This window comes from Pipistrellus hanaki (assembly GCF_964339955.1).
Source record: "Pipistrellus hanaki genome assembly, chromosome: 2".
Classification (NCBI taxonomy): domain Eukaryota; kingdom Metazoa; phylum Chordata; class Mammalia; order Chiroptera; family Vespertilionidae; genus Pipistrellus; species Pipistrellus hanaki.
In genome coordinates this window covers 184782809-184852000 of record NC_140504.1, presented here as the reverse complement: position 1 = coordinate 184852000, position 69192 = coordinate 184782809, and the positions used below count along the sequence as shown (strand labels likewise).

The window sequence follows — 69192 nt, the reverse complement described above, 5'->3', positions numbered from 1 at the left end:
ATTGCCATCTGTCCCTCTTGTGCTACAAGCTACGACTGAAAAACTAAGCCTGGGGTGCCACCTATTGGTTGCCAATATAAATTGCACCCAACCAGTTGCAAGAAGAGCAAAGAAAGCAATCACCACCAGTCCAACTTTACACCACCTTAATTTTTGCCATGCCCCTCATGCCATATTATATACTTAATAGTTTTCTTTAAACAATGCATTTTGTATAAATAATTTCATTTTAAAGTAAACCTTTAATCCCTACTATAAATGAAAACTAGCTAGCACGTGCCAAAAATAGAATACAACCTGCCAAATGAATACAGTGAAAATAAAACATGAAGATCTAGATAAGAAGTATCCCCTGTAAACCTCAAGCTTCAGGATCAGTTAAAACTGGAGTGCACCATTGGAGAATAAGTGTTAAAGCTCCGTATTATCCTGTTCTTTGGGGAAATACTGCCCTGGATGAAGAAATAGAACTCTTCTGAGGGAAAGTGACATTCACTCATTCTACCCCAGCTCCCTGGATGGTTGAAGAAAGGTAAAGTCACAGCATGTAGGAGAAAATAAACTTTTGTATTCACATTCCACAATAGTCTGAGTGGAGTCAGTGCTGGATTCCTGGAGGCAGTGCCCAGAGCTCATGCGCACCGAGGGTGTGGTGGGTGCTCTGCTTGCACCTCGTCTGACTTTGGTCAGAAGTCCTTTGCAGGGCTGGGTGTCTCTTCGTCAGCCTTCCCTCTGGCTGGGAGGACTGTTCTTGGATCTGCAGCCTGCTGAGCTGTCCACTGTTCACTGGGGTTACAGCTTTCCCCAGCACTGGGTTACATGACTTGTTCTCCAGAGCGCAGCCTGTTGTTACAGGTCCATGGCTTCTTGCTCCACTGACTGGTCTGAGGGTGCCAGGTACTTCTCCTGGATTCCCAGGGTGCTGAGAGAGGGCACGTCAAGGATGATAGCATGGGCAAAGATGGGAAACTGGTCTGAGTGGGATCTGACCGCTACTAATGTCTTCCAACCATGTCTGGCAGAGAAATTCCATCCTTTCCCCTGCCTCATAATTATAGCTTCAGGCAACAGGGACAATAGTGTCTGAGAAACCTATCAAAGCAATGAGATTCAAATGCTCCTCTTCCTCAAATTGCTGAGGATCAAAAGACCAGAATGCTGCCGAAACCAGGTTGGCTCAGTGGATAGAGCTTCAGCTTGCGGACTGAAGGGTCCCGAGTTCGATTCCGGTCAAGGGCATGTACCTTGGTTGCGGGCACATCCCCAGTGGGGGGTGTGCAGGAGGCAGCTGATAGATGTTTCTCTCTTATCGATGTTTCTGATTCTTTGTCCCTCTCTCTTCCTCTCTGTGAAAAATCAATAAAATACATTAAAAAAAAAAAAAAAAAAAAAAAAAGACCAGAATGATAACCCTTCAACTCTGTTATGACAAATGCTTAGTGCCAAACCATGGGGATTTAAATCCTGACTTACCATTTACAACATCTGTAAAACAAGAGTTGTTATAAGGATCAAATGAGGTAATGATTAGAGTGCCTAGCATGGCACCTGGCACACAGTAGGTACTTAAGAAATGTTTGTGACTTCTCTTCTGCCAAAGGAGAGAACACAAGTGAGCTCAAAGAAAACAAAAAATTTCTGCTTGGGCCATAGGGTGCCTTCTACCACTCTGGGACAGCAGTAAGGACATAAACCAGATTCACAAGGACAAAGACCATGACACTGCTGATTGAACCCTGTAAGATTGGCTGGCCTGAGTCAGGGTCTGGGGTCTGAGTGGGAGATAGGGGTTGACCATGTTGGCCACCATGGCTGCTCTACTATTATAGATGACTCCAGTGTCAGCAACTGAGACTCTACAACCAGGGAGACGGAGATTTGAATGGTTCTTCTAACACATGCTGAGTGAGGGACATTGGGGTCATCACTCTTAGAGCTCCAACTGCTTCATCTATAAAAGGGGATTGAATAAAGATTAAGTAATATCCTGCAAATGGAGTATGTAGCCCCCCAAACGATGTTCAGGTTAGACCCGTGGTCGACAAACTTTGGCTCGCGAGCCATATGCAGCTCTTTGGCCCCTTGAGTGTGGCTCTTACACAAAATACCATGGCCTGGGTGAGTCTATTTTGAAGAAGTGGCGTTAGAAGAAGTTTAAGTTTAAAAAATTTGGCTCTCAAAAGAAATTTCAATCATTGTACTGTTGATATTTGGCTCTGTTGACTAATGAGTTTGCTGACCCCTGGGTTAGACCTTTCTTTACCACCTCATGGATCCATCTCAACTCGACACAAACTGACTCAACCTGTGCACTCTTCCCTTCACTTTTCCTCAGGAGGTAATGCCTTGTTCCTGTGCAAGTCAGTCCTGAGGATCATCTGCTTGACTTGGAATAACATCAAACCTGTCTTATCTCTGGCCTGAAGCGTACATTCCTGAGCAGGGCACATGAACCCTGCGTTCACCTGCCTATCTCCTGGCACTATCACTGCTCCCCAGCCAGAAGTCCTGTCCTGCCCACAAGTCACCATTCTACTTGCAAACCCCCTCCAGACATGTCTCAGTCTTAAATTCCTAAGCCTTTGTATACATTGTTCTCTTTGCCTTGAATTTCCTTTTCCTCTTAATCAGCCAGGCTAACCCTCACTTTGAGATGATGCAAATCAAATGTCACTACCACTCTGAAGCTTTCTTTACTGACTCACTCCTCAGCAAAGCTGACTTTCCCATGTTTATACCAATCCCTAATTGCCTAATACACAGAATAAAGTTGAACCTTAAGAAGATTGGGGGGGGGGGGAAATAGAATCTAAAATCAGCATAAATGTATATGGTGAGAAATACCCTTAAAATTCCTTGGTAAAGTATATGATTAATCACTAGGCTGTATACCTCAAACCAATACAAAATAATATTGAAAGTAAACTGTAACTGAAAAATTAAAAACCAAAGCAATTCAGGGAATCAGAACAATAACAAAAAAACCTTAAAATTCCTTAAATCACTTATTAAATACAGTATACACCAAGCATGTCAAACTTGTGGCCCTTGGGCCGCATGAGGTTCACAATGAATATTTTTGTGGCCCAGCCAACATAACAATATGTAAGAAACGTTTTAATACAAATTTCTAATTTAATTTTTATAATATCCTGTTATACATAATTATTAACAAACTACAACATTCACTAATGACTGATTACTATAATTGTGTTGCATTCATTTCCCTTATGTGCCTTAAGTGCAGACGCACCATTTCTCTCCACTAATACTAGCAGCGAATATTTTAGCAGCCGACTGCCACGTCATTAGTCCTGTACTGACTTGTTTGGTGTACCAACAGGAAATATTTCGCTTTCGGAAAACAAGAAAAATAGTTTTATTTGCATTACATTTATTAATTTGTGCAGTTATTCAGTGTCTGGTAAGTTAATGTTCAAGAAAAATATTAATTTTTATTAAAATGTTCTATTATTTTGTGTTAACAATTTCTTCTTTCAGCCATTTGTATTCAGCATGTCTCTATTGAAATAAACCTATGTTTCTATGAAGATTGAAGCTTTTTTTTTGTTTTTTTGTGGCCATATAAACTTAAACCATGTTTATGTGGCTCGTGTTAGCCTTTGAGTTTGACATGCTTGGTATACATGGTTTTATGAGTAGAATATGACTGCATAAAGTAATGTACAGTGTGTAAAATATCACAGCCCTATTAAAGTGCCCTTCCCCTTTTTTTGCTGAGTACGTACAGTTTAATTTGCCATTAACAGCATGTTGTGTGAGGCAGGTCCTCATCCCTTCTTCAGGTACTTATGGCACACTCTAGTGCCATCATCTGTAACTAGTCTACTTCCCTGTGAACTTTGTTTCCCACATGTGAAAGGGCCTGACACAGATCAGTAAGTGTTGGCTGGAACTATTTTCCTCCCTACTCAAGGACTCTGGAGTGCACCTCCCCAACCCTGCCTTGTCTCCAGCATCCCATGTAGATGCCAAATCTCTGAAACCAGCCTAGAAAGCCTGTCCTACCTCACATGTACTTGTGGCCTCTGTGACATGAAAGACACCTACACAGGACCTTAGCTCTACCACCACCGGCCCAGTTTTAAGGTCTAGCTGCCTCCCAGACAGCTCCAATTGTCCCAGATCCCCCTCACACATAGCACATCTGCTAGCTCCCATCCCTTCATCTCCATCACAAACTGACAAACTTTCCTTTCTTTTCTTACCTCAGCGACTAGCACAACCACCCATACCATCTAAGACTGAAACCAGGAGTCCAAATTCTGCTCTACCTCTACCTATCTATCACCTTAATATTTTCCCAATTCACACAGTTCTTTCTTTCTTTCTTTTAATATATTTTATTGACTTTTTACAGAGAGGAAGAGGGATAGAGAGTTAGAAACATCAATGAGAATCATCGATCAGCTGCCTCTTGCACACTCCCTACTGGGTATGTGCCCGCAACCAAGGTACATGCTCTTGACCGGAATCGAACCCGGGACCCTTCAGTCCGCAGGCTGACGCTCTATCCACTGAGCCAAACCAGTTTCGGCCACACAGTTCTTTCTATTCTCACTACTAACATTTCATCTCTTCTCTTCTAGAAACTGTAACACTCTCCTGCCTCCAATCACATCCCTCAAATGCATCTCCACACTTGGAGGGGCTTTTCAAAAATGTGCATTTGTTCATGGCCTGAGCAACACCACTTCGCTGGTCCTACTGCTCACCCGTGAGCCGAAGTCCACATGCCTTAGAAGGGCACTCAAGCACCCCCATCGCCAGCCTGCACCTCCTCCTTTCCCCTTCACCCTCAAGACACCGGGCAAACTGAACCCCTTACTGTTCTTTCAAGTGACCAATGCCCTTTCATTCCTAGGTCTCTGTATTTTTGCTCCTTCTGATCACTATCTTCCTTTGTCCTAAGGTACAACCAACCCTGAAGCAGCCTTTTAACATGAAAGACAGTCACCGGAGGGGGGGGGGGGGGCAGGGAAATTGGTCAAAATCAATCAGTCATCCATATACTTAGGTGAATGCAGGAACAATTAACATGATAAAGAAGGAATTTGAGGCATCTGTCCTGGCGCCTACTACATTTGGTTGTGCCCCAGGGGCTCCAGAAAAAGAGAAGTTACAAGTTACCTAGACATCTCATAGATATGTTATCTTAGAGGTAAAAAGGCAAATGGGCTCAGTAAAGATCTAAGTTGATCTTTGTCAGGTGAGATATTGGCCTAGAACGTGACTACGCACTATAACCTGCTTGTAGTTATTTAATTTTCAAAACACGGTTCCTCACCTGCAGTGTATGAGCTGGAGGCAAGGTCTGCAAAGCTGTCTGTACATGGTGGGGGGTCAGAGGAGATCAGTTGCTGAGAACTGGGACTGTTTATGATGCCGAGGCATAATAATAAAGGACACATTAGGAACAGCAAAAAAAAAAAATAAAAAAATCAATCAGTCATCTACAAAAGTATAAGTAGCTATGTAGCTATTTGTGAGCCCCATACACCACCCCCACTGGCTTGGCTAAGAGGCTAGAGAGCAAGGATACGAGGAGAAGTGGAAGTCAGCTCCCATTGCAGCAGACATCATGGCCTCCAGGCTTCGCTGCTCTTGGACCCCGAAGCAGTAGCCGTTGGCTTTATCCACAGCCTGCAGAACCCGCTGGACACTCTCCTTGTCCTGGGCAGGGAAGAGAGAAACAGCTCTGAGTGAAGCAAACTGCTTGCAGGCCGCAACCCCCACCTCAATCTTGCCTCATTAAGTCTCTGTATATGCAGCTTCGTTGGCCTGAAGTAGTTCTGCATGTTCCCAGAGGCCGGGCTACATTCCATTTTTCTGACCACCACCCCACCTCATTTAGAACAGGTAAGCTCCTCTATGCACAGCCATAGTTCCCTGGATTTATTCCTATTGCAGCTCTGATCCTACCTAGTAAGTTACTAACTCATCTGCCTCCCCTACTCCACTGATCTCCAAGGTCAAGGTATTTCCAGTGCCTGGCTCAGTACTTAGCTAGCAGTAAGCACCAAATAAATATGCATGCAGCCTATTTATTTATCCACATAAAAGTAATAAGAACAATTCATACATCACATGATAGGAAGGAAAGATCAAAATAATGCATAAAAGCCCTGGCCAGTGTTTCTCAGTTGTTAAGAGTCAGCCCTTGCTCTGGAGTCACAGGTTCGATTTTGGGTCAAGAGCACATACCAGGTTTGATCCCTGGCCCCGGTTGAAAGCTGTGTGAGAGGCAAATAATTGATATGTCTCTCTTATACTAATGTTTCTCTCTGTCTCCCCCTCCCTCCCATACACTCTCTCTAAAAATCAATGGAAAAAATGTCCTTGGGTGAGGATTAATAACAACAAGGTATTATGTCCTTACCACAATGCCTAATTTAAAAAACGTGGCCCTAGCCGGTGTGGCTAAGTGGATAGAGTGCCGGCCTGCAGACTGAAGGTCCTGGATTCGATTCCAGTCAAGAGCACATGCCCAGGTTGCCGCTTGATCCCAGGGGGGACATGCAGGAGGCAGCTGATAGTTATTCTCTCTCATCATTGATGTTTCTCTCTCTGTCTCTCTCTTTTCCTCTCTCTGAAATCAATAACAAATAAATAAAAGAAAATAAATAAAAGTATTTTAAAAAACCAAACTGCCCTAGCCCGTTTGGCTCAGTGGATAGAGCATCAGCCTGTGGATTGAAGGGTCCTGGGTTCGATTCTGGTCAAGGGCATAAGCCTGGGTTGCTGGTTCAATCCCCAGTGTGAGGTGTGCAAGAGGCAGCCGGTCAATGATTCTCTCTCATCATTGATGTTTCTCTCCTTTCCTCTCTGAAATCAATAAAAATATATTAAAAAAGAAAGAAAGAAAGAAAGAAAGAAAGAAAGAAAGAAAGAAAACCTGCAGTAAGTGGTAGTTAAGATTAATATCATAGGTTTAATCTCATTTTTAGAGAAGAGTGTGGCATTAAAAAGGAAAGGAAAGAGACAAGTTTGCTCAAACATGCAAAGGGTGTCTCCCATCTTTTTTTTTAAACATATTTTATTGATTTTTTTTACAGAGAGGAAGGGAGAGGGATAGAGAGCTAAAAACATCCATGAGAGAGAATCATCGACCAGCTGCCTCCCGCACACCCCCCACCGGGGATGGGCCCACAACCAATGTACATGCCCTTGACTGGAATCGAACCTGAGACCTTTCAGTCCCCAGGCTGACGCTCTATCCACTGAGCCAAACCAGTTTCGGCTCCCAGGTTATCTTTGCAGGGTGAAGGTGAGAGACACTTTGAGAAGTCAATAAGCAGTTGCTCATCTTGAAGGAGCCGGATAGCCATATCCCTGACCTTGATCAAGTCCCTTGCTGGTGACTTTTAGGGAACATTTGTGGACACAAAATAGACAGGGCCAAAGTTTGGAATCCTCTTTAGTGGAATCCTGCCCACCAGAGCCCCTGCTACCAAAACTGAGGGGACCGAATGATAGCATGACCCAGGACAAAGACCACTGTTCGAGCCTCAAAGCCTCCTGTACTCTTGGCTTGGCGAGGTCCAAGGCACTGTCAGAGCCTATACCAAGGGAATAGGCCTCTTAGTCCATGGTACCTGGATGTTGAGAGGAATGAAGGAGACCAGGCTGTAGTCTTCAATGAGCTGCACCAACTTCTCATTGAGCTGACGATAGTGGCGGAAGAAAGGGTCTGAAGCCAGGTGGTCAAGCAAGTAGGAGAGGTCCAGGACCTCTGTGTAGTAGTCCAGGTTGAAGGCTACGAAGAGAAACCAGTCAGGAGCAGGTGGCATCAGGCTAAAACCCCAAGGACAGAGACCATATTTTTTCTTCCTTCCTCCGCCTTCATTCTCTCACTGGCTGGTTCTCTATGGACAGATACCCACCTCATGGGGCTGCTGAGGATTAAATGCTATGAACCTCATGCCTGGTACAAAGAAGTGCTTGATTAGTGGTAGCAAATGATGATACCGCACATGTACCAAGTACAGTACTTGGTGCTGCCCTCATGAAGCTCGGTCAGGTAGTACCCCCAGGACCCAGCACACACTGTAAGGACTTTAGCAGGGTGGCATCTGGGTAAATCTCTTTCCCTTTCTGGGCCAGTTCCTTCTTAATGTAAAATGAGCAAACCAGACTAGATGACTCTGGGGTTTCTGACTCAGTTCTATGTCTACAAACTCCCTACCAAAAGAAGTAAAGTGGGCTTGCACTGTCCATTTCAGCCTGGAAAACTCAAGTGATTGGGCTATTCGGCAGATGAGCCTAGGAAACGGGCCCTCAGAGATTGATCAACTCACTGGTGTGCTCTGACTTCCACGCTCTAATCAGCTCTAATTAGAAACTGACACCACTACAAGGAAGAATGTCCTAAGCATTCCAGCAAACTTCCTGGGTTGCTTGACAGGTAGGTTTCTCAATGAGAATTAAGAAACTAGAGCCAGGTACACTTGGGTTTAGATTTCACCTCAACGAACATACTACCATGTTTCCCCGAAAATAAGACCTACTTGCACGTTTCCTTCTGAGTGAAATATAAGGTATCCCCCCGAAAATAAGGCCACCTAGGCTAAACATGAGAGATTTGGTCCACTGATTCTGAAAGAAATGGAGTCACAAGAAATTCACCAGGAAATTCAGGAATTGGATTGTTATGATAATGTTCCAGAAGATGATGACATGATTGTCATTGAATAAATTAGTAAATTCTTGATACTGTAAGATTCACAGTTTGTCTGGTTTGTGTTGATAACTACCGTACTACAGTACCGTATACACGTAATAAATTTCCTTTATTTTCATTTAACAATAAATGTGTACCGTATTCTTCTTCATGGAAAAATAAGACATCTCCTGAAAATAAGACCTAGCGCATCTTTGGGAGCAAAAATTAATATATGACACTGTCTTATTTTCGGGGAAACAGGGTAGCTGTGTGATTCATGTAAAGTCTTGGGCCTCAATGGCCTCATCTGATTTGCTTATCAGCCTTTTGTGAGGGCGCCTATCAAGAGTCAGGACTAGGAAGGTTAAAGACCACCATGCAGCCACCTGGTGGAGGCTGTGAAGGGAGTGAGAAGCTTTGGGTGTCTACAAATCTGCACGTAGGTAAAATGGGGCTTGTGGGCTTGCCAAAGAGATGGGCCAGGACTCTGACTGACCAGGAAGTGCTGACATTCTTTATTTCTCTGTCTCCAGGTCCAATCCACAAATAAGTCCTATTTCTTGAGCAAGTTTTGAATCTCATTTTCTCCATTCCCACCACCACTGCTTGGGCTGTTGCAAAAATACGGAAGGGTGTTTTCATTCTTGCCCCCTTTCAATTCATTCCCAAAGCAGCCAGAATGACCTTTTCAGTTCATGCTATTCCCTTGTTTAATATTCATCAACGACTTTCCTCTGTGTTTAAATAGTACAAGTTTTGGCCCCTGCCAACCTCTCTGACCTCATTTCCTACCACCCGCCCCCTAAACGCTATCTCAGCTACCCTACCCCACCTTCCTTGAAAACAAGACAAAACAAAACAAAAAACTCTTTGCTACCTGAGGGCCTTTACTCACTACTGGTCCCTCTGCTTAGAACAGTTCTCCCTTAGCTAGCTCCTCACCATTCAGGTCTCAGCTCAGATGGCACTGCTCACTCCCCACCACTCACTGTCCATCATTTCATCTTAATTCCTTCATAATACATATTACCATCTATAGTTTTCTTGTCCCCAAACTCCAGAACATAAGTGGAACAAAATAACTGGGGAGGGGTCAGCACCTGACTGTGGCCATGATCACCAGGTCCCTGAAGGAAGCTTCCTTCAGCTGAGATCTCTGCATCACTCCAGCCCAGCCTCTGCCCTACACCTTGCCTGGCCCAAACGGGAGCACTTACCTAGCTTCCCATAGTGCTCAATGAGGTCCATCTTGGAGAGGAGGTTGACGTGGGGCAGCTCTACATGCAGCATGGTGGCCAGGGAGGTGCACAGGACTGAAATGAACTTGGCGGGGTCTGTGCAGTAGTGAGAATCTACCAGGTGGACAGCAGTCAGCTGGGAGGGGAGGGAGAGACAGGATGAGAGTGGCCTGGGGAGGCAGGGAACATCAGGGCCTATATGTCTCCCCCATCAGATTGGGGATGCCTGTCTTCCCCATTAGTCTTCTCCTTCGGTTTCGTTCTAATGGCCACAACTCATTTCCTTCTCCCAGGAGATATGGGCATTTTTCTTAGAAGATGCCTTGGGCTGGGCCTCCCAGTGGGCAACTGGTTCAATTCCCACTACATCTGACTCCAATCTTTCACTTACGTTTGCCCCCAACTCACAACAACAGTCGCCATGCTATTTTCCACGTAACTCCTTCCTTCCTTCTAATAATCCCAAATTGGGTGCTAACACATCCATTTACAGATGAGAAAACTGAGATTCAGAAAGATCAACTGACTTGCCCAGGATCACACAGTGTCAGTGGCAGAGCCAGATTTCGAAAGTTATACTCCAAAGCAACTCTACCCTTGCCTCGCTGTGTGACATGGGGGTGTGGCATGCCCGGTCCCTGTCTTAGTTCCTTCATCTGCAAAATGGGCCTGCCCGACCCAAGACGCACCCTGAGGTCCCACTGAGCCATCTGGGAGAAGATGCTGCGCAAGGAGCCATGGTGCGTGCAGAGCTCCACTTGGCCTGGGCAGTCGAAGAGGAAGTAATGGCCGCGGAGGGGGTCAAGCTTGGCACGCAGCCAGTCCAGATTGGCCTCCAGGTACTCCATGCAGTACAGCAGCCCGCCGTTGGGCCCCAGCCGCAGCGCGTCCATCACGTCGCCCAAACCCACCAGCTCGCTCACGTCCACGGCGCACTCGTACGGCAGCCCCTCGTTGGCCGGGTCCAAGTTCACCACCGCCACGCGCCGGCCCATTGCGCGCAGGAACTCGCTCATGCCCAGGCAGTAGGTGGTCTTCCCCGAACCCGGCGGGCCGATCACAGCCTGTCCAAAAGCCGGGGTCCGAGCGGCCCCCGCCATGGGTGGCACTCGGCCCCGTGCGCACGGGAAAGCTCGGCGGGGAAGCAAGGCGGGCGACCGCGCCAGAGACGGGAGCCGAGGGCGAAGGGGTTCCCGACGTGCACTTTGGGGGTGGCGCGGTGGCGGTGCCCCGGAGTTGCCTACGGTGGGAGCCCGGCAACGCAGAGTAAACCGCCCGGTACTGAGCAAACCAGCAACTTCCGGAAGACATCGGAAGTGATAGGGTCCCGGAAAGGAAGTCCCGCCCTCACGGTGACGACACAGCTTAGCGCCGAAGGTCTTGGCGGCGCGCACATTTCACCAGCAGCGAGGAGATGGGTTCGGGTGGGGCAAGGAAACTTTAGGTCCAAATTAGAAGAGAAAGAAATCCGGTCATAAACTTTTTTTAAAAAAATAAATAATTTTTTTAATTGATTTTTTTTTTTTTTTACAGAGAGGAAGGGAGAGGAATAGAGTTAGAAGCATCCATGAGAGAGAAACTCCTATCAGCTGCCTCCTGCACACCTGCCACTGGGAATGTGCCTACAATCAGGGTATATGCCCTTGACCAGAATCGAACCTGGGACCTTTCAGTCTGCAGGCCGACGCTCTATCCACTGAGCCAAACCGGTTAGGGCATAAACTTCTTTATTCTACCATTCGATCGCAGCTCCGGACCACCTCCCTCGGATTCTCTGCCGTCTAGTTCCAGCCCGTCAGGGGGACAGGCAGTGGAAGGCCCGCCCCGATACCGTCAGTTCCGAACACCACAAATCCTCTTCTCTTCCAGGTCCCTTTCTCATTCTTTCTGCTCTTCAAGGTGACACCACCCAAACAAGGTTGTGTTGATAACCTCAATCAATCCAGCTTTTCATGGTACAGGGGGGGGTGACAGGGGCAAACCCAAACGGACCAGGATTAGGAGCAGTCATTAAGCCCTAATATCAAAGGAGAGAATAGGGGGCTTTTTGAAAAATGCCCCTGAGGTAGAGAGCCAGAAGGCAAGTTCCGAACAAAGCACCCTGAAGGAGTGCGGCAAGTTGCTGCTCCGTCGTCTTCCTGCTCCGGTGGAGAAAAGGCCAGGGCAGTTATGAGTGATCCTAACGAAGGAAGTCCCTGAACTTGTCACTCAGGCTCTGAGAAGCTGTCAGTGGCGGAGCTGGAACCCTTCACAAAGGTCATATCTGTCCGAAACTTCATGCTGGTGGGTGGCTGGCGTCGGAGCAGCAACTCCCCTTGGTCCTGGGGCAGGGGTTCATCATAGATGGTGGAGATGAGTCCCAAACCAGTTCTACGGGGCCTCTTCAGTTGCCCAAATGGCTGTAGCTTCTCTCCGTGGTACCTGGATTATTAAAAAAGGCTCTCAGTGAGAGGACGGCTCTCTCAAACCCCAGTTAAGGGAGTTGGGAAAGGACAGAGAAATAGCTACTGGGGTTTGTCCCCAAGACAGAGCCTTTAAATCTGAACTTTTCTTTATCCATTCATTGACAATGCCAGTAACCAGGGGCCTCAATGCTTTCATTTTAAATAGTGTACAAAGTTTAGAACAACTGTCACCACTCTGACTTAGTCACCCCCCAAAAGCAATCATCAAGTCCAAACTCCTCAGACTAGGAGTAATGACCCCACCAGGAGATCCATACCTATTTTTTTCCTTCTAACTCTACTTTGAAGTTCACTCTCTAGGACGTTCCAGCAACTACCCCAAAGCCAGAGAGAAGGGGGGACCAGGGTACAGCTGAAAGACTAGCTTGGACCCCTAGGGAAATCCCTGTCATACTCACCCCAGTCCACGCTTACATCTGGGGTGCTGGCCATCATTATCCAGGGCCTCAGGCACACCTGAGCACCGGCTGCCCAGTCCCTGGCCCTCAGCCCAACCCTGTCGCTCCATCACCTTTCGTCCAATGCCCTGCAAAGAGAAGGGAAAAGACAAGAGATAGAGCTCTTATGGAGGGTAGGGGTTGGGGGTGGGAGGAAGAATGGGGTAGAGAAGGAAAAGAGAGGTCAATGGATTGGGCATACTCCTCACCTTGGTGTGGCGCTCAAAGGTGCCCACCTGGCACTCAGTCACAGAGCTGTACTCCTGGCCATCACGGAGTCTCCGTTCCAGGCGCATTTGGACAGAGTCTCGGGCATCCTTGTCTCCACCATCTGAGGAAGCAGAGCCCAGTTTGCAGAAGGGGGGAAATCAGGTGTCTAAGATCTCCTCACAAAATTTACATATTCATATTTATAATGATTTTATTACCTTATAATTTCCTCATTAGACTGATAGCTTACAAAGAATAGGAACCATGGTTCTCCCATCTTACAAATGAGAAAATTATGGTGCAGAAAAATCATAGAGCCAACAAAAAGAGAGATTTAGAGCCAGGTCTTCCCCTCCTCTCCCTACCCAGGTCATTTTTGACTCTAGAATCTAAATTCTTAACCAGAGTGTGAGCTACCAATGCCCACAATTCCAGGGTCTGCCTACCAGAAGCAGAGTTCCCTGAGGGCTATCCCTACTTCTCCTTGCTCACAAAGAAAGAAAAAGGCTTTGCCTACAACCAGCACTTAAGGCACTCAACTAGAGATCTCTTAAGAGAGGAATCATCTCAGTGAGCTGCCCCAAGGGAACTGATGTTCTGTCTCAGCCTTTGCTAAGCAGCTCTGATAAAGTGTCACTGCAAGACCACCAGTTCCACCTCCCAGTAATGCAACCCCTGGCCCAGTACCTCCGTCGTAGTACACACTCATGTCCACGTCCCAGTCATCGGCTGTCTGTTCATCAAAGTCTGTAGGTATAAAAGCATCAAACAGAGTCAGCTTAAGGACTCTCAGTTCTGTTGAGAGTTAAATCTAGACTTAGACACATGTTCTAGAACTTGGGGCTTTTGATAGTTTTAAATCTCTCGTCAGGGAGAGTCATTCAGAATTTGTGGGAGGGCACTCTCTCTCCACTCCACTGATCCCTCCACCCCTAAAAAGGATGACTGGTCTCACCGAAACCAGTTTGGCTCAGTGGGAGAGCGTCGGTCTGCGGACTAAAGGGTCCAGGTTTGATTCCGGTCAGAGGCATGTACATTGGTTGCGGGCACATCCCCGGTAGGGGGTGTGGAGGCAGCTGGTCGATGTTTCTCTCTCACCGACGTTTCTTGCTCTCTGTCTCTCTCCCTTCCTCTCTGTAAAAAATCAATAAAATATATTTAAAAAAAAAAAAAAAAGGATGACTGGTCTCATATACAGTCAAGGTTAGCCACTTTCCTAGCCTTTTATTGGGCACTGTCAGGGATTCCACCCTGTGGAACATAAAGCCCAGAGCAAATGCAGCAGGAAACACTCCTGTCCTAGTCTGGTGCCAGCATCACCTCCTTCTTCCTCCTGCCAGAACTGGGCATCTGTGTAGAACACCAGGCCAGAGCCGCCCTTCTCCCACTTGAGCTCGATCTCCTCCTCAAAGAGCCGCTCAGCAGTCCGCTCCTGCCCGGTCACATCCTCATGCAGCGCCTCGTGCCGTTCCCACTCCTCACACCGGTCATCGTCCTGGAGAAAGAGGAGAGGTGACCTGCCTGTTTAGCTTCCTGACCTTATGCCCACAAGGAGGGCAGCTCAAGGTACAGGAGGCCCATGAGATAAGTCCTCAGCATCATTCCTCCAAATTTTTCCAAGATGCAACACATATTAGGCCCTTGAAGTCTTTTTTAAAAAAAATTATTATTATTATTATTATTATTTATTTATTTATTTTTATAAATATATTTTATTGATTTTGTACAGAGAGGAAGGGAGAGAGATAGTTAGAAACATCGATGAGAGAGTCATCGATCAGCTGCCTCTTGCACATCCCCTACTGGGGATATGCCCGCAACCAAGGTACATGCCCTTGACTGGAATCGAACCCGGGACCTTTCAGTCCCCAAGCCGACGCTCTATCCATTGAGCCAAACCAGTCCCGGCTATTATTATTATTTTTTTATTGATTTCTTAAGAGAGGAAGGGAGAGAGACAGAGAGTTAGAAACATTGATGAGAGAGAAACATTGATCAGCCACCTCCTGCACACTCCCCACTGGGGATGTGCCTGCAACCAAAGCACATGCCCTACTGGAACCGAACCCAGGACCCTTCAGTCCGCAGGCCAACGCTCCATCCACTGAGCCAAACCGGTTTGGCAGGCCCTTGAAGTCTTGACCAACACATTTCTCCATCTGTTTCTCAACATGGCTCTTTCCCCTGACAAACCTGATTCACTCTTATTTCTGTGTTTTTGGTCATACTGTTCCCCCTACCTGAAATATCTGCTTTTCACTCTCACCACCTTCTCTTTACTTGGTAAAATCCTCTTCATTCCTCAAGTTTTACAGCCTACATGGAGCTGGCCACACTGAGGCCCACAGTAGTCTCATTGGTCTCTGAACTCAGTTTTAATCGGTACACCCTGTTTAGGTCTTTAAACATGACTAGAGGTCTGGTGTACAACATTTGTACCCTGGGGGGGCTGTTGCTCAGCCTGGCCTGTGCACTCTCACAGTCAGGAACCCCTCAGGGATGTCCACAGGCCTGAGCCAGCAGTTGGACATCCCCCACGAGGTCCTTAGCGCTGCTGTGGGTGTGGGAGAGGCTCCTGCCACAGTGCTGTACTCATCAGCCGTGAGCCCAGTTCTGGCTGAGCGGTGCTTCCCCTGTGGGAGCGCACTGACCACCAGAGGGCAGCTCCTGGGTTGAACATCTGCCCTCTGGTGGTTAGTGTGCATCATATCATCCACTGTTACATTGATTTGCATATTAGCCTTTTATTATATAGGCTATCACAAAGAAAGAAGGGACAAGAAGTAATACCTACTATCTACTGGATGTCAGGCCCTACTCATAACTTAGCTCCTTTAATCACTCTAACAATGCTGTGAGATAAGTACCATTATCCCCAGTCTACAGATGAGGAAACTTGGGTTCAGAGGAGTAAAGTGATTTGCCCAAGATAAACCAAGAGAGTGGCAGAGCCAGGATTCAAAACCAGCTTGCCACCCCATACAGCCTTTCCAGATGCTGCTGCTCTCTTTTCAGGGAGATTTAAGGCTTTTTGAAGGCAGGAAATGGTCTTAGACTATCTTGGGAATCCTATGATAGTTGCTATGTTTACAATTGCTTGACTGGACTTATGGAATAAGATGACTCATGGTTTGAAATTTTGGGGCCCCTGAGTTAAATTTCAAGAGACCTCAGGAATCACTGTTGCAGAATAGGTGCTGGAGAAAAGTCAAGACAGTACCACACAAGAATGTGGTCCACCGGGTTCGATTCCGGTCAAGGGCATGTACCTTGGTTGCAGGCATATCCCCAGTAGGGAGTGTGCAAGAGGCAGCTGATCGATGACTCTCTCTCATCGATGTTTCTAACTCTCTGTCCCTCTCAATTCCTCTCTGTGTAAAATCAATAAAATATATTTAAAAAAAAAAAAAAAAGAATGTGGTCCAGATGTGTTAGCAACTCTGCTTGGAACTTTGGGGACTTAGATGAATTATTAGTTTTTAAACTGATTTCAGAGAGGAAGGAAAGGGGGACAGAAACATTAATGATGAGAGAGAATCATCAATCAGCTGCCTATTGCACAACCCCTAATGGGAATGGAGCCTGCAACCCAGGCATGCACCCTGATTGGGAATTGAACCTTGACCTACCGATTCATAGGTTGATGCTCAACTTCTGAGCCACAATGGATGAGAATGGTATTCTTAATGCCTTGGCCTCTCTAAGCTGCCAGCAAGGAAGGATGGCTCACTGTACTCACGTCATCTGAGTGTGATTCTTCTTCCTCCTCCTTTTCCTCTTCTTCCTCGGTCTCTCCACAGGGGCTGGCTGGTATGTCTGTCAGGCAGGTTCCCTGGGGTATTTCCTCACCCTCAGCCGTGTACACAAGCTCTTCCTGCTCCACAGTCTCTGAGTCCTCATACCTGAATGGTACATTGCCGTAGCGTCGGGAGGAGCCTGTCTTGGGGAACTGGAGCTGCAGCTGGGTGATGATCCGAGGGGGCAGGCGGCAGGCCCGGATCAACTCCAAAAAGACCTGCAGGGGCGTCCCCACATTCCCATTGGGCATTAGCACTGGTGGGTTCAGCTCTGGCAGTTGCCTCAGGTCAGCGAGAGTGAAGGCTTCACTCGTAGCCTTCCGACTCTGCAGTTCCTTCCGGGTCTTGAAGGGAAAGGAGCCCAAACCTTGGAAAAACAGAGAAAAGAATGGCGCTTGAAACCTAGAAGCCTCCAGGAACGCTTGAGCCAGAAGTCGGTCAAGGTTTAAATCTTTTAGTCCAATGTTGTTGGTCCCTTTCAAATTCCCAGAATCCCTTCCTCCATTCCCTGACCAGAACCAACTAGTAATTTCATGCTATTTCTCATCACTTCTGCTGAGCACACGTTTCTTCCTGATCTGGTTCCTGTTGATCTTTTGATTCTCAACTACCACCAACCGTGAGCCCCTGCACACCTTCCTGTCATGTGCTCCAGCCACATGAAACAGTTTAACATGCCCTGAAAGTCTCATGGGCTTTCACATCTCTACCTGTGTCTTTGCAAATACCATTTACTTTTGAACACCATTCTTCCCCACAAACTTGTTCTCTTTCTCAAGAAAAGCCTGATCCCTATTGGAAATCGGGTTCTTCCTCCTCTATCTTCTCACAGCACTCGGTGACAAACAGCATAGGCTCTGAAGTAAAATGCTTGGATTTGTACTGTGATTCTGCCATTTACTAGCTCTGTAACCTTAGGCAAGCAACATCATTTCCGCACCCCCATTTCCTCACCTATAAAACGAGTAACGATAGATCCTACCTCATAGTATTGTTGTGAGGAATCAATTTTAAAAAATGAAAGGCTTAGAACAGTGCATGGTAAGCACACAGGAAGTGCACAGTAAATATTAACAAGAATGGCATCTTTGTGACAATTATTACAAATCTCTGGACTCTGCACAAGAACGTGTCCGATTCTTTGCCTACCAGCTAGAGTAACACTAGGCCTAACAGTATAAGCTAGGTTTGTTGAATGAATTAAAAGGCTCCGCACTGTTTCCTGTTCCCCATCGAAGTAATTTCCAATGAAAATGGAAGCTGTCCTGAGAAAAACTGTCTCTTCATTTGTATCTTGCCAAGAGAAGACTGGGTGGGAGCAGGAGGAGAGCGAGATAAAGATAATAAGAGGATTGGAAACCTGACTTCCTTTTTACCCTTCTGTGTCAATGCAAAATCAACCCCTTGGATAGAAAAAGGGGTCTGGAAGGGGACATAATAAGGTCAGGGCACATGGCCAGTTACGGGCTCGATCCCCGGTGTGGGGCTTGCAGGAGGGAGCCGATCAATGATTCTCTCTCGTCATTGATGTTTCCTCTTCCTTCCTCTCTGAAATCAATAAAAATATATTTAAAAAGAAAGAGAGAAACGTGCCTGCGTTCCAGACCCAGTCTATTATCTTCCCCAACCGTACCTGCTGCCTCAGTAGGTAGCCGAAGTCTGCGGATGAAACAACGACTGGGCAACCAAGTCCCCTGAGAATCTAACCACTGGCGGCCGGAGTACATGCGAAGAAACTTCTGGGCTTGCGCGGCCCCTCGTACGGAGACCACGCAGCAGCAGGTGCGGGTCTGGGCCGGGGCAGAGTCCCGAGTGCGGCCATCGGTGACGGAAGTCTGGGCAGGACCCTGGCCGGTAGGAGTTAGGGCAGATGCGGGAGTGGCCTGCGGAGGGGCCCGCTCAGGACGATGGCGGTAATGGAAACAAAGGAAGCCACAGTCGCTCTGTTCCCGGAACTGGCTGAAGTAGCTCCGTAGCTGGGCCGAGCGCAACTCGGAGGGGATGCCACTCACTATTAAGTAAACTGCCGCATCTTCTTCCGCCTCGCCGGGCACCGCCATCTTGGACTGTCACATGATCTACTTGAACCAATTCTCGCGAGAACGCCACGTGACGCAGGAATCTGTGTCACAATTGCGTGATCCCCGATCCGGCTGCCGAGGCTGTGGATATGGACGAAGATGTGGAACCTGGAACTGGAAAGCTGCGGGATAAGTTGTTCGGGTACTTCTACTGAGAGAAGCCGATGATGATGGGAAAAATCACCTGAGAAGTGGGGTGACTTTCACAAACTCTTGAGAATTAAATTAGAAGCCTGGGGGAGGCGCGTAGTTTTCAAGATTTTCAGTTGTTGGGGATCTTCCAAACCTAATCTCCTTTTAGAGACGTTAAAAGTTCATCCATTTATCTTCCAAGACATATTAGTGGACCCACACAAATCAGTAAGAAAGAAAAGATAATCCAGTTGCAAAGTGGGCGGAAGTCACTTCACAGAAGAGACTTAAACATGTTCAATCTCATTAACCAAGGAAAGGCAATAAAACCCACCAGATTGGCAAAAAATATTTTAATCCTGCCGAAACCGGTTTGGCTCAATGGATAGAGCGTCGGCTTGGGGACTGAGGTCCCGGGTTCGATTCTGGTCAAGGGCATGTACCTTGGTTGCGGGCATATCCCCGGTAGGGGGTGTGCAAGAGGCAGCTGATCGATGACTCTCTCTCATCGATGTTTATAGCTCGCTATCTTTCTCCCTTCCTCTGTACAAAATCAATAAAAATATATTTTAAAAATGTTTTAATCCTTAAATGTTGGTGATAATGTAGAACAAGTGGAGATACCATACACTGTTAGTGGAAGTGTGAACTTTGAAAACAATTTGGCATTGCCCAATAAAAGTGAAGTTACACCCATCTTTTAATCCACAATTCACTTATAAGTATATACTTTAAATAAATTCTTGCTTATGTTTATCAGGAGATCTATTGATGTTGTTTCACTTTACCAACCCTGTGATCCTGGAAAATAGGGAGGGTTATGAAACCCCTCCCATCCTTCTGTGTTCTGAAACATAGGTTACTGCAAAGAAACACCCTTCTATGACAGATAAAACTTACGGGCGCCCCCTTGTTTACCTATGACAATAGACAGACTCCAAATTCCAATTCTCACCTCATAAACACTTAGATGGTCTGTTTGTCCTCACTGATCAGTCACAACAAAAGACTTGCTAAGGCCCTACCGGGTTTGGCTCTGTGGATAGAGTGTGGGTCTACTGACATAAGGGTCCTGGGTTCCAGGGTTCCATTCTCATCAACGGCACTTATCTTGGTTGCAGGCTCCTATCGGCCCTTGGCCCTGGTGGGGGCTGCTGCAGGATGCGTTTCTCTCACATTGATATTTCTGTCTTTCTTCCCCTCTCTCTAAAAGATCACTGGAAAAATATAATAATAATAAAAGGCTTGTTAACTACAACTATGGTTAAGCTTCTCTCCTTTCCCCAGGTCTCTGAACTTTATGATCCCCAGATTTCCCTCAGCTTAAGCCATCAAACAACCCCTCCTTTACAGCCCCTCCAAAGAATAGTCTGGCTTCAGGGTAAACATTCTCTGATCTATTGACCCATCATGCCACTCATGGTCATACCACATCCTCACACCCAGTTCTTTCTAGTCTTGTTTACTCTTCCCTATGAAAGAAGCAACTTTTTTTGTCCGACTCTTGAAACACATGTAGATCTTATGATCAGAGTGTTCTCCCATTGACAAAGCTTCTCTTTTTCTATAGCAATAGTTTGTTTCTTCCCTTTCCATATCATTTCAAATAAAGTCTCTCCTTATTAAGTCCAGATCTGTTTTTATTTGACAGTATACATGAATATTCATAGCTTCATTGTTTATAAGAAAAAAGATATTGACATTTATCTTATTATTACACACAATTGCCATTAAAAAATATATATATTTTATTGCCGAAACCAGTTTGGCTCAGCGGATAGAGCGTCAGCCTGCGGACTGAAAGGTCCCAGGTTCGATTCCGGTCAAGGGCATGTACCTTGGTTGCGGGCACATCCCCAATAGGGGGTGTGCAGGAGGCAGCTGATCAATGATTTTGTTTCATTGATGTTTCTAACTCTCTATCCCTCTCTCTTCCTCTCTGTAAAAAATCAATAAAATATCTTTTATATATATATATACATACATATATATATATATATATATATATATATATATATATATATATTATTGATTTTTTTACAGAGATAGAGAGCTAGAAACATTGATGAGAGAGAGAGACATCGACCAGCTGCCTCCTGCACACCCCCTACTGGGCATGTGCCCGCACCCAAGGTACATGCCCTTGACCGAAATTGAACCTGGGACCTTTCAGTCCCCAGGCTGATGCTCTATCCGCTGAGCCAAACCAGTTTTGGCCACAATTGCCATTTGTGTGACTAATTACCAGGACTTCGCATGATGCTAGGTAAGGTGTGTAGAAGATTCTCAGTAAATCATCATTGATGGGATGAATATTCCTGGCACTAACATGGGGATGTGCCACTGGGTGTTGACTGAGAACTCTCTCTAGAAAATGTGGGGCCATTTCCGTGGGAGAACACACAGGCCAAGTTTCTCATCAAAACTTAAATCCAGCCCAGCCTCGTGTGGCTCAGCAGTTGAGCTTCCACCCAGGAGCCAAAAGGTCACCAGTTCCATTCTGTCAGGGCATATGCCCAAGTTGCAGGCTCAATCCCCAATAGGGGGCCTGCAGGAGGCAGCCAATCAGTGATTCTCATCATTGATGTTTCTATCTCTCTCCTTCTCCCTTCCTCTCTGAAATTAATGAAAACATATTAAAACCAAAAAACAAAAATGCAAACCCAAAGTAACCAACACTACACATTCACTCTCATTCTGCCCTGGGAAGGGAAAGGAGTCTGGGTGCTGGTATTTATTTTCCAATTCATCATCCCTGACCTTTCAAGACACAAAATAGCATACCTAACTGGTTTGTCTCAGTGGATAGAGTGTCGGCCATGCGCTGAAGGGTCCCAGGTTTGATTCCGGTCAAGGGACCCCTACCTTAGTTGCAGGCTCAATCCCTGGTCCTGGTGGGGCACATGCTGGAGGCAACTAATTGATGTGTCTCTCACATTGATGTTTCTCTCTCTGTGTGTCTCCTCCTCCCTGGGGTTGCCTTTCTCTGCTCCGTTGTTCTGTCTCTGTCTACCATCTCTTGCTGCCTTGGGCCCCAGCGGCAAGACTACTTGTAGTTAGCTAAACACCTTTGCTCTCTGATAAGTCTATGCCCTTGCACCTACCATCCCGTCTGTTTGGAATGTTCTTCCCTTGATTTGCCTGGTAACTCCTGTTCATTCTCTTTAGGTCAGAGCAGTCACCACTGGGCTGAAGCATTTTCCCCACCTCCAGGCAGATTCCCCACCCCCCAAGGCAGATTTATTTATTTATTTGTTTACATTTTAAAAATTAAATTATTATCTGTGTACCCCCAAGGCAGATTTAATCATTTCCTCTTCTTATCTCCTGCTGCCCGTTGTATTCCTTCTATTACACTTCAGATCATTCTGTGTTATAAGTACTACTTATGTGTCTCTCTTCGCCATAGACAGGATGTTCAAAGAAAACAGGGACCGTATCTTATTTATTCTATGTCACTTGGCATCTAGCCCAGGGTCTGGCACAGTGGATGTCAAGAGAAATGTTGAATGATGGAATGATGGATGGATGGTGAGTGCGTGTTGGCTTTTTGTGGCATCATCAATTCTAGGATCTGTCACTATCCCAAGGCCAGGGTGTGTCAGTGCAGGGCACAGCCCACGTCACTGGCTAACTGCTTAATAAGCAGTCAATGATTTGGCTAATGAAAGTAGTGATAATAATAATAAAGTAGTACCTGAGGCTGACCCTGATTCCTAGTGAGTCATGTCTGGACTTGAGGACAGAGATCAAGGCTGAAAGGTAGATGGTCACTGAACAGTGGCTGCGTTGGCTCCAGACAGCCTGACCCTGACCATGACTCACTCCAGGCTGTGCTGGTGGCAAAGCATGATCTCCAGAGTCCCATGGGCCTGTGTTCAAATCCCAGCACAGTGATCTTAAGTACATTTTTTAAATTTAATTTTTAAAATATGTTTTTATTGATTTCAGAGAGAGGAAGGGAGAGGGGGAGAGAGGTAGAAACGTCAATGATGAGAGAGAATCATTGATCGGCTGCCTCCTGCATTTCCCTCACTGAGGGATCAAGCCTGCAACCCAGGCGTGTGCTCTAACTGGGAATTGAACCACAACCTCCTAGAACCTAGTTCATGGGTGAATGTTCAAACACAGAGACATATCAGCAGGGCTTGAATAAGTTTTAAACTCTGTCTGAGCCTATTTCTTCCTTACTCTCCCTGGTTGATGAGACACAGGTCCCACTCCTATGATGCTGATAGTGAGAAACAGTCCCCCACATTTGGAAAGCCTGCGGTCTCACAGGAGAAGCATTCTTTTCCTGATTGCCTTGTCCTACAATTCTCTCTTTAGTTTTGCTATATTTGTCTTTGGGTTTCTGCCAGGGTTGTCAGAAGTGACTCGAGATACAGATGAGAAACAGACTTAAGTGTAGCTCCCAAATCACAGGGAGGGTAGAGAAGACATTTTAAAAGGGGCAAGGTAGGGTTAAGAAGGGGAGTTATTTGGGTGATTGGAACATAAGTTGAGGGGGAAAGGCAGGGGTGGGAAGTGGAGAGCAATGCCTTCTAATTAATGGCTTTTCAAGGCTGGAGACTCAGCCTGAGGGTTCAAAGAAGTACAACAGTAAATTCATGAGATCAGTTAGAGAAGAGACACAAACAATAAAATGGCCCCAAATCCCTCAACTTCCTATGGGAGACAAGGCGTCTATCTGGAAAGAATGGCCTCCTGCATCTGCAAGGTGAGAGGGGGTGGTGTGTGCCAAAATTCTGGGAAGGGTAGGGCAGGGCGGAGTGCTTGAGGGCCTGAGGTCTGGGCCTGGGGTGTCTGGAGGGGGATAAGGGAAAAGCAGGACTCTTTCTGGGCTCTAGAGGATGCTTCCATTTGGGGATTTGATTAGGTCCTGGCTAGGATGAACTGTTGAACAGGGCATGATCTGGTGGAGAAGAGAGTGGCTATTGGGGTCACCATAGGGAAAGGGGTTGATTGATAGTGGAGGCCCCAAATGCCAGGCAGAATAGTTTGGCCTGGATTTGTAGCCTCTGAGCAGACCTGGTAGATTTGCAGATGCAGTTCTGCCTATTTTGGGGGTCATTTTTCCTTTTACTGTGACACAAAAAGATGTAGAACATATCCTGGTGTGAGGATGTCTCTATGTTGTGTGCCCCACCCTTAGGTACAGGGGTGTATGTGTGATCGTCTGGCCTGGGTGCATTTCTCTGCGGTGTGAATGTGTTTGGTTGGGTCTGTTGTATGTCGTTGAGTAAGTGTGTCTGTATTTCCATGCTTTGTGTGGGTAGATGGAGGGTCTGTTTTATGGATCTGTGTAGGTGTGTCTGAGCTGTACAACTTAGTGTATGGGTGTGTGTGAGAGAGAGCTGTAGGTCTGAGTTGTATGTGTCTTCATGTGTGTCTGAGTTGTGTGTGGGATCTGAGCTGTGTGTGTATGTCTCATTCTGGGTTTCTGGGTGGTGAGTGGGTGACAGGGTAAGGAACAGAGGGCCTTGCTGCTGCCACTGGGTGTCCCTAATGCATACAGGACCAATTCAGCTGCTTGGCTCCTAGATGTTGTCCCTGAGTGAATGACCTCTCATTGAGCAATAATTAACTTGTCCCCCGTGAGAAGAATTCAAACTGTGTTGGTGAAGGGGGTGGGACCTGGTGGAGACAGGTCTTAATTTATTTTTTCTTTTAAATATATTTTATTGATTTTTTACAGAGAGGAAGGGAGAGAGATAGAGAGTTAGAAACATTGATGAGAGAGAGTCATCGATCAGCTGCCTCTTGCACATTCCCTACTGGGGATATGCCTGCAACCAAGGTACATGCCCTTGACCGGAATCGAACCTGGGATCCTTGAGTCCGCAGGCCGACGCTCTATCCACTGAGCCAAACCGGTTTTGGTGAGACAGACCTTACTGCCAGAGAAAGAGGAGGTTTGAAAGGGGGTCCTATAGGCATGTGTGTTGTTATCATTCCCTCCTGTCCACCCTGCAGGTCAGTCACCCTGTCCTGGATGCTATTCAAAATAGTGAGCAAACAGTGAGGAACAGAGATTGACCAGTCAGTACAGATATAAGCCATGCCTGAAATGGAGCAGTTCTGGAGGCCATGCTATGCCAACCATAGTCTCTCTAGTTGCTGGACAAGGGGAATGGATTCCAGGAGAAGGACTGGGAAGGATACAGTGCAAGGGAGCTGGGGGAGCTTCGGCAGTGGCTATGAACCAACTGTCATGAAGTGTTTCAGACTTTAACAGCTAATGTGGCAGCTAAATCTCTGCTTGCCTTGACCTTGGAGCAGATGCCAGGCTAGCTCTAGATGTCCTTGACCCCTCCCATTGGGAGAACAATGGACCCTCCTCTTCTGTTTTCTGCAGGCATAGGGGAAGTGAATGATGCCAATCTACAGAAATTCCAGTGCTCTTGTCTGTTTCAGTTTTCTTTATTGGCTATGATCTGACTCTCCCTGAGGTGAGAGGGAGCCTTTAGGGGGTAGGAGCTGAGGGAGGGGAAAGATCAGTGAGGGGTTTGTGGACAGAGAGAAACCCCTTCCCCCCAAAGATAAAGACAAGAAGGTGACGGGGTCCTGAACTGAGCCTAGCCTCTGGATTCAGACCCAGGCAAAATAAATATCCCCAGAAATGAAATCATCCACTCTGAAATTAATATCCCAGTTCTCTGAGGCCTGGCTCCTGCATCCCTCATGGTTCCTTCCTCTTGGGCTCCCTCTCATAGGGGCTGGGAGCGGGGTGCTGAGATGAGAAGGTTTCTTCCACATGCACAAAGGTCCCTTCCACAGTGTCAGGATCCATGGATGTAAAACCTTTTATTACAAAACCCAATAACTTAAGTCAGTTCTGTACAAAGTCAGTAGAATGTCTGGCCCAACGGACAGTCTAAGCTTCCATCGCCATTCCAGGAGAGGATAGGAATCTTGGTCCAGAGAATCTGGGGACTACCAAGGGCCAGCCAGACAGCTGGAGCACTATGTCCAAACCAAAGAAGGACAAGATGGGGTGTGTCTGAGTGAGGATTCATACAGTTCATCTAGCTGGGCCAGGGTCTGTACAGGCTTGCCTCCTCTGGGAGCATTGGGTCACCCCTGGGGACAACCTGGCCAAATCATTGCAGCCAGCTTCTGCCCAGGCAACAGCTGATCTCTGTTTGGGCTGGAGCAGGTCGGCTCAGCAAAAGCATGTCTTCGAGTAGTCCAGCGATGTCAACATCTCCAATGATAGGGCGGAAGAAGAGATCCCCAAGCAAGCTGGGAGGAATGGACTTGAGGGTGGAGGCCATGAGGAGGACACGGGCCAAACGGCTTTGACCTGCTGGACACCAGGGCTCCAGGACCTCACAGAGTGCTCGATGAGCCTCCTGCTGCAGATGCCAGATGTGGGTGGAGGCCTGGAGGCCTGGCATGTCTGTAGGCAGAGGGTAAAGAGGGGTGATGAGCTCCCCACTCCCTGCCACCACAGGGTGAGATTGGCCCCAGACCTGAGGCCACAGCTCAGACTTTTGAGGCCCCTTACCACTTCCTCTATTTACTTATTTATCATTTTATTTATCCATCCATTTATGGAGAGGCAGTATAGAGTAATGGTGAAGAGCCACGCTGTCTGAGTTTGAATCCCAGACTATCACTTATTAGCTGTGTGACCTCAGGCAAATTATGTCATCTCTGTGCCTTGGTTTCCTCATATGTAAGATAGGTATAGCCTAGCCATTTTGGCTCAGTGGATAGAGCGTCAGCCTGCAGACTGAAGGGTCCCGGGTTTGATTCCAGTCACGGGCACATGCCAGGGTTGTGGGCTAGATCCCCTGTAGAGGGCATGCAGGAGGCAGCCAATCAATAATTTTTTCCCATCATTGATGTTTCTATCTCTCTCCCCCTCTCCTTACCTCTCTGAAATCAATAAAAATATTTAAAAAATAAAATAAAATTGATATAAATACCTATCTCTTAAGTTCGTTATGAGCTGTATATGTAAAACCATAAAATTGGGTCTAACATATGGTACGTGTAGTATGAGTATTTCCCTACTATTATTATAATTAATTAGTATAATTTACACATTGCTTAAGGGCCCCGTGGTGAGGACTTATCATCTAGATGCTCTCCAGATTACAAAGAACACTACCTCTCTCCGTTGCTCTCCTAGCTGAATTTTATAAAGGCTCCTACCTCTCCTCTCCCACATCCACTCACTTTCATTCCTCTATATCAGGGTTTCCCAAACTTCTCTCATGATGAGAATCACCTGGTGGAGTTGTTAAAATACAGATTCCTGAATCCCAGCTAAGAAGTGCTAAACTAGAATTTTTGGGAACATATAGGCCAAATTGTATACTTAACTTAGAGCACTAGAATTTTGGGGAACATATAGGTAAAACTGTATACTTAACTTAGAACACTAGTTAAGTACTTAACTTGGAGCACTAGTTAAGTATACAATTTTACCTATATGTTCCCAAAAATTCTAGTGCTCTAAGTTAAGTATACAATTTGGCCTATATGTTCCCAAAAATTCTAGTTTAGCACTTCTTAGCTGGGATTCCGGAATCTGTATTTTAACAACTCCACCAGGTGATTCTCATCATGAGAGAAGTTTGGGAAACACTGCTCTATATGATCTTTCTGAACACAGAGATTACCTGTGATTGAGGCACAGCTGTGTCTGCTCCCTCCCCCTCTCCTATACCTACCCTCCTTGTGGGTTAGGGCCAATTTTTGGGGGGCAGAATGGCAAGGGTGAATAGACCTGATTTCTGCCCCTACCTGGCCGTGACCTTCAGCAAGTCACTTAGCCTTCTGAGCCTCTTTCATGAGATGACTGTTGTAATAAGGACACAAAGAGGTAACAAATGTCAAACCCTTAGAAGGTGTCTTCCCTGGCGGGGCCCCGCCCCCCTCCAGCCTTGGCCCTGATCCTGGAGTGTCCGGGAGCTCACCAGGGTTGAAGAGGATGGTCCCTTTCAGGTAGGCATACTCTTTAGGGCTCAGCTCCAGGCTCCAGAAGGACTCCAGGCAGCACTGAAGCCACTGCACTGCAGCCAGCGAGGGCCGAGGCAGATCTGGCTGCTGGCCACTGCCTGCGCTGCTGCTGGGCTCCTCCAGCAAGATCTTCTTGAGTATGCTGGGAACAGGGGCCTCTGCCACCTCGAAGGTCACAGTGTCTTGGGCCAACCCAATCAGGAAGAGAGAGCTCCAGCAGTCCCGCAGCAGCTGCTGCTGATCCTGGAGGGGCAGCTGGCAGAAGGATGGCAGGTTCCTGAGGAAGACCACTGTCTTGGCCAGAACGTCCAAGGCCTCCCGGCAGGTGCGATGAGGAGCACACAGCTGGACAGGCCGGTGCTGCTTGCAGAGGCAATGCCTACGGGCTGGGGGTGCAGAAGGCCTGGCCCTGAGGCTGGGGCTCAAAAGTGCATACAGAATGGCTGGGCGCCCTGCAGCATGCTGGCATGGGCAGGTCCCCGGCTGGCTGGAGTTCATGGTTGAGAATCTGTTCCTCTTTCCTCCCAGCTCTCCCGCCCTCTGATCTGCGCTGTGGGTGCTATTTATATCCACAAGGGTAGGCGGGGGGAATGGTTCAACAACCTTGACTCTAGAAAGTCATGTTCATTGAAAAAAAAAAAAAAAGAAACAACCACACACTGACCCTGGCAGGACTGGTGGGGAAGTGCTGGGGGAGGGGACTTGGAAGCTTCACGTGGCCCTGATATCACTTTAGTCAATGAAGTGGATGGCGCAGGGCATGGGGCCGCCCGTTCGCTGCCCCGGCTGCCCCTTATCGGATGACTCAAGTGGATAAACAGGGTCATTAACCCAAGCCGTACCAGGGCACCAAGGCCTCAGGTGCACATTCAGCAGGTGGCCACGGCAGGTGTCCCTACTGGTGCCTGCAGGACCCTTGCTAAGCTGAGATGTCAGCTCCAGAGCTAGACAAGCCCAACACAGGCCCAACCTGGAAGTGCCTTATCGCTAGCTTGTTTGCCTAACCTTGGGGCTCAGCTCCTGTTTTTGGTGAGGAACAAGCTGCAGGGAAGGGAGCCAGGACCTTGGGGGGCTGCGAGGACTTTGTCCGCTGTGCCGTTTAGGAGGCCCCTTCCTCTGACTCCAGTTCTGGAGGCCCTGCAGAAACAAGGTCCTTAAGAACTCTCTTTCCCCAGCCTGGGTTTCTAGAGCTCCTGAGAGGCTGTGTTTGCTGAGAAGGCCTTGCAGAAGGATAATAAAATATGGCTGCTGTTTACTGAATACCTACTATGTGCCAGGAACTTTCTACTCGAATATTCTGGTCTTCCCTATGATTAAGACTTTTTTCTTTTTTTAAATATATTTTATTGATCTTTTTACAGAGAGGAAGGGAGAGTTAGAAACATCGATGGGAGGGAAACATCGATCAGCTGCCTCTTGCACACCTCCCACTGGGGATGCGCCTACAACCAAGGTACATGCCCTGGACTGGAATCAAATCAGTCTGCAGGCCGATGCTCTACCACTGAGGCCAACCAGTCAGGGCTAAGATTTTCACTTTTTGAGACTCAAAGAGGTGAAGTGAATTGCCCAAGGTCATGCCACTAAGAAGAGGGAGAGCCCAGATCTGTCTGATTTCAAAGTCCTTGTTTGTTCTTCTGGACCCATTGGCCCAATTGTGCAGCCAGAGCTATGCGGCCCTAGTTTCTCAGATTTGGTGGCTACCTGGGCCCTCACTTTGATACTGCCTTGTCTGGAGATGTTGCCCACCTATGATCTAGACAGAAATGTTGTTCTGCCACTAGCCACATGGTGACTGTCCTGGCAACGGTCTCAGATGGTGGAGCATAGAAGGTGAAAATGGCGGGAAGGTCCTTGGCTGTGTCATGTCTGTGGACCGTGCCAAGCCCAGCCTGGGCAGCTATCACCATCCCTGACTTCTGCTCCTGGCCCTCAGTTGTGTTACCTTGAGCTGATCCCCAAGTCTCTGTGGGCCTCCGGAGCTGCATCTGGAACAGTAACACCTGCCTGCAGGGCTGCTGCGTGGACAAAGTGAGGTCCGGATGTCGTATTCCAAGCAGCTTCTGGCATACATTAGGACTTTGCTCCCCATTGCCCCTGCCTAAGGAACCAGGCCTCTGACGACAAACAGGCATGGATTTTTCATTTGATCGTTAATAATCTTTTTTTAAAATATATTTTTATTGATTTTCCACAGAGAGGAAGGAAGAGGGATAGAGAGCTAGAAACGTCGATGAGATAGAAACATTGAGCAGCTGCCTCCTGCACACCCCCCACTGGGGATGTGCCCGCAACGAATGTACATGGCCTTGACCGGAATCGAACCCGGGACCCTTCAGTCCACAAGCCGACGCTCTATCCATTGAGCCAAACAATCTCGGCAGTAATCTTTTTTTTTTTTTTTTTTTTAAATATATTTTATTGTTTTTTTACAGAGAGGAAGGGAGAGAGATAGAGAGCTAGAAACCTCGATGAGAGAGAAACATCGACCAGCTGCCTCTTGCACACCCCCTACCGGGGATGAGCCTGCAACCAATGTACATGCCCCTGACCGGAATCAAACCTGGGACCTTTCAGTCCGCAGACCGATGCTCTACCACTGAGCCAAATCAGTTTCAGCTGATTGTTAGTAATCTTAATCCTTACATTTATAAAGTTCCTGTCATGTCTTTTTTTCTTTTCTTTTTTTTCTCGCTGAATCCTCACACACTTCTCAAAGGAGACTCTGGAGTCAGACTGGCTGGGTCTAAATCCTGCTTCATCACTTAGTTGAGTGGCCTTGGGCAAGTCATTTGAGATTTCTGTGCTTCAGTTTGCTCATCCTTAAAAGGGTGGCAAGAAAGGCAATACCCCGATAGTATATAAAGGCAATACCTGAAGCCTATGCAATTTGGAGCACCCTCTTTAATAATAGAAAAGCAGGTATAAAAGTGATATTTAAAATGAGAAAATAAGTTACTACCAATTACAAAGTAAAATAAACTGACTGAAAACAGAAACATCTCAAACCTAGGAGAATAACAAAATACTTTTACTGATCAGTTTCCTGACAATATTTGCCAATGTGTTTTAGCTGTATGCTTTTTGCTAACCTCTTCCCATGTCAATGCTATTTATTTTGAGACTATACAAACACAGAAAGGTTGCAAGTACAGTACAGGGAACTTTTTCAAAAACCTTGAACCATTTGAGAGTAAATTGCTAAACCTGATACCTTCGAACTTTCAAATACTTGAGTGTGTAATTGAACCTCTAATATCAGACCCTAGTTCAGTTTCACCACATGCTCTCATGAAATAAGTTGCAGTGAGAGGGCTCAGTCCAGAATTTCACAGTGTCTTCCTTCCTTCCTTCCTTCCTTCCTTCCTTCCTTCCTTCCTTCCTTCCTTCCTTCCTTCCTCTTTCCCTCCTTCCCTCCCTCCCTCCCTCCCTCCCTCCCTCCCTCCCTCCCTCCCTCCATCCTTTCCTTCCTTTTTTCCTTTCTTTCTTTTTAAAAAAATATGTTTATTGATTTCAGAGAGGAAGGGAGAGGGAGAGAGAGGTAGAAATATCAATGATGAGAATCATTAATTGGCTGCCTCTTGCACACCCCCTACTGGCCATTGTGCCCACAACCTGGGCATGTATCCTTGATCTGAATTGAACCTGAGACTCTCCAGTCCACAGGCTGACGCTATATCCACTGTGCCAAACCAGCTAGGGCTCACAATGCATTTTTAAAAATCATTTCTCTTAGTCTGTCAGTCAGGAAACTTTCCCTCAGTCTTTCCTTGCCTTTCAGATCTTGATGCTTTGAAAGAGTTGTAGTTATTTGGTAGCAAAGCTCTCAATTTGGGTTTGTTCAAGGCTTCTTTACGATTAGATTCAAGTTATGTGTCTTTAGTAGGAATATCACAGAAGCAATGCTGTGTTCTTTTTGTTGTTGTTGTTGTTGCTAATTCTCACCCAAATATCAATATATTTTTCCATTGGTTTTTACAGAGAGTGGAAGGGAGTGGGAGAGACACACAGAGAGAAACATTGATGTGAGAGAGACACAAAGATTAGTTGCCTCCCACACACACCCTGACCTGGGAATCAAGTTTGAAACCCCCTTGACTGGAAAATAACCCTGGACCCTTCAGTTTGAGGGCCAATGCTCTATCCACTGAGCCAAACCAGCTAGGGCCTGTGTTCTTGATACATCCTATCAGGAAGCACACATTTCCACTTGTCCCACTTTGGTCACTGATTAAAGGATGTCTGCCAAACTTCACTATAGTTTCTCTTTCCTTTTTGTAATGAATCAGTGTTTTTTGAGGAGGCATTTTGAAATGATATAGCTATTCCTCCTCATGCTTTGAATGCATATATGTATGTATGTATGTATGTATGTATGTATGTATTTAAGTATGAACTCATGGTCTCCTATTTTATTCAGTGGCTTGTAAACTGTTATCATCCTTATTTATTTTGATGCCAGATTGTCATAGGTTTGGCCAATGGGAGTCCCATTCAAGCTGGAGTCTATATCCTTTGACATTCCCCATCATTCTCTGAACATCCTTTATTTTCTGGTATAACAAGATGTCATTTTTCCAGCCCCCTGAAGTCAACCACTATGCCAAGAAGCTCTAGTTTAATTTCCTAGTGGAGAATAGGATTTAAAAAACGATGATCTAGGCACTAAGTCATATTTAGAGACCAAGATCTGCTCATTGCTATTATGGTGTCACTGCTCCCAGGCCCTCCCAGTGCTAAGGAACATAGGTGAATGTGCATGCACACACTCATTTCTATTTAGTTCTATACCTATACATATATAATAAAAAACATGAGCCCTAGTCAGGCTGGTTTAGTGCACGTGTCAAACACAAGGCCCGCGGGCCAAATCCAGCCCGCCAGGCCTTGCAATGTGGCCCGCACCGCGCTGTCATCACTGCACTCCGCTGTCAGCTTATGACATTGTCAGTTTATGACTGTTCAGTAAACCATTCGGCCCGCGATTTAGGCTGGATTTTAGATTTTGGCCCCTTCTCTGATTGAGTTCGACACCCCTAGTTTAGTGGATAGAGGTGGGCCTGCGGACAAAAGGGTCCAGGGTTCTATTCTGGTCAAGGGCACATACTTTGGTTGCAGGCTCCTCTTCATGTGCAAGAGGCAACCTATTGATGTGTTTCTCTCTCACTTCAATGTTTCTCTCTGTCTTTCCCTTTCTCTTCCACACTCCCTAGAAATCAATGGAAAAATACCTTTGGGTGTTTTCTTAAGCAAAAAGGAAGGGGTCAACTGTGTCAAATGCAGCAGAGAAGCTGAGAAAGATAATAGTGGTCCATTGATTTGGCATGGATGGAGATCATTACACATTGGCCAGTGGCTTTTAAGAAAAGACTGATTAAACTAAGGTGAGATGGAAAGTAAGGAAGTAGAGAAACAAATATAGCATTTTTTCCCAAGTTTTTCTGTGAATTGGGGTGGTAGAAAGATAAAGTGGGTCACATAATAGTACAAAGATAAGTGACATTAAGCATGTTTGAAAGTTGAAGGGAATGATCCAGAAGAAACAAATTTGTGAGACAGAAGTTAAAGGATAATAATAAGGGTAGAGTCCCTGAAAGACTAGGATGATGAAATTCACCACAAAGTGGAAAAGTTGGACTTAGATGTTTGGGACCTGTTCCCCACATCAACAGGAGTGAAGGTTGAATACAAAACATTACACGATTTGCAAGGCCTAGTGCACAATGAAAATGTGAGGTTTCTTGTTAAAAAGTATTAAGAATTTCAGGACTGCGACAGAAGAGCATTCAACCAAGCACAGAGTCCTTTTAAACTCGGGGCCAGTGCTTCTGAACCTGGTGTATGCCCATGGTGTTTGCAATGAGGTAGGTAGGCTCTTCGGGCAGGTCCCTTCTCCTTTGTTTTCTTTTCTTTTCTTTTTTTCTTTTCTTTTTTTTTTTTTTACAGTATCAAGAATTTACTCATTTATTCAATGACAATCATGTCATCACCTTCTGGAACATCATCATAACAATCCAATTCCTGAATTTCCTGGTGAATTTCTTGTGATTCCATTTCTTTCAGAATCCTTGGACCAAATCTCTCATGTTTAGCAATAGCATTCTGAGACAGAGCCTAGGGGGGCCTTATTTTTGAGGGGATGCCTTATATTTCACTCAGAAGGAAATCTGTAAATAGGTCTTATTTTCGCAGGATGTCTTATTTTCGGGAAACACGATAGATATGTGCTCTGACTGGGAATCCAACCCATGACCTTTTGGTGGCGTGATGATGCTTCAATCAACAACTACCCAGGCAGGGATAGATGTTTTTTGTTTGTTTTTCAAATTTTTATCTGTAGACAGGCTGGCATGGTTTTTTTCTCACTGGGCCCATACTTCCGGTGGTCTTGTGATGGATGGTTTTTTCTCCCTTCTCCTTTCTGAGAGGACAGGAAGAGATGCCTGACACTTTCAGCTCAACCATTCCACAAACTGGGAGGCCCCTCTCAAGACGGGCGAGTCAAGTCTGTCCCTTTTTAACTTCCAACACGCCCCTCACCCCCTTTTAGCGCATCGATTTCTGGAAGGCTCCAAAGCGTCTGGTGACCATAGCAACTCACTCCAAACACCCGGGCCCTCGGTCCCGCCCTCCGCTTCCTGGACGCTCTCGCTGATTGGCTCAGCGCGTTGGCCAATGGCCGGAGACGCGGGCTGTTGGCCGCGCGCTCATTGGTCGCTCGCAGAGAGGAAGGCGGGAAGAGAGGGCGGGCCGGCGGGCCGGAGCGGGCGGGACGCGTGCGTGTTTCCGGCTCCGCTGCGGAAGGCGGAGGGCCGGAGTCGTTGGGCCGGACGCGAAGCGTAGGAGCTGGGCGAACGCGGGACGCCAGTGCGGAGCTCGTATCGCGGAGCGTGGCTAGCGGCCGACACGATGGGCGGAGAGCAGGAGGAAGAGCGGTTCGACGGCATGTTGCTGGCCATGGCGCAGCAACATGAGGGCGGCGTGCAGGAGGTAACGGCCCGCGCGGCAGCGGCCGGGCCCGCTTTACCGGAGCTCGCCCACCCCGGCGGCCCTAGTCAGGCTCCCTCAGCCCTTTTCCTTCAGGGGCCGAGATCCACGCTTGGGCCTTCCGGGCTTCGGGGCTCCCCCCTCCCCACAGCCTCTCCATGCCCCAGCTTCCGGGCTGGTCTCCCCGCCTAAGGTGGTGTGTCCCCTTCGTATCAGCCCGGGGCCGGGCACTGCTCAGGAGTTTCTATCTTAGCAACTCTGGCATCCCTGGGAAACCCCCAGAGCCTCACACATTCTTAGGGCCACGTTTCCTCTCTGATGGCTGCCTGCAAAGAACATCCCAGACGTCATCCCAGACATTGAGATATGCAGCTACCGGCTTGGAGCGAGCCGAGGAGTGGGTGTAGGGTAGGGTTTATGGGGGCGGGGTAATCTTTACACGTATTTTTTTTTTTTAGGCCTTGAATGGGGGATGAAAGGCCTGGATTCACAATTGATTTCCACCATTCCCGCTTGGGACCCTTACATGTCTCCAAGTATTTTCCGGCGTATAAGACGACCCCCTAATTTTACAGTTAAAACAGGTTTAGGCCTATATTCGCTGTATAAGACTACCCCCCACTTCAAAGAAAAGACTTACTTTGCCGTCAAGATCTGCAGGTAGCCGAACCGGTTTGGCTCAATGGATAGAGCGTCGGTCTGCGGACTGAAAGGTACCCCGTTCGATTCCGGTCAAGGGCATGTACCTTGGTTGCGGGCACATCCCCAGTGGGGGGTATGCAGGAGGCAGCTGTTCGATGTTTCTCTCTCATCGATGTTTCTAGCTCTCTATCCCTCTCCCTTCCTCTCTGTAAAAAAAATCAATAAAATATATTAAAAAAAAAAAAAAAGAGATCTGCAGGTAATTTTTGTGCTATTTTGATCTTTTGCCCCCGATTTTTGGTTGACTTTTTTTCGTTTCAAACGTCGTCTTATACGCCGGAAAATACGGTAGTTTCTTTGTGTTCGCAAGAGAGTTGTGAATCCCTGTTTTCTTAATCTTTGTAGGAGCGTAGTGTCTGGAAGTGAAACGTGTTGAATGATTGGTGTGGGTCAGACACTCATTGGAGTGGGACATGGGGATTCAGATCCGAGCCAAAACCTCTCCTTGGCCTGATAGAGCTTACAAGAGCTTTTCAAAACCATAATTCATACCTAGTGACCACACGAAATAACACATAGTTATTTTGTTTAGAGTATGAACAACATGGACCAATATATTTTGGACCAGAAACATGGAAAGTTCGTGATAGAAAAGCCCATTAAAATCAGTCCAAAACTCTCGTTCTGTAAAGAGACAAAGAGAACTTGCTCAAGATTATCCATCAGGTTCCTGACCTTACGGGACCAGACTCCTTAGGCCTGTGTGCTTTCTGCAGTTCTTTGCTGATTCTCTATCTCACTGGGACGAGTTTTCACTGAGCTTTCCATTCCCATCTTTACCCAGGTGCCTATGGTGGCCAAAGACTCCTAAGTCCTCTGAGGTGGGAAGAGAGTTCCAATTTGCAAGTATGAAAAGGTTCTCTCCCCCTCCCCCCCTAAGTTGTTGACACAAAACTGAATTTGGATATGAATTCATTTTTGAGTGAATTTAAAGTGTCTAGAAGCAGGAGTTGAAACCATTAAAATAAATTGTAGCATCAGATTTGGGATCATTCATTTGGGCAAATAAAAGAGCTTATATGGGTTTACCCTAGGTCACCACTAGATTTTTCACTCAGCAAAAGTGTTACTAAGCATGTACTCTGAGCCAGATTTGGTGCCAGGCATTGGGGGTGTAGACAGAATACGCCATGGTTTGTGGTGCCTGTTTGTGAGTTACTGAAGCAACAGGCCTCTTGCTCCAGGCCAGGCACTGGTAAGGCCCTCACCTCCAACATCTCATTTGATCCTTACAAGGTACCTAGAAATAAGTCCTGCTGCTATTTCACAGAGTTAAGAAACTTCCCCAAGGTCACAGACCTAATATATGCCAATCTGCTACTCAAACCCATGCTCTTATTTGCTACACTGGTGTCCCAGCCAGAGTTAGTTGGTCTTAACCTTCTTTGAAGTGGCTTCATTTGCTCCCCTCCTTCTGCTGCTGCCCTAGTAACTCAACTGTTGCCTCTGCACTTGGGCTTTTTACTCTTGGGAGAGGAAGGCTAGCCCCAGGCTTTTTTTGTTTGTTTGTTTGTTTTTTTAACTTATGAATTCATTGGGGGAAAAAACACCAATAAACTCATTGCATGCTAATATTATAACATTCTTTAAAAAATATATATTTTATTGATTTTTTACAGAGAAGAAGGGAGAGGAACAGAGTTAGAAACACCAATGTGAGAGAAACATCGATCAGCTGCCTTTTGCACCCCCCACCCCTAAGGGGATGTGTCCACAACCAAGGCACATGCCCCTGACTGGAATTGAACCTGGGACCCTTCAGTCCGCAGGCCAACGTTCTATCCACTGAGCCAAACCAGTTAGGGCATAATATTAATAACATTCTTTATGAAAAAGAACTGTTTCTAAAACAAATTTAGGGTGAAGCATTATTTTTACTTTTTGGGGGCTAAATCTCTTTAATGTTTGATTTAATCGAAAACAGATTTTGCTGGATACTCATGTCTACTTCTTCATTCAGTCTTGCAGTATCACATGTCGTGTAGCCTCTGGAAAACGCCACTGTATATACACTTGTGAGGAAATGAGAAGAAAAAGACAAATTAATGTCTCTGGACCACATCTTGAGTATTATTGCTCTATAACAAGACCAGTATCTTTCTTTAAAAAAAAAAAAATATATATATTTTTTAAATTGATATCAGAGAGGAAGAGAGAGAGAGGAAAATCAATGATGAGAGAGAATCATTGGTTGGCTGCCTTCTGCACGCTCCAAACTAGGGATCAAGCCTGCAACGTGGGCAAATGCCCTTGACCAGAATCAAACCCAAGACCTTTCTATCCACAGGTTGACACTATTCACTATGCCAGATTGGTTAGGGCAAGACCACTTTATTTCTTGCTTAAAACATATATCTATCTGAAATTATCTTGCTTCCTTGTCTGATTCCTATTTATTGTCTGTCTGCTTGATATTTTTTCTTTTTTTTTTTATTAATTATATCTTTTATTTTTAAATCTTATTGAAATTATCAAGGTGACCGGTTAATAAAATTATATAGGTTTCAAGTGTACAGTTCTATCATATCTCATCTGTATGTTGTACTGTGTGTTCATCACCCATAGTCAAGTCTCCAAGCTTTTTAAGCCCTGTCTGCAGGAGGAGTCCTCCCTACCCTTAGGCTGCCTCTAGGGCCACAAGGAATGTGAAACGTGCGCACACATATACCGGAGAACGAGAAACCCGCCTTTCAGGTGATGTGGGTCAGGTTAAGTTAGGCTTCCTGGCAGAAGTGGCTAAGGTTAGCCTGTGTGAGAGGATTTCTCAGTTGAGAGGATCAGGGATGAAATAGTCACGCGCTCAGTTCCCTCGTAGACTAAGGAAGTTGACTTCTGTGCAGTTGCTGGGCTCCCAGAAGGACATCTCCATAGTTACAGTCTTCTTTTGTCTTTTCAGCTTGTGAACACTTTCTTCAGCTTTCTTCGACGCAAAACAGACTTTTTCGTTGGAGGAGAAGAGGGGATGGCAGAGAAGGTGAGTATTGAGAGCTGCTGTTCTTTTGGTAGTTCTGTTTTTTCAGAAGAAAAGCTCACCTGGCCTTTCTTCAGCATAATAGGATTGGTAAATCATGGTGCCACCTCACTGAACTATGATTTTTATAACCACAATACTTGTTTTCACTTAAACTTTGGAGACATAGTAACAAGAAGGAGACATTTTGCAAGCCCTTTTCTGTAGCTTCAGGCCTCTCAGGCTCTAGAATGCACTATAATGCATCTTGCAGACCTGGGCCAGGAGTCCCAGATTCTTGGCCTACTTGTGTGGCTTGGTTGACTTCTTACCATTTTTCTGGTCTTGTTAATTTTTCATATCTGTAAAATGGGAAAAGGTAGACTCTGATCTACAGGACCTGTTCTATCTCAAATATTCTTGTGTATTAGCACTAGAACCTCCCACTTTTTCCGTGGGCCAAACTATCTTATAATATCAGCAGTCATTCATTTGTTCAATAAACATTTATGAATATTTATTGAACATTTAATACTTTGCCTGTGTTAGATACTCTGCCAAATCCTTCAGGATTACAGAGGCAAATACAGACATGGCCTTTGTTTTCATGGATCTCACAGTATAGCACCCTCCACACACACACACACACAAAAAAAAAAAATAGGAAAGGAAAATGAAGAAGTAGGTGTTAGGGCAGAAGCCCTGGGAGCTTAAAATGAGTATTAACCTAGGCTGTGGGCTTCGGACAATTGTCGGCAAACTGCAGCTCACGAGCCACATGTGGCTCTTCGGCCCCTTGAGTTTTTAGCAAAGGCCAGCTTAGGAGTACCCTAATTAAGTTAATAGCAAGGTACCTGCCTATATAGTTTAAGTTTAAAAAATTTGGCTCTCAAAAGAAATTTCAATCATTGTACTGTTGATATTTGACTAGTTTAGGAAGACTTAATGAGGATGTAATGTGCGAGGCGTGAAGGATGAGTAAGATGGAGCTGGTAGAAGGGAAGGAGATTAATATTGAGAAGCCTCAGAAGTATTGTGGTGATGATAGCTACTGGCTGTCTGCAGGTCACTTCTTACATCTTGTTCTGCTCCTTGGCTCTTTGTTACTGTAGGTTCAGCTCTTTCCCAGGAGGTTAGTCTGACTCTTAGGCAGGCATAAACCTGTCCAGCCTTTTCCACTGGTCTCCAGTTGCACACAGTAACTCCTTTGTGTTGACCACACTGGGTGTAGCTCTGCCAGCTACATCTCCAGGTATAGTGAGGGGGAAAGAGCAAAGGCTCTGGAATCAAGCAGACATGAGTTTGAATCCTGGTCTTTTCACTTCCCACTTGACAACTGTGTGGCATCTGAATTACTATCTCTCTGAGCCTCAGTTTCTTATAAGCAGGGATGATAATCTTATGGGGCTGTCATGAGGATAAAAAGGAGATGTAGCCCTGGCCATATGGTGGTGTCCCATTCACTGAGAGGGCAAAGGTGCGGTACCTGATCAGGGCACATGCTCGGGTTGCTGGCTTGATCCCCAGTGGGGATTGTGCAGGAAGCAACCAATCGATATTTATCTCTCATCTGTTTCTTCTCTCTCTCTCTCTCTCTCTAAAAAATTAATAAAATCATGGTTTGTTTTGTTTTTTAAAAGAAGGTAATGTTGAAGTACCTGGCATATGGAAATATCAGTTCAGAGCCTCTTTTTTGAACCTCCTGGGCCATATGCTTTGGGGATTTAGAATTCTTTGGACTTTATGAGGCAATAGACTCATAAAGTAGACTCTATATTTCATACAATACCCCAACCCAGAGGTCAGGAGCAGCATCCTATAACCAAGCACATTAAAAAAAATCTATATTTTTTTAAAGTTCTTATTGATTTTAGAGAGAGATGAAGGGAGAGGGAGGGAGTAACATCAGTTAGCTGCCTCCTGCATGCCCCCTTCTGGGAATTGAGCCTGAAACCAGGGCATGTGCCCTGACCAGGAATTGAACCTGTGACCTCTTGGTGCATGGGATGACACTCAACCAACTGAGCCACACCAGCCAGAGAAATGTCTATTAATATTCATACCAAGTGGGAGATAAGAAACTATAAATACTTTCGTGCCACAAACTTACAAAAAGTACAGAAACTTTTAGTTTTTGTGGCTTTGGGGACTAGGAATTATGGAGGAGAGATTGTAGATTTGAGTAAAGTCATAATGATCAAGTCATTATGGTATGGGCACAGAAAGAGAACTACACCAGTGAAGCAGAAAAGAGAACCTAGAAAAAGCCTAGCATATATAAGGGTTTAATATGTATCTAATATGGCAATTCATTTCTGTAGGCAAAGGATGATTTAATGAGTCATGTTGCTACAAGTAGCTATTTGTAAAAAACCAAAATTTTCCACCTGTTTACTCCTATGTAATAACAAAGTGCAGGTGAAGTAGAGCCTTGTAAGGAAATCTGGGAAACTGTATATCTTATTGGGGGAAGCTTTACAAATAGAAACCTGGACGCTATAAAAGAAAAAGGTATCTGGCTGAAACCGGTTTGGCTCAGTGGATAGAGCGTCGGCCTGCGGACTGAAGGGTCCCAGGTTCGATTCTGGTCAAGGGCATGTACCAAGGGCCTGTACCAGCTACCAAGGGCAGCTGATCAATGTTTCTCTCTCATTGATGTTTCTAACTCTCTATCCCTCTCTTTTCCTCTGTAAAAAAAATCAATAAAATGTATTTTAAAAAAGAAAGAAAGAAAGAAAGAGGTATCTGTCTCTTCAAAGATTGAGAACTTTTGTATGGCAAAAGAGATGTTGACATATAAAGTCAACTGAAAAACAATAGATTTGGGAAAATGCAATGCAGAGGATAGGTAACATTTAATAACTGATTTAATGTGCAGGAACTCTTGTAAATTGCCAAGAAAAGAATAAACAAAAAATGGGCAAATACAAGGAGAGCAAATCTAAAGAGCATTTGAACAGATGCTCAAATTCACAAGTATTCAAGGAAATGTAAGTTAAAGAAACACATGCTCTTTATTCCTATCAAAATTTCTAAATAATTGCTTGTAAGGATGTGGGGAAAGGCTGCTCTTTGGACATTGCTGGTAAAAGTGAATTGTTGTAGCTCTTTATAAAAACTTTTATAAAAGATGCTCAACTTTCCTTATTATCAGAGAATTGCAAATCAAACCAAAAGATACCACCTCATACCCATTCCGATGTCTTCCGTCAAAAAAACCCACAAACTACCAAGTGTTGGTGAGGATGTGGAGAAATGGCAGCCTGTGCACTATAGGTGGAAGTATAAAATGGTGTGGCTGTGGAAAACAGAATAGCACTAACTATCCACAGTCTCACTTCTGGGAATATACCCAGAAGAATTGAAAGCAAGGTTTTGGAGAGAGTTTTGTTTATAGCAGAACTGTTCCTAATAGCCACCAGGTGGAAGCAACCCAACTGCCCATTGATAGATGAATGGATAAACAAAACATCATATATACGTATAATGGGATATTATTCAGCCTTTTAAAGGAAGATGAGCATACAAAAGAAACACATATTGTAAGATTCCATTTATATGAAGTTCTAGAATAGAAGTGTGTCATCTTCAGACACGTCCCTCACTCCTCTCCCCTCCCACACTCAGGCTTAGAATCTCAGCCGTTGGATTCTGTGTCTTCTCTGGTTAGACTGGTGGGAACCACTCTTTACCAGCCTGGGCCAGGAAAAACCTGTGTTCGATGTGTCCACTGAGCAGACTAGGGCCTGTCTTCTAGAGCCAGCTCAGCTTTTCTCACCCCTTCTCCACTTTCCTGGGCTGTGATTCCCAAGGATGCTCCAGTGGAAGAGCTTGACTGTGGCAGCCTGTCAGTTGGCACCTCTGTAGGCTATATACCCCTAGGGTCTCTGCTTGGGGCTGGGGCTGGGTAAAGATGGTGGGAGGAGACCGGGTGGCAGCTTCAGGGGCTGCTGTGATTGGTCCTTACTCTGCCCTGTGGTTCAGCTCTGCCCTCACCTAACCTCACAGCTGGGAAGGAATAGGACGGATGGGATGTAACCTGATTCACTGGGGCTGGGAGAGGGGAGGACCCTGTTCCCGCCTACCTTTGGCTACTGGTTGGCAAATGGCTTGAGTTCAAGGTCTCCCTGATTAGGGACTTGGGACCAAGGCCCTGTGGTGGAACAGCCTCTGCTGGTGTAATTGTCCCATGACTAATTATATTAAGTGGCCTTCAGGTAGCTCATTTCTCTCTCTCACATTCCATTTTATTAACCCAGTTGGTTTGGGGGGTCCAGTGCCCTTTTAACTTTGTAGAGTACAGAGCTACTATAGCATGGCATGGGGTTGGGAATTTGAGGGTGGCCGGAGGAATTGGCATCAAATGAATGAGAAGTCACATTTGGCAGAGCCTTCGGTCAGGAGCCTATGGGTAACTTTGGTGACCTGGAGTACTTCAAGGCCCTTTCAGCTTCCTTCATCCTTCCGTCTTGGGCCCAGAAATTCTTGAAAGATGGTTTATTGACCACTGATCACGTCGTGGGTGGCCTGTGAGGCCTCCAGGCGTGTGGGTCAACGTAGAGTTCTGGGTATATTCCCAGACGTGAGACGGCTGGATCATATAGTAGTTCTATTACTTTTTGAGGAACTGCCATACTCTTTCTGGGCCTGCGAAGATGAAGAGGTGAAACTCAGGAACTTGACCTGGTCCTGGAGGATGAGTAGGAGTTTGCCAGGTGACCTGGGAGTAGGAACAAGGACATCGTAGGCAAAGAGCAGCTGTGCAAGATGACTTTAATTTTTAATTTTTATTTATTGATTTTTTAGAAAGGGAGGAAGCGAGAGAGGGAGTGTGTGTTGTTCCACTTATTTATGTATTTGTTGGTTGATTCCTATATATGTGCTGACCGGAGATATCACCCACAACGTTGGCATATCGGGACGATGCTGTAACCAGCTGAGCTACCTGGCCAGAGCTTAAAAAACCAACTTTAGACTAAAATAGAAGCACAGAGAAAGCTGCTCCACAGGGTCACACAGGCAAAAGAAGTAGACCAGGAACTCAAATCTAGATGTGGCTCTCCAGTGTTTATGAGAATTAGCCAGGAAGGCTGATTAAAAATATAGGCTGCTGGGCAACCTCCAAAATTTCTTATTCAGTAAGTCTGGAGTGGGGTCTAAGATTTTATTTATTTATTTATTTGTTTATTTTATTTCTTTTAAATTTATTTGGGGGGGGGGGGCTAAGATTTAGCTTTTCTAACAAATTCTGGATGGTATTGATGTTGCAGTTGAGGAAACCATACTTTGAGGGCTACTAGTGTAACAGTGAGGGGGAGCCATCGTTCCCATTGCATTTTTATTGCAGAGAAAGTGCTTCTCCCAGGCTTGGTTAGCCTCCAGGCAAGTAGTGTGATGTGCCAAGGACTGTGCCAGGCTCTGGATGAGTGTTGGTCATATTTGATCCTCTTGATAGGTGAGGAAACAGGCTTAGAAAATGTCAAAGTTGTCGGCTTGCCCCAGGCCACACTGACAGGCAGTGACAGGTGGCAGTAGTACTGGGGGAGCTCCTGGGCAGCAGGGAGGCCAGTTAGCAGGCTATGGGTTGGAAGCATCCTGGGAAGGGATAGTGGGAGAGAAAGGATTTGAAATGGATAGCTTGCAGGCTGAGGAGAGGAAGAGGCTCCTTTTCCCTCAAGAAAGCTCTCTCGCCTTAGCTGGTTTGGGTCCCACATTCAATTCCCTCGTTGCGGCTTGATGCCCAGTAGGGGTCATGCAAGAGGCAGCCAATCAATGATTCTCATCACTGATGTTTCTCCCTCTCTCTTTCTCTCTGAAGTCAATAAAAATATAAATGAAAGAAAGCTCTCTCTGCCTTCTGCTAAGGTGGCAGTCTTGGGTGTGGTGCTGAGTGCTGCACTGCTGGGGCTGCAGTCCTGGAGACAGATACGCAGGAGGAAGAGGGATCAGTCAGAGCAAGTGGGCCAGTCGGCCTGAGCTCAGGAAAGGCTCCTTAGAGGGGTTGAGTCTGGAGTTCTTATAGCTTCACTGTCTATTGAAGAACTTTCAGAGCACTGATCATTTCATCTGCACAACAACCCTGTGAGATGGGATCCATCCTTACCGATGAAGGTTTTGAAGCTCTTAGAGGTTAAGTAGTTTGCTAAAAATACAATAGCTAGTGAGTGACAAAGCCAGGATTAGAACCCAAGATTGTTCAACTTCAATGTCCATACTCTTAGTTGTTAGAATGTTGTTTTTAAAAAATGCATTTTTTATTGACTTTGGGGGGAGAGAAGGAGAGAGAGAGAAACATCAATCGGTTGCCTTCCATATGCACCCCTACCAGTGATTAAACCCACAACCTGGGTATGTGCCCTGATCAGGAATCGAACCTGTGATCTTTTGGTGCACAGGACAATGCCCAGCCAATTGAGCCACACCAGCCAGGCCAAAACTGTTTTGGTTTTTTAGAGTAGCCACTGTCTATTGAGCCAGATATTTGCAGATATTGTTGTTATAACTTGATCAGATATGTGTGTATATTCCCATTTTCTAGATGAGGAAGCTGGGGTTCTAAGCGCAGTGCTTTCCTTAGGCACCCGGCAGATAGAGACGGGACTGTGCTTTTGGGATACTACTCCTATCTTGATGGCTTGTTGCTTTCACTTTCGTCCCCAGCTCATCACACAGACCTTCAACCACCACAACCAGCTGGCACAGAAGGCCCGGCGGGAAAAGAGAGCTCGGCAGGAGACGGAGCGGCGGGAGAAGGCGGAGCGGGCAGCCAGGCTGGCCAAGGAGGCCAAGTCAGAGAGCTCTGGGCCTCAGATCAAGGAGCTGACTGATGAGGAGGCAGAGAGGCTGCAGCTGGAGATTGACCAGGTAAGAGTGGGCTTCCCTCCCCTGTCCCCTCAAGTATTGGCACTAGAAGAGGGGACCCTCTTGCCAACTGCTTTGCCCTTTGCCATAGAAAAAGGATGCAGAGAATCATGAGGTCCAGCTCAAGAATGGCAGCCTTGGCTCACCAGAGAAGCAGGTGAGATGGACTGGGGGTGCTTGGGACTAGCCAGGGGTTGGGAACTTCCAGGGACTCTACACGTTACCCTGCCTCCAGGATGCCCTCCCCTGCCCTCCTTCCCTCAGCTTTGTGATCCTCCCCATACTTCAAGATCTCACTCAGAGATATTGGACCAAAGGGTTTGTATTAAAAACACCCAAAACCCATTGGCCTTAAGCTTTGGCAAGAAAGCCCCAAAGCAAGAGAGGGCAGTCAGTGCCTGTGCAGGTGCCATTCAGGTGGCCTGGGTCTGGGGGTCCAGCCTGGGCCTTGGTGGGGGGTCACTCTGACACATCTGCGAACAAGCCCCTCAGAGCTTCTCCCACTTACTCAGGTCCAGATTCACAAACGATTTTTGGGGCATTCATTTGGCTTTTCAGAGGTTCTGATGTGAGACTAGTGGTCTTTACCCTACAGACACAGAAAAAGGATGTTGATCATTAGGCATCCTGTTTTTATTTTATTTTTTAAATTTGTTTTAAAGATGTTTTTATTGATTTCGGAGAGGAAAGGAGAGAGATACAAACATCAATGATAAGAATCATTGATTGGCTGCCTCCTGCATGCCATGCTCCCACTGGGGATGGAGCCTGCAACCCAGGCAGGTGCCTTCACCAGGCATGGAACTGGGACCTCTCTCACTGTCATGGCCCCCTAGTGTGATCAGAACTATGTTTCACCTGTGGCTCATAGGTCAGTGTACAACCACTGAGCCACACCAGCTAGGGGTGTCTGGTTTTGTTTTGTTTTTTTATTGATTTTTTTACATAGAGGAAGGGAGAGGGATAGAGAGCTAGAAACATCGATGAGAGAGAAACATCGCCCAGCTGTCTCCTGCACACACACACACCCCCCCCCCCCACCAGGGATGTTCCTGCAACCAATGTACATGCCCTTGATTGGAATCGAACCTGGGACCCTTCAGTCTGCACACCGATGCTTTATCCACTGATCCAAACCAGTTTTGGCGGGGTGTCTGGTTTTATTTTAGGACAACCCTGCTCATGGTTACTTAGTGACCTTTTCTTTTTCTGTGCTTGGCTTTCTAAGTCCTTTGGCTTGACACCCCCAGCTGGGTCCTTTGGGTTTATCTCTCACTGTCATGGCCCCCTAGTGTGATCAGAACTATGTTTCACCTGTGGCTCCCAGCGCCATGGAGTAGGCAGGACAAGTCTGTTTCATACATTTTGTGGTTGTATGTCCTGGGCCTGGCCCAGAGAGTTTCAGTCTGTGTCTGTCAAGTAAGTAGCTGAGCACTCCGACTATGAGCAGGAGGCGGAGGAAGACGAGGAGGAGGACGAGAAGGACAAAGGGAAACTGAAGCCCAATCTCGGCAACGGGGCAGACTTGTCCAATTATCGCTGGACCCAGACCCTGTCGGAGCTGGACGTGAGTGGCAGGGCCAGGGCAGAGGTGAGGGAGCCAGCCTGGGGACCCTCCTGACTGTCTCTGTCCCATGCAGCTGGCAGTGCCCTTCTGTGTGAACTTCCGGCTGAAAGGGAAGGATGTGGTGGTGGACATCCAGCGGAAGCATCTCCGGGTGGGGCTCAAGGGGCAGCCTGCCATCATTGACGGGGAGCTCTACAACGAGGTGAAGGTGGAGGAGAGTTCCTGGCTCATTGAGGACGGCAAGGTGGTGACGGTGCATCTGGAGAAGGTGCGAAGAGGCCCGGCCTTCTGGCTGCTTCTTAATGGAGAAAGAGGGAGGGTTTCTGCTCATTCAGTCGGGGACCATGCTAGGGACCTGGTGGACATTTCTTATTGAATCCCATAATACTTATAGTATGTATGTCCCTTTTTTAGTGGGGGGGGGGGTATTTTTTTAATCCTCACCTGAGGATATTTTTCTGTTAATTTTTAGGGAGAGTAGAAGAGAGGGGGAAAGACAGAGAGAAACGTTGATGTGAGAGAAACATATATATTGGTTGCCTCTTGCACTAGCCTGGGCCAGGGAGGAGTTGCAACCAAGGTACTTGTTCTTGATCAGAATTGAACCCAGGACCCTTTGGTCCAAAGACCCACGTTCTATCCACTGAGCCAAATTAGCTAGGGCCGTCCCATTTTAAAAAATATACTTTTTTAAATTGATTTCAGAGAGGAAGGGAGAGGGAGAGATAGAAGCATGAATGATGAGAGAGAGTCATTGTTTGGCTGCCTCCTGCATGCTCTATACTGGGGAGTGAGCCCACGACCTCCTGGTTCATAGGTCAACACTCAACCACTAAGCCAGTGTTTTTCAACCTTTTTTGGGCAAAGGCACACTTGTTTCATGAAAAAAATCACGAGGCACACCACCATTAGAAAATGTTAAAAAATTTAACTCTGTGCCTATATTGACTATATATAAAGTAATTCTCTTGAATAGGAATCAAATAAACACAAAGAAAGTATTTTATAATTACTTTATTATGAAATATTAAGTAAACAAAATAGTGAAAAATTATAAAATTCTTGTCTTGTCTGCACCTACGGCACACCAGGCAACATCTCAGTGTGCCGCGGAACAGCGGTTGAAAAACGCTGCACTAAGCCATGCCGGCAGGCAGGTCTATCCCGTTGTAGAGTCAGGAAAGGGTAGCTCATATATTTGCCCAGGCTCTTACATCTATGAAAGGGTAGAGTCAGGATCAAAATAGTCTTTGTTAACCAAATCCTCACCTTTCCTTAGGTTCATGCATGTATTCAATTTAACAAACACTTGAACACCTACTATGTGCCAGGCACTGTTCTATATACTGGAGAGAGAACAATGAACAAAACGTAGAAAATGCCCTCAGGACACCTGTGTTCTCCCCTCCCCTCAAAGAGATATGGGACACAGACACACCAGTAATAAAGATGGTCTCTGTAAAGTGCCAAACATCGAGGGAAACTCCCCATGGCACACAAGGCCTGTCCCAGCCTACCTGACTGGCCATGGCTGCCTCTCAGTCACCCCTCCATGCCCTTGCACGTGCTTTTCCTCTCAACTGGAATGTCCTTCCCTGAATTAGTCTGGCATACTGCTTGTCCCAGCTAGGTGTCACTCTGTAGCTTCTCTCCCTTCATCCTGGATGGTATCTTCCTCTGTGCTTTATTTTGCTTGTTCTGATTTGTGACTGTATTCGGGTCAGACTTCCCAACCACACCAGCCGCTGTGGACAGGAGAGGTCTTGCTCCCAGCACAGCCCTGCTTTGGGTCCTAAGTGTAGGGTGTGGGTGAGAGAGAGTTGGTTGATGGGTGGTTCCTAGGTGGTTCAGAATGAGTGGCCAGTGGTTCTCCTCACAGATCAACAAGATGGAGTGGTGGAGCCGATTGGTGTCCAGTGATCCTGAGATCAATACCAAGAAGATCAACCCTGAGAACTCCAAGGTGAGCCCTGGTTGGTTGGGGGAGCTTCAACTGGGAGATGAGAGGCCCAGGTGGTCCAAGAGCTTCACCTGACCCTGCTGCTGCCTGCCCCCAGCTATCAGACCTGGACAGTGAGACGCGCAGCATGGTGGAGAAGATGATGTATGACCAGAGACAGAAGTCCATGGGGCTGCCCACCTCAGATGAGCAGAAGAAACAGGAAATTCTGAAAAAGTGAGCCCTTTAAAAATGGGAGTTGGGTGGGGGGCCTTGGATCTGGGTGACAGCTGCAGTGAGGTCACTGAGGAGGGCACGGAGCTGCCCTGCCCTTCCAGAATGAGCTGCCAAGTTTATGGCTTTATGGCCTTGGCTTGCCAATCCTAATCACTTGCTGAGGTAATTTTGAGGCCAAGGCCACCTGCAGATAGGAAAGAAGGAAGGTAATGGATGGTCATTGCCATCTACTGGTGAAAAGCGCCTATGTTGGCACCTCAGCTTCTAGCCTCGGGCTCAGATGAGCCTCAGAGACCCTGCCTGGCCTGGCTCCAGGTTGCTCAGGGTTCTAAAGAGGTTAGACCTCAAGTGGGAAGCTAGGAGTAAGGGACTAACTTTAGGGAAGAGGGACAGTCTGTTTCACTATCTTCCTATTTCCCTTCCCAGGTTCATGGATCAGCATCCAGAGATGGATTTTTCTAAGGCCAAATTCAACTAGCTTGTTTGCCTCCCTGAACTCTTGGAGCTGAGCCTTCAGCCATCAACCTTTCTTTTCCGCCCTTCCCTGGGGCTTGAGGTCCTCAGAGCTGGGACAGGCATGGGACTGGTCCAGGCACAGAGGTCCCAGGGCACCACGGGAGAAGGGCTGGGGCCTTTGGAGGTCTTGTCTTCACTAATGACACACTGTTACACATTAAAACTATTGGCGCAATTCCACTTGTGTTCTCTCTTCCCTCTAGTCCAAGCATGTCAAACTCTTGGCCCTGGGGATCACATGCCTCGTTTGTTTGGCCTGTGTTAGCCTTTGAGTTTGACATGCTTGCTGTAATCTTTACTGGGGGTCAGGCCCCCTATGGCTGCTGCAGGGAGCTGGGGGCTTGTCTTCTAGCTGATTCTGCCATGTGACCTAGGGCAAATCCTTGCCCCTCTCTAGGGCTGTTTCTCATTACTTGGAGAATGAAACGAGACTTTTAGTTTGTGTATAATTCTGAGCAAAGGTGAGTTTTTCTGGCTACAGGACCAGAACATACGTCTGATTCTCATAGGGGCCCATGACTCAGCAGAGCTTAAGACCAGGACTTGATTTCATTTTCATCTTTTCAACTGCAGTGGGTCCTCCAGCCCTGGATCAATCGTTTCTGAAGCTGCACACTGTTGTTTCCCAGGGGCCGAGAGCCACAAAGGCTGGGGGACAGCCCTGGGCTCAGTCTGCTCTGAGTGTGGGACAGACACCTGCCTGGAGGGCAGAGCAAAGTCCAGTGGGGCCCTGTTTGTGCCTCTGACCCGACCTCTACAGATTCCAGGACTTCTCAGGCATCTGCCAAGGCAGTGCTAGGGCTGGAGAGGTGTTCGCCTCTGCCCAAATCCAGTCCCCGGAGTTCACCCTACCCCACTTTGGCCAGAGAATGGAGGTCACTGAGGGTAGTAGCCAAGAGGTTATGGTTACAGCAGGAATGTCTATGTTAACTCACCCAGAGTGGTTTGCTCTGTGTGAAGGGGACCCCTGAATTTCTGGAACACACCATATCCTTTTGACATTTTAGAATAGCTTGTCGAAGACTTCAGGAGGCTATGTAGTACCTAGCTTTGTTTCCCAAACATCACAATCCCCTCCTCCTTTATAAAAATTCATTTCAGGAGTGGGGAGAGAAACATCAATGATGAGAGAGAATCATTGATCAGCTACCTCCTGCACACCCCCTACTGGGGATTGAGCTTGCAACCTATGCCTGTGCCCTTGACTGGAATTGAACCTGGTACCCTTCAGTCCATAGGCCGACGCTCTATCCATTGAGCCAAACCAGCTAGGCTCCCCACCCCGGCTTCTTTATTTGAGAAAGCCAGTATTGGTTCCCAAGGCTGTGTTCGGGAAATGGCTCTGGAGTGAAGGGTAGGGTGAAGGAGTGTTGAATCCTATGTCCTGTGATATCCCTGGGCTCCAGCGTCCTGTGGTCATTTTCAATCTTGGAGAAGGCTTGATCTGGATGACACAACTTAAGAGGCCAGTTTTATCACATACTGGGCCCAGTGATGATAATCCCAAGGGATCATCCTGGGTGTGCCATAGGAAATTGGATAGACAAGTACTAGTTGTCACTTTCCAGTGGATGCCCATGAGAACAGTAAAAAGGGCTAAGGGGACTAGGTGAGGTGGGGGCAGAGGTCCTGGACACCTAGTTTGTAACGCCTGGTGGACCTGCTCTGGCCTCACCGTTGAAAGATTCTGTGTGAGTAGCTAAGTAGACCCTTCTGTACCTAGCTGGTCTCCAGAACCCTGCTTCTGCTCCAAGCAGGTCAGTTCGCCAGCTTAAGGGCAGAAATCCAGGTTCAGAGCCAGTTACTAGCTCTGTGACCCATTACATTTCTTGACCTCTCTGAAAGGATCCCACTCCAGAATTGTTGGGAAGGTCAAGAAAGTAACTGAACATAGTGCTCTCAACACCAAGGAGAGGTGGAGGGAGCAGCAGGTCTGTGGCTGGTTGGGGACTTGGGATGGCCAGTCTGCAGGCAGTGAGCCTGGGCAGCAGGGTAGTGCAGACAGGCAGCCTAGAACCTCGGTGACAAACCATGTGAGACCTTCCTCAAGTACAAACTGCTGGCTCTGTCTCCTGGCACTCGGTGAATCTGAGAGGTAGGTGTTCTCACTCCCATTTCAGCCTTCTGGCTTTGACCCCACAACACTGCCAGGCTAGAGGCTGTTTTGTTTCCTGCTCTGGGCAGCAGTCAGGCAAATGGGACTGAAAGGACAGTATGACAGCCAAGATAACAAGGTCGACATCTTTATTTCCTTGGTACTTGTAACTATGGTCATACCAGTATATAGAACATCAACGAAGAAACAAACTGCTCAACAGAATGAAACGCGGAGTAGGCACTGCCCACAGAATTCAACAGAGGCCCTTTTGCCCCCTAAGCCTATCTTAAGATAAACTGCTTTTAGCTGTCACACTCTTACCCCCACACAGGGAGGGGGAAGCCGGCATAATTGGTTAGGATGGCAGGCTATAGGGGTAGAGCAGGGATTCAATCCCAGAAGGTAGCTCCTAAGTCTGTTCCATGGCCCAGGCTGCCTGAAGAAGGACAGGTCAGGCCAGTTGGGGGTCCGGGGGAATGTGGGCACTGTGGCCCAGTGAAATGCACGTGGTCCAAGAACCAGTCAGCCAAGATCGGAGGAGCCAGAGTGGGCTCTGCCGCTCCCTAAGGGAGTCCCGGTCCCCCTCTTCATTCTGCAGGCTGTGCTCCTCTCAGAAGGGGTGTGGCCGTGGGCCAGCAGGAGTTAGCAGTACACCTGGAGCAGGGGCGCCCCTGAGGAGTCTGTGTCGGTGCCCTGGAAGGACGAGTTGTGGCTGGCTGAGTGTCCTGAGGGTGAAGAGAGAAGGAAACGGGCTGAGAGGGAAAGAAGCTCGTCCAGGTCCCAGGGGCAGGGAGAAGCCCCCTAAAAAGGGCAGAATGGGACTTAAGCCTGGGTTAGTCTGATCCTGTCTGGGCGACCCACTCAGTTCCTTAAACTTTGAGCCCCAGCCTTCCTCTGCACCAGGGTAACCACCCGGCTCCCAAGAGCTTGTGAAGGCCAAGAAGACAGCAGTAGAAATCACAGAGTGCCTTCAGCACCAGGCCGGAGGGCCTCCTGCTCCCCACTTCCTTCCCCAGTGCCTGGAGCTTAGAGGGTGGGGTCCCATCACTTCCAGCTTGCCTGTTCTGGGAACCATCCTGCTGCTTCAGGGGCAGGCCCCTGAGTATCTCCCAACTGAACCCTGTAAGCTAGCTTGTAGGATTGGGATGGCATCTGTGGCTTCTCAGGCTTCTCGTCCCTTTCTGATCCCATCCTCACCCACCCCAGGAGGAAGCTGGAAGAGGGGCCTGGGGGCTCCTAGGTCACGCCCCTCTCCTCAACACACTCATCAGGTCAGGACCAAACCTGGGGCTCCGAAAGGCCTCAGCTTCCTGGCGATGGCATCTGCCGTCGTCTCCTGGGAGATCTGCACTGTGAGTTCTAGAAGGGGAACACGAGGGGGGCAGTGGTCATCATCACAACTTTTCAACTCCAGTTCCCACTTTTGTACCCAGCACATTGGGGCCATTGTATGTATGTATGTATAATTTTTAAAAATTGATTTCAGAAAGGAAGGGAGAGGAAGAGATACAAGATAGACATCTTTATCACAACATCAATGATGATAGAAACATCAATGATGAGAGAGAATCATTGATTGGCTGCCTCCTGCATGCCCCACAATGGGTATTGAGCCCGTAACCTGGGCATGTGCCTTGACCAGGAATCAAGCCATGTCCTCCTGGTTCATAAGTTGACACTCAACCACTGAGTTACTTTAGCCAGGCTAAAGAAACAATGTTTAAAACAAAGACAGATAGAGAATGTGTGTCTGTGCATGTGCTCATGGGTACACACAGTGGTGGGTGATGGGTATATTGGTTAGGCCAGGTCAGGTCAGAGGTCCAAATTCATATGGGTTCCTGAGTCCTGTTAACCAGACCAGACCTGGCAGCTACCCTGACAGTTGGTAGCAAGAGATAGAAGGAGCCGAAACCGGTTTGGCTCAGTGGTAGAGCATCGGTCTGCGGACTGAAAGGTCCCGGGTTCGATTCCGGTCAAGGGCATGTACATTGGTTGCGGGCACATACCCAGTAGGGGGTGTGCAAGAGGCAGCTGGTCAATGTTTCTCTCTCATCGACGTTTCTAGCTCTCTATCCCTCTCTCCTCCTCTCTGTAAAAAATCAATAAAATATATTTAAAAAAAAAAAAAAAAAAAAAAAAAAGATAGAAGGAGCCTGTTAGGGGATGCAGATGAGTTGAGAAAAAGGAGGAGGAGGAAGAGCAGGGATGAAAGGTGAACCCATAGCAACCAAAGGCCCCAGCGCTGCCCTCCCTTGACCAGAGTCTCCTCCATTCTGCCCTTCAGCCCTGGGGGGCCCCACATACCATCCTGGCTGAGCCCAGAGCCCACCATGGTCTCATGGCCACTGTCAGGGGCCATGGCAGCAGGGGCAGCAGCCCGGGTTGAGCGCCCCTCTGTGGTCTGCGGGCGGGTCCGGCTCTTTCGGGTACTGATGCGAATGATGCCGCGTACCAGGCGACCCTCAGCATCCTGCTCATCCAGGTGGTAGTCCTGGGTGATGCTGTTGATAAGGTCTGAGATCTTACTGGTCTTCTCCAGGAACACAGTGTCTGATGTGCACTTGGCCAGCTCGTCGATCTGGTGTACGCTGAACAGCTCTGTCAGCTTCTTGAAGATGAGCACATCGATCTCTCGGCTCGACAGGGAGCCGCTGCCTATCTCAGGTAGGTCCAGGTCTGACTCATGGAAGGAGTAGTACTCCTCAGAGCCTCGGGGGCTGCTGGCGAGGGTGCTGGGCAGGCTGTGCCGCATGGGTGGGGGCTCGGTCAGTGGCTCCTTGCAGCAGGAGTCCGCATCGGGGGCTGGGGCAGTGTTACTGCGATAGGGGTATACAGGGATGCCTTTGAGCTTGACGTCAGGGTAACTGAAGCTGCTGCCCATGGTGGACTTGAGCCGCTGGCCATCCCGCCGGCTGGGTGGTGCACGGTCGGGACTGGGGGGCACTCCATTGTGCTCCTTGGCCCAGTTGGCTTCGGCAGCCCCATCAGGGGAGTCCCCGGTGGACAAACAGGGGCTGCAGCCCCGTACGCAGGCTCCGCAGCGCTGGAGGCAATCCCGGCAGCGGCGGAGGCAGAAGGCAGCCAGGCACCAGTCCCACACCCAAGGTCGCCAGAGCAGGCAGCAGGCTGGGGGCTCAGCAGCAGGCTCAGCAGAGCCGGAGATGAAGGTGAGGCTCTCAGGCCCATGGTGGCCAGGATCCTTGGGGTCTGGCTTCCGAGTGCGGCGGCTCGGTGGGGGCTGAGATGGCTCGTCATAGGTCTCCAAACACAGCTCTGTTGGCCGCTCCCAGGGTCCCAAGCGTGGAGGCCCAGATGATGGGCGGGGGTGTCCAGGGCGGGGCATGGCTCATTACATGGTTTACTGTAGCCAGACACCTGTGGGGAGAGACCAGGAAGGAGTCAGGATCAGAAATGAGGAGTTTTAGATTTTTGGTTTCTTTTTTCTTTTTAAAAAAATATATTTTATTGTTTTTTTTTTTACAGAGAAGAAGGGAGAGGGACAGAGTTAGAAACATCAATGTGAGAGAAACATCAACCAGCTGCCTCCTGCACAGCCCCCACTGGGGATGTACCCACAACCAGTGTACATGCCCTTGACTGGAATCGAACCTGGGACCTTTCAGTCCGCAGACCAACGCTCTATCCACAGAGCCAAACCGGTTTCATCTAGATTTCTGGTTTTCTGAGAGGCCTGTGATGTGGAGAGGCTGGCCCAAGGGAGGAAGTTCTCTCTGTGGTCTAACCTACATGTCCAAATCTCTAGGACTTCACATCCATTAGAATGACTATTACTGGGGGGGGGGCACACATACACCAAAACAACAGAACAGAAAGGACAAGCATTGGAGAGACTGTAGAGAAATTGGATTCATTCATTCACTCAATTAATAAATATTGTGCATTGCTGGTGGGAGTGCAGAATGGCGCAGCTGCTGTGGAAAACAGCCTGTTGTTCCTCAAAAAATGTAAACATAGAATTATGATATGATCCAGCAATTCCACTTCTGGGTATATATAAAAGGACCGAAAACAGGGACTTACACATATATGTGTACACAAATGTTCACAGAGCATTGTTCACAAGCAAAAGATGGAAGCAACCCAAAGGTCCCTTGATGGATGAATGAATAAAATAAAACATGATGTACACACACAATGAAATATTGTTCAGCTTTTAAAAGGAATGAAATTTTAATACATGCTACAATACAGATGAACCTCGAGACACTGTGCTAAGTGAAATAAACCTGACATAACAGAACAAATATGAAATATCTAGAATAGTAACATTCATAAAGACAGAAAGGGGAATGATGGCTGCCAGGGACTGGAAGCATGGGAAATGGGGAGTTAGCGTTTAATGGATAGAATTTCAGTTTGGAAAGATGAAAAGTTCTGGAGATGGATATACAACATTATGACTGTGTTTAATTCCACAGGAATCTATATAATACAAGCCTAAACAACCATTATGGCAGAACGACCAGAATGACTGGTCACTATGATGTGCACTGACCACCAGGGTGCAGACCCCCTTATGGTCAATGCACTCCCCCAGGAGGAGTGCCACTCAGCCAGAAGCTGGGCTCATGGCCAGTGAGTGCAGCGATGGTGGTGGGAGCCTCTCCCACCTTCGCAACAGCGCTAAGGGATCAGGTGGGAGGTAAGGAGCGAGGGGTCCTAGACTGCGAGAGGGATATTCGACTGCTGGCTTTCGCCCGCTCCCCCTGGGAAGCAGGCCTAAGCCGGCAGTTGGACATCCCCTGAGGGTTCCCGGACTACAAGAGGGCACCTTCTACCTGCAGTGCACAAATTTCGTGCACTGGGCCTCTAGTATATGATAAAGATTTTTTTTTTATATACATTACTTCATTCTTTTTAAAAATATATATATATTATTGATTTTGTTACAGAGAGGAAGAGAGAAGGATAGAGAGTTAGAAACATCGATGAGAGAGAATCATCGATCAGCTGCCTCTTGCACAACCCACACTGGGGATGTGCCTGCAACCAAGGTACATGCCTTGATTGGAATAGAATCTGGGACCCTTCAGTCTGCAGGCCAACGCTCTATTCACTGAGCCAAACCGGTTTCAGCTGATAAAGATTTTTTTTTAATTAATATATTTTATTGATTTTATACAGAGAGGAAGGGAGAGAGATAGAGAGTTAGAAACATCAATGAGAGAGTCATCGATCAGCTGCCTCTTGCACATCCCCTACTGGGGATATGCCCGCAACCAAGGTACATGCCCTTGACCGGAATCGAACCCGGGACTCTTCAGTCCCCAAGCTGACGCTCTATCCATTAAGCCAAACCGGTCCCGGCTGATAAAGATTTTTTTTTTTAAATATATTTTTTATTGATTTTATACAGAGAGGAAGGGAGAGAGATAGAGAGTTAGAAACATCAATGAGAGTCATCGATCAGCTGCCTCCTGCACACCCCCTACTGGGGATATGCCCGCAACCAAGGTACATGCCCTTGACCGGAATCGAACCGGGGACCCTTCAGTCCCCAAGCCAACGCTCTATCTATTGAGCCAAACCGGTCCCGGCTGATAAAGATTTTTTTAAATGTTAAATGCACAACAAAACAAAAAAAAAAAAAAAGAGAGAGAGAAGAAAGAATAAACAAACAAGCAAAAAAGAAAACAAATAAAACACACACACAAAATTTTTTTTAAGTGATAAATTTTATGTTATGGATATTTTACCAGATAAAAAGAAAAATCTCCTGGGATCTTGCTGTCTGGGGAATGGTCTCCCCCAGTTTATTCCCACTGTTGGTAAGCCCACCCAGCACAGCCTCTGAGGCCGCTCAACAAAAGCCTCTCCATGTAACTTGCTACAGAACTTATCATTACCATCTTCTCTTACTCTCTCCCTTCAAATCAGAGATGGGAATATAACAAGTACTCCATCAGTATTTTAGCATCAGTATTTTAGTCTGGCTCAGATTTGCCTTTCTAGAAACATTTATTTATTTATTTATTTATAATATATTTTATTGATTTTGTACAGAGAGGAAGGGAGATAGAGAGTTAGAAACATCGATGAGAGTCATCGATCAGCTGCCCCTTGCACACCCACTACTGGGGATACGCCCGCAACCAAGGTACATGCCCTTGACCGGAATCGAACCCGGGACCCTTCAGTCCCCAAGCCAACGCTCTACCCATTGAGCCAAACTGGTTTTGGCCCTTTCTAGAATCAATTAACACCAAGCAGTTAAATGTAGGATTTAAATATGATTAGACAAGGAAGCTGAGCCACAAAATTCATCTTTCCCTTTATGACTAGGTTACTAGCAAGCGAAGAGCTGATTCATTTAATAAATACTGAGCCTGGTCCTTTTAGATACTGTAGAACCAAAGATGAATGAACTTTAGACCCTGTTCTTGTAATTTACACATGGTTTTGTAACATGTAGTTTATTATTGTGTGGTGGTGTTTTTTTTTTTGTTTTTACTTTTGATGGGAGGAGGAAGTATATAGTTTAGCTGAGGCATTATGGGAGTAAATAACTGCTGGAGGGAGTGGAGGGAGTTGGGAAACATTATGTACTGATATATTTGGGAGGGTCCTTGATCACATGTAGGGATTTGCAGGACAGTAATTTCCCTTAGCCTGAATTTTCTAAAATATTGACCCCTTATCTTTTTATTTTATTATTATTTTTTTTAAATATATTTTATTGATTTTGTACAGAGAGGAAGGGAGAGAGATACAGAGTTAGAAACATCGATGAGAGAGTCATCGATCAGCTGCCTCTTGCACACCCCCTACTGGGGATATGCCCGCAACCAAGGTACATGCCCTTGACTGGAATCGAACCCGGGACCCTTCAGTCCCCAAGCCGACGCTCTATCCATTGAGCCAAACCGGTTTCGGCGATCCCTTATCTTTTTAATCCTGATTTAATGGCACTGGGGTTTCTATAACTGGTGATGTGGGAGAAGAACTGGGTATCTGGATACCTGTATTCTAATCCTAGTTCTGGCTTTAATAGACAATGTGCTTCAGGCAAATCAATACCATCTCCCTAAACAAAACTACCATCATCTCTCACCCAGGTACTTTCAAGACCCCATTCTGGCCACCTCCATTCCTTTCTACTTACTGCAGCCAGTGAGAACTTAAAAACCCACAGATCTGGAGAAACTTGGCAAACATCACTTTAATCAAATGATCAAAGTTAATATCACCAATAACGGGGTGTATTGGCATCATGTGCTTCTTGATACTACACGCTAAGGATACAGAATCAGTTGAAGTATTCCTGCCTAAAGTGCATAACCTAAAAGTAATCATGAGGAAACATCAGACAAGCCCAAGTTGAAGGACATGACAATTAAGCGCAATGTGTGATCCTGGACTGGATCCTGGATCAAGAGGAAAAATTGGAAATTGGATAATGTGGATAGCAGGTGAAATTTAAACATTGGCTATATATTATTTAACAGCATTGTGTCAATGTTAAAAGATATGTCAGTGTTAAATAAATTCCCGGAACCTATATAATCTATAGTTATATAAGATAATGTTCTTATTCTTAGGAAATATATACTGAAGAATTTAGGGATAAAGGAGCATGATGTCTGGAAGATCTCAAAAGGTTTCCCCTAAAAACAGAAAGAAAGGGAGGGAGGGATTGCTAGCCATGGTGCCTGGGGATGAGGATACAGGAGTTCTTTAACTATTCCTGCAGCTCTTCAACCTACTCTGTTGTCCCCACCAGCACTCCTTCTCCAAGAACTCTCCAGAACCCAAGTCTCTCTCCCCACAGCCTTGAACCGATTGTTTGAAGATAAGCCTATAAGACCTGAGGGACAGGGACCATGTCTAATTCCTTTCTGCCTCAGTGTCTGAAACAGGTTTGGGTACAGGAAGTGCACTCTGTGTGACCTCAGGGTAGAACAAGGATCACTGGGTGGAAATCAGAAGGACTTGGGCTCTAGACTGATCAGAGTGGAGGTGGCAGTGTCTGGAGGGGTGTGTGTGTGCGAAATCCCCTCTCCAAAACGTACAAACTGACATTGTAATAGTCCCTCACAGCCCAGAGAGGCAAGGCAGATGGTTAAAACCTTAGCCTTGGCTTGAACAATGTGGGGGTGGGAATAGATTTATTCATTCACTCAATTAACAAATATTAACTGAGGTCCTACTGTTAGTCAGACACTGTTTTAAATTCTATGGACACAGTGATAAAACAGACATTTCCTACCTCAGGAGTTTGCATTCTAGTGATTTATTATTGATGGCTTACTTGTTTTAAGTGTTTAAATATATTAAACCAATTAATTATCATAACCCTACTTTTAGATATTATTATTGCTGTTACTATACCGAGGCACAGAGAGGCTAAATAAGTTGTTCAAAGCCACACATTTATTTGTACCCAACCTGCCTGATCCATACTTTTTTTTTTTTTTTAATATATTTTATTGATTTTGTACAGAGAGGAAGGGAGAGAGATAGAGAGTTAGAAACATCGATGAGAGAGAGTCATCGATCAGCTGCCTCTTGCACACCCCCTACTGGGGATGTGCCCGCAACCAAGGTACATGCCCTTGACCGGAATCGAACCTGGGACCTTTCAGTCCGCAGGATGACTCTCTATCCACTGAGCCAAACCCGTTTCTGCTGATCCATATCTTATGCACCACCTGTCTATTACTTGGGAGAAAGGGGGCAGGGTGGCCAGCTGCCAGCTCCATAAACAAGCCTTTCCCTGAGGAGGGTCCACAGAGGGAGCGTGATTCCAGCTCAGACCTTGGATAAGGAGAAGGGTGAATGTATGCACACTGTTTCAACCACACTGAACTCTGGGGTACTTGGGGTTTATAAGAATAAGGGGTTACTGATGACAGTCTGGATCACTGTCTCTTCCACCTCTGAGGCTTTAGGATTTGCCACTAATCATTAAATTCATCCAACAAATTTTTACTGAGCACTTACTATGCGCCCAGTGCTGTGCTAAATGCTGGAGAAACAGCAGGGAATGGGCCAGGAACAGGCTCCAGCCCAAGAGGATTACATCCCAAACGAGCCCTATTTAACACTCACAGTTGCCCTGTAAATATTATACCTCCACTTTACAGACGAGGAGTCTGAAGCCCAGGGAGCTGAGGTGACTTGTCCAGAGACACCTAGCTGGAAAGAGAGAGTTGGATTTGTACTGTGGTCCGCCAGACTCCAGAGCCCATGCACTTGGCTCTGTGCCAGACATCTCAAATGGGAGTGGGATGGAGGGATGGGGAGCAAAATCTGAGGTAAGGAAAATGCCTAGACTCAGTTTCCCCTCCCCTCTAGGCCTGAACCATCCTGAAGGCAATTTCAGCCCATTTCATCCAGGCTCTATCTTCCCCTCAATGCTGCTGCCCCACCTCCAAAACCCTAAGAAGAACACTTGGTCATTTGGTTTTGTGAGGGGAGAGCCCCTGCTTCTTCTTCTTTTTAAATTAAAATTTAAAAAGAAATATATTTTATTGATTTTTCAGAGAGATGAAGGGAGAGGGATAGAGAGAAACATTGAAGGGAGAGAAACATCGACCAGCTGCCTCTTGCACACCCCTTACTGGGGATGTGCTCGCAACCAAGGTACATGCCCTTAGACCAGAATCGAACCTGGGACTCTTGAGTCCGCAGGCCGACGCTCTACCCACTGAGCCAAAGCCAAGCCCTTGCTTCTATTGAGGTCTAGCCCAAGACTCTAGGCTGTTTCCTCATCTTTTTGTCACTTTTTTTAAAAGAGAGAATGGGGTGGAGAGAGAGGGAGGAAAATCGATTTGAGAAATATCGATGTTGTTGCACTTACTTATGCATTTACTGGTTGACCGGGATCGAACCCAGCAATCTTGGCATATCCGGAGGACACTAACTAACAGCTACGCTGGCCAGCAGTTTCCTCATCTCTAACGGGTGAGATGAGTATCTTCCCGCACCAGGTGAGGTTTAAATGAGACACTGCGTGCAGGGGCTGCAGCACCCGGGAGGGACTGAGTCACTGGGAGCCCCAGGACACTGCAGAGATTTCCTCGGGGCCAGAGGCTCCCACACGCACCCTCCCCACACTTCTTACTGTTGCGCTTCCCACCTCCGTGGTCCCTGGGAACCTACACACTCTGGGGTCTGTCTCCCCACCGACTCCCTCTTCCGACAGGCCCGCTGCACCGGCCTCGGCCCCCACCCCTGCGCGGCCAGGTCCTGCACACCGGGCGGGAGGGACACCCAATCCTACTCGGGAAACAGCCGTCCGGGCTCGCGCCCGGCGTCCCTGCACCTTCGGTCTCCGGCTCCCAAGGCTCAGCCTGCCACTCCCGCACCCGCGGGCCCTGGGTCCCAGGAGAGAGAACCGGACCCCGAGGGGAGGCTGCCCCTCGAACCCCCACAGCCCCCACAACAGCAGTGAGTGCCCCGGGGGCAGGCACCACCCCTCCGGCTGCAGAGGCCTCCGCCCCGCGAACCCAGCCTCCCGCCGCCCTGACACTTCCGCGGGTGTGCACGCCCCCGCCCCGAGCCAGCGCGGCCCCGAGGGCGAGGACGGCCCCCCGGACCCGGGACCCCGCTCCGCCGGCCCGGCCCAGGGTTCTGCCCAGGCCGCTCCCCGGCCCGGCCCGCGCACCCCGGAAGTGGGAGGGTGGTCCCCGCGAACCCGGCCCGGGACCCTCCCCGCCCGCGCGCAGCCTCCCAGGTCCCTCCACGTTGGTGCCTCCCCGGTTCGCGCCCCCTCGGGCCCGCGCGGGGCTTACCTGTCCCGCCAGGTGAGCGCCTCCGGCTCGGCCCCTTCCCCCGCCCCCTCCGCGCCCCCGCCCGCCGCTCACCTGGGGTGCAGGTGAGCGTCTCGCGGGAGCGCCGCACGGGCCGCCGCTGGGGACACACTTCCTGCTCCGCGAAGCGCCGCTGCGCTCACCTGGCCGAGGCCCCGCCCTGGGCGCGGGGCTGGCACCGAGGCCCGGCCGGGGCGCCGTGCCCGCGGCCTCTGAGCGGTGCCCCGCCTCGTCCGGGAAGCCAGGCCTCGGGGCAGAGTGGACGGACGCCGGGGCCCCTTCTCCTCCGCGGTGGGAGGCGGTCCCAGCATCTCTGGGCCCAGCCGCGCCCGCCAGGCCTTACAGGCTCATCCCAGCCCAGTGCGGACCTATGAGCCAGGAGATCTGGGCTGATACCTGGTCAGGGTGCATTCCTGAGCGGCAGGCTTGACCCCCAGTGGGGAACGAGCAGGAGACAGCCAGTCGATGATTCTCTCTCATTGATGTTTCTCTCAATCCCTCTCTGAAAAAAAAAATTTATATATATATATATATATATATATATATATATATATATATATATATATATATATATCTTGCTGAAACCAGTTTGGCTCAGTGGATAGAGTGTTGGAGTGTCCGTCTGTGGACTGAAAGGTCCCAGGTTCGATTCTGGTCAAGGGCATGTACCCTGGTTGCGGGCACATCCCCAGTAGGCGGTGTGCAAGAGGCAGCTGGTTGATGTTTCTCTCTCTATGTTTCTAACTATCCCTCTCTCTTCCTCTCTGTAAAAAATCAATAAAATATATTAAATATATATATATATATGTATATATATATATATATATATATATATATATATATATATATGGCCAAAACCGATTTGGCTCAATGGATAGAGCGTTGGCTTGGGAACTGAAGGGTCCCAGGTTCGATTCCGGTCAAGGGCATGTACCTTGGTTGCAGGCATATCCCCAGTAGGGGGTGTGCAAGAGGCAGCTGATCGATGACTCTCTCATCAATGTTTCTAACTCTCTCTCTCCCTTCCTCTCTGTACAAAATCAATAAAATATATTTTAAAAAAAAATATATATATATATTAAAAAAGATTTAAAAATTAAAACAGCAATATGACTGGGTCATGGTGATATAATATTGAGTGAAAAAAATGCAAATCCCAAAAGAGTGCATACAGAATGGTATCCTTTTCACAAAGTTCAAATACAACTAGAACTGTTATGTTGTGGGTTGAATCGTATGAAATTACTGTTTTTGACATGTTTTGACCGAAAAAAAAGGCAAATTCATAAGGTTAAGCATAAGTTATGTATGAAAAAATAACTATTAAAGAAAAACAAGAGAGCCCTGGCCACCAGTGTGGCTCAGTTGGTTGAGTGTTGTCTCATGCACCGAAAGGTTGCCAGTTTGATTCCCAGTCAGGGCACATGCCCAGGTTTTGGGTTTGATCGCTGGTCAGGCTGTGTATGGGAGGCAGCCAATTGATGTTTCTCTCACATTGATGTTTCTCTCTCTTCCTCTTCCTCTCCATCTCCCTCCCTCACTTCTGCTCTCTATTAAAAAATCAATATTTAAAAAAAGAAAACAAAAAAAGAACAAAATAAAAATTTAAAAATCAATAAAAACTTTTTTTTTTTAAGCAAGAGAATGAGCCTTGCTGGCAGTTGAACATCAACCTGTGAACCAAGAGGTCCCAGCTTTGATACTCAGTCAGGGCACATGCCTTGATTTCATCCTTGATCCCCAGTATGAGGTCTGCAGGAGGCAACCCATCAATGATTCACTGTCATGAATGATGTTTCTATCTCTCTCTCCTTCTCCCCTTCTCTCTGAGATAATACACACACACACACACACACACACACACACACACCATATTTTCCGGTGTATAAGACGATTTTTGAAACGAAAAAAAGTCAACCGGGCTTTTTCAGTAGTCTGAATTCAGGTCTTAGCAGAGGGAACAGAGAAAAGAGGACAGATAGAAAGCACCTCACTTGGAAATCTAGGATGGCACTATACCACCGCCCTAGCAGGCTTTTTACTAGAACACAGTGTAGCTTTGGGTACAGAACATGTATAATTTGCATGCATAAAAAGCCTGCTTGGATTGGCTGAGTTAGAGAGGCGGTCTATTAAAAAAAGAACTGGTGTTGCCTCGGAAGTGGGAGGTAGTCTTATACAGCGAATATAGGCCTAAACCTATGTTTTAACTGTAAAATTAGGGGGTCGTCTTATATGCTGGAAAATACGGTGTGTGTGTGTGTGTGTGTGTGCGCGTGTGTGTGTATATATTATCTCAGAGAGAATATTCTCTTGCTTTTTAATATATATATTAAAAAGCAAGAAAATAAGGAATATATATATTAAATATATATTAAATATATATATTAAATATATATTATATATATTTAATATATATATTAAAAAGCAAGAGAATAAGGAATACAAAATTCAGAGTAGTGATTACCTGGGGTCAATTGGGGGAGGGGTCAACGATGGCAAAGAACCCCTTAGCAGATTTAATTCTTAGTGATGTTCTGGTTCTTGGGTTGGATGGTAGATTCAAGGACTTCTTTTGTTTTGTTTTGTTAGTCCTCAATGGAGGATATTTTTTTCCATTGATTTTTAAGAGAGAATGGAAAAGAGGGAGGTGGGGGTGGGAGAGAGAGAGAAAGAAAGAGAGAGACAAAGAAGTATTGATGTCAGAGAGAAACATCTATCAGTTGCCTTCTTTGCCTTCTATATGCTCCCCGATCAGGGGTCAAACTTGCAACCTAAGTACGAGCCATGAATGGGAATCTAAGCCACAACCTTTTGATGTATGATGACACTCCAATCAACGGAGCCACAGGGCCAGAGCAAAGCAGACACTTTTTAATTGGACCTTTTCAATAGGCCTAGATTGGCATCGTCATACTCATTTTACAGATGTGGAAACTGAGGCTCATCAAGTCCGAAGGCCCTACTATGACTGAGTAGTGAAGCTGGGGGGGAACCCAGCCCTTTGGCTCCCAGCACAGAACCCTCCTCCCAGCAAGAAAGCTGCATTTGGGCTTCTTCTTCTTCTTCTTCTTCTTCTTCTTCTTCTTCTTCTTCTTCTTCTTCTTCTTCTTCTTCTTCTTCTTCTAATATATATATATTTTATTGATTTTTTACAGAGAGGAAGGGAGAGAGATAGAGAGCTAGAAACATCGATGAGAGAGAAACGTTATCAGCTGCCTCCTGCACATCCCCTACTGGGGATGCGCCCTCAACCAAGGTACATGGGCTTGACCGGTATCGAACCTGGGACCCTTCAATGAGCAGGCCGATGCTCTATCCACTGAGCCAAACTGGTTTCGGATGGGCTTCTTTCTAAGCAGAAAGACCTGCCTTTCTAACTGGAGCCACCCAAGCTCAGTTTTGCCTCGTGCCATGATTGGGGGACATTGTCTTGATCCTCTGCTTCCACCAGTTACTCTACTGTGTCCACTGGTTACTTTTCTGGTCTTCTTCCTTGCTACCATGCAGACTCCTGAGCTGGTGGGATGGTTAGGATTCTGGCTTGTGTTACTGGATGAATGGAAATGACTGAGGAGGCCTGGCTGGTTGAGTGTCAACCTATGAACCAGGAGTCACAGTTCAATTCCCTGTCAGGGTTGCAGGCTCGGTCCCCAGTGTGGGGAGTGCAGGAGGCAGCCTATTGATGATTCTCTTATCATTGATCTTTCGCTCTCCCTTCCTTTCAGAAATCAATAAAAAAATTTTTTTTTAAAAAAAGATACAGCCCTAGCCAGTTCGGCTCAGTGGATAGAGCATTGACCTGCAGACTGAAGGGTCCCAGGTTCGATTCCAGTCAAGGGCACATGCCCAGGTTGCTAGATCTTCAGTAGGAGGCATGCCAGAGGCAGCCTTTCAGTGATTCTTTCTCATCATTGATGTTTCTATCTCTCTCTCCCTCCCTCTTCCTCTCTGAAATCAAATTAAAAAGAAAAGATAAGGAGCTATTTCATAAGCCCAAAGAAAATCTAAAAATAAATAAATAAATAAATAAATAAAAAAGAGCCGAAGCCGGTTTGGCTCAGTGGTAGAGCGTCGGTCTGCGGACTGAAAGGTCCCAGGTTTGATTCCGGTCAAGGACATGTACCTTGGTTGCGGGCACATCCCCGGTAGGGTGTGTGCAGGAGGCAGTTGGTCAATGTTTCTCTCTCATCGACGTTTCTAGCTCTCTATCTCTCTTCCTTTCTCTCTGTTAAAAAATCAATAAAATATATTTAAAAAGAAAGAAAGAAATGACTGAGAAGGGCAAATTTTGAGGTGAAAAAGTACAAAGGTGGTGTTAGACCTGATGAATTGCGGGATTTTTAAGATAGCCAAGAAGTAGCATGACTGTATCTATGTGAGACATTTAGAGTGACATTTATCCTGTTTCCCTGAAAATAAGACAGTGTCTTATATTAATTTTTTCTCCCAAAGTTGCGCTAGGTCTTATTTTCAGGGGATGTCTTATCTTTCCATACGCTAGGTCTTATTTTCGGAGGATGTCTTACTTTCGGGGAAACACGGTAGTATCTGTAAGACCTACAGCTTTGGGCGTCAGGAGCTGTGGGTATCTGCTGCTTGCCTTTGGGGCGCTTCTCCCATAGGGGACGCTAGAGGGCAGCACCCAGCAGCGTAAATGCCAGAACTTCATGGTCACAAGATCAGAGTTGAAGTCCTAGATACAAACCCTCCCTGTTCAGCGGCAGTGTGAGCTTAACCTCTCTGAACCTCGGCATTTCTCGTCCTAGCCCTTAATGTGAAGTAGGATGTACAGTGGTTCGGAGTGTGAACTCTTCAGCCAGAAAGCCTAAATATGCGCCCCAAACTTGCCACTTACTAGCTGGGTGACTTTGGCCAGGTTACAGAACTTCTCTGTACCTGGTCTATAAAGTGAATGTAGTAAGTTTCATGTGCTGATTATGGTAAATGATCATTAGATAGCTATTTTATTTTGACCTCTTCTTCCTGCCCCATCCCAGTTTCCCAAGCCATTCTGGGTAGGACTCCCTGAGGCAAGACCACTGCCTCTGAGAATCAGCAGGAGAATAAATCACTCCTGGCCCGGAACTGTCCTATGCCTGCTGGATTACTGCAGCAGTCTCCTAACTGGTCTCCATTGTTCCCTTTAAGTTCATTATCAACGCAGCAAACAGCACGATGCTGTGGGAGGTTTTTTTCAACAGCACAATCTTTTAAAAAATCAGATCATGTTGAACCCCACTTGAACCTTTCAAAGGCTTCCCCTGCTCTTACAGTAAAACCCAAAACCTTCACCCTGGCCTCCAGCCTGCTCCTCTGACCTCAGCTCTTGCCACTTTCCTGTTAGCTTACTGGACACTGAACACACCAATCTCTCGGTCTGAAGACCTTTGCACATACTGGTGTTTTTTTTTTTTTGCTGGGAAAGCTCTTTTCCCAATTCCAATAACTGCCTCCTACTCATCTTTCAGGTCTCAGATTAATATCACCATGTAACTGCACCTTCCATTGTGTCTCCGGTGTATTCCTTGTTCGTAATTTCTACGAAGCCCTGTGGCTATGTGGTTGAAACAGGCTCTGGAGGCAGATTGCCTGCATGTTGAATCCTATGGGGCTTGGCCACTCCTTGGCTCTGTGACCTTGGCCACATTTACCTGGTCACTCTGTCCTTCAGTTTCCTAATATATAAAGTGGAGTATATTAATAATAGCACCTTATAGGATCAGAACCTGGCATAGAGGAAGCACCAAGTAAATATTAGCAGGTATTTTATTATTCCTTCATGGCACATGCCTTGGGATTTAATTATTTTGATTTTTGAAATGTAAGCTTTGAGGGAACAGGGATTCTGCTTTTTAAAAATACATTTTTATTGCTGAAGCCGGTTTGGCTCAGTGGATAGAATGTCGGCCTGTGGACTGAAAAGTCCCAGGTTCGATTCCGGGCAAGAGCATGTACATTGGTTGTGGGCACATCCCCAGTAGGGGGTGTGCAGGAGGCAGCTGGTCGATGTTCCTCTCTCATCGATGTTTCTAGCTCTCTATCCCTCTCTCTTCCTCTCTGTAAAAAAATCAATAAAATATATATATTGTTTTCAGAGAGGAAGGGAGAGATGAGAGAGAGAGAAACATCCTATTTAATAAAAGAATAATATGCAGATTGACCATCACTCCAAAACATAATATGGCTGCCCCCATGTGGTCAAAGATTCTGCCCCTATGTGGACAGAAGATGGCCACCACAAGATGGCCTGCAGGGGAGGGCAGTTGGGAGGGACCAGGCCTGCAAGGGAGGGCAGTTTGGGTGATCAGGCAAGTAGGGGAGGGCAGTTAGGGGTGACCAGCCCAGCAGAGGAGGGAAGTTGGGGGCAAATGGACTGACAGGGGAGCAGTTAGATATCAATCAGGCTGGCATGGGAGTGGTTAGGGTGATCTGGCTGGCAGGCAGAAGCAGTTAGGGGCAATCAGGAAGGCAGACAGGCTAACAATTGGGAGCCAGCAGTCCTGGATTGTGAGAGAGATGTCCGACTGCTCGTTTAAACGGA

At 46.9% G+C, this 69192-nt stretch overlaps 5 protein-coding genes across 6 annotated transcripts; 1 reads left to right on the top strand and 4 right to left on the bottom strand.

Moving 5' to 3' along the window:
- Positions 1 to 548: 548 nt before the first annotated feature.
- GPN2 (GPN-loop GTPase 2) lies at positions 549 to 11225 on the bottom strand. Its single transcript, XM_084875089.1, has 5 exons — positions 10611 to 11225; positions 9901 to 10057; positions 7617 to 7777; positions 5564 to 5694; positions 549 to 922 (listed from the first exon to the last, which is right to left on the bottom strand). The coding sequence occupies exons 1-5, from the start codon at positions 11019 to 11021 to the stop codon at positions 850 to 852; spliced, it is 933 nt and encodes a 310-aa protein (XP_084731215.1). The 5' UTR covers positions 11022 to 11225; the 3' UTR covers positions 549 to 849.
- A 178-nt stretch (positions 11226 to 11403) lies between these two features.
- GPATCH3 (G-patch domain containing 3) lies at positions 11404 to 18920 on the bottom strand. Its single transcript, XM_084874989.1, has 7 exons — positions 18464 to 18920; positions 16773 to 17197; positions 14354 to 14528; positions 13721 to 13780; positions 13033 to 13154; positions 12785 to 12912; positions 11404 to 12342 (listed from the first exon to the last, which is right to left on the bottom strand). Exons 1-7 carry the CDS (start codon positions 18888 to 18890, stop codon positions 12126 to 12128), a joined length of 1554 nt encoding a protein of 517 aa, XP_084731115.1. The 5' UTR covers positions 18891 to 18920; the 3' UTR covers positions 11404 to 12125.
- Positions 18921 to 24591: 5671 nt separating this feature from the next.
- NR0B2 (nuclear receptor subfamily 0 group B member 2) lies at positions 24592 to 28545 on the bottom strand. Its single transcript, XM_084875125.1, has 2 exons — positions 27974 to 28545; positions 24592 to 26445 (listed from the first exon to the last, which is right to left on the bottom strand). Exons 1-2 carry the CDS (start codon positions 28512 to 28514, stop codon positions 26147 to 26149), a joined length of 840 nt encoding a protein of 279 aa, XP_084731251.1. The 5' UTR covers positions 28515 to 28545; the 3' UTR covers positions 24592 to 26146.
- A 6193-nt stretch (positions 28546 to 34738) lies between these two features.
- On the top strand, positions 34739 to 49950 carry NUDC (nuclear distribution C, dynein complex regulator). The gene is made up of 9 exons (XM_084875086.1): positions 34739 to 35006; positions 38602 to 38679; positions 45316 to 45519; positions 45608 to 45673; positions 46967 to 47083; positions 47157 to 47351; positions 48963 to 49046; positions 49141 to 49259; positions 49686 to 49950. The coding sequence occupies exons 1-9, from the start codon at positions 34926 to 34928 to the stop codon at positions 49735 to 49737; spliced, it is 996 nt and encodes a 331-aa protein (XP_084731212.1). The 5' UTR covers positions 34739 to 34925; the 3' UTR covers positions 49738 to 49950.
- A 1998-nt stretch (positions 49951 to 51948) lies between these two features.
- Positions 51949 to 63021, bottom strand: KDF1 (keratinocyte differentiation factor 1). Of its 2 annotated transcripts, none has more exons than XM_084874402.1 (4): positions 62631 to 62683; positions 54181 to 55251; positions 53158 to 53232; positions 51949 to 52598 (listed from the first exon to the last, which is right to left on the bottom strand). In XM_084874402.1, the coding sequence occupies exons 2-4, from the start codon at positions 55217 to 55219 to the stop codon at positions 52516 to 52518; spliced, it is 1197 nt and encodes a 398-aa protein (XP_084730528.1). In that variant the 5' UTR covers positions 55220 to 55251; positions 62631 to 62683; the 3' UTR covers positions 51949 to 52515. The 2 variants fall into 2 exon arrangements, with proteins under 2 accessions (XP_084730528.1, XP_084730527.1); XM_084874401.1 differs by lacking the exon at positions 62631 to 62683 and adding an exon at positions 62703 to 63021 and having other exon boundaries at positions 51950 to 52598.
- Positions 63022 to 69192: the final 6171 nt, after the last annotated feature.

Coding starts and splice junctions, on each gene's coding strand:
- GPN2 (XM_084875089.1), bottom strand. CDS start 11,021: ATGGCGGGGGCCGCTCGGACCCCGGCTTTTGGACAGGCTGTGATCGGC. Junction 7,778..9,900: donor TGAGCACTATGGGAAGCTAG/GTAAGTGCTCCC, acceptor TTCTCTTCGTAG/CCTTCAACCTGGACTACTAC. Junction 5,695..7,616: donor TCATTCCTCTCAACATCCAG/GTACCATGGACT, acceptor TTCCCTGCCCAG/GACAAGGAGAGTGTCCAGCG.
- KDF1 (XM_084874401.1), bottom strand. CDS start 55,219: ATGCCCCGCCCTGGACACCCCCGCCCATCATCTGGGCCTCCACGCTTG. Junction 53,233..54,180: donor CTCTGGGCTCAGCCAGGATG/GTATGTGGGGCC, acceptor TTCCCCTTCTAG/AACTCACAGTGCAGATCTCC. Junction 52,599..53,157: donor GAGGCCTTTCGGAGCCCCAG/GTTTGGTCCTGA, acceptor CTTCACCCTCAG/GACACTCAGCCAGCCACAAC.
- NR0B2 (XM_084875125.1), bottom strand. CDS start 28,514: ATGAACTCCAGCCAGCCGGGGACCTGCCCATGCCAGCATGCTGCAGGG. Junction 26,446..27,973: donor GACCATCCTCTTCAACCCTG/GTGAGCTCCCGG, acceptor CTCTGCCTACAG/ACATGCCAGGCCTCCAGGCC.
- NUDC (XM_084875086.1), top strand. CDS start 34,926: ATGGGCGGAGAGCAGGAGGAAGAGCGGTTCGACGGCATGTTGCTGGCC. Junction 45,520..45,607: donor TGCAGCTGGAGATTGACCAG/GTAAGAGTGGGC, acceptor CCTTTGCCATAG/AAAAAGGATGCAGAGAATCA. Junction 47,352..48,962: donor TGACGGTGCATCTGGAGAAG/GTGCGAAGAGGC, acceptor TTCTCCTCACAG/ATCAACAAGATGGAGTGGTG.
- GPATCH3 (XM_084874989.1), bottom strand. CDS start 18,890: ATGGCGGTGCCCGGCGAGGCGGAAGAAGATGCGGCAGTTTACTTAATA. Junction 13,781..14,353: donor CTGGCAGGAGGAAGAAGGAG/GTGATGCTGGCA, acceptor TTATACCTACAG/ACTTTGATGAACAGACAGCC. Junction 12,913..13,032: donor CCTTTGAGCGCCACACCAAG/GTGAGGAGTATG, acceptor TTCTCTTTGCAG/GGCATTGGACGAAAGGTGAT.